General features: G+C 35.1%; 2 protein-coding genes across 4 annotated transcripts; one reads left to right on the top strand and one right to left on the bottom strand.

Moving 5' to 3' along the window:
* The first annotated feature begins 20,007 nt into the window (after positions 1–20,007).
* PBCP (Protein phosphatase 2C family protein) lies at positions 20,008–35,240 on the top strand. Of its 3 annotated transcripts, none has more exons than XM_011626169.3 (12): positions 20,008–20,303; positions 20,762–20,813; positions 20,944–21,023; positions 21,148–21,229; positions 29,549–29,613; positions 31,913–31,992; positions 32,101–32,198; positions 34,062–34,185; positions 34,367–34,449; positions 34,552–34,600; positions 34,720–34,760; positions 34,900–35,240. In XM_011626169.3, the coding sequence occupies exons 1-12, from the start codon at positions 20,137–20,139 to the stop codon at positions 34,912–34,914; spliced, it is 936 nt and encodes a 311-aa protein (XP_011624471.2). In that variant the 5' UTR covers positions 20,008–20,136; the 3' UTR covers positions 34,915–35,240. The 3 variants fall into 3 exon arrangements, 1 of the variants encoding a protein (XP_011624471.2); XR_002281467.2 differs by having other exon boundaries at positions 20,011–20,303; positions 34,372–34,449; XR_002281468.2 differs by lacking the exons at positions 34,720–34,760; positions 34,900–35,240 and having other exon boundaries at positions 20,011–20,303; positions 34,345–34,449; positions 34,552–34,601.
* Positions 35,241–47,072: 11,832 nt separating this feature from the next.
* On the bottom strand, positions 47,073–51,889 carry LOC18437164 (uncharacterized). Its single transcript, XM_011626170.3, has 3 exons — positions 51,335–51,889; positions 50,042–50,422; positions 47,073–47,421 (listed from the first exon to the last, which is right to left on the bottom strand). Exons 1-3 carry the CDS (start codon positions 51,713–51,715, stop codon positions 47,212–47,214), a joined length of 972 nt encoding a protein of 323 aa, XP_011624472.1. The 5' UTR covers positions 51,716–51,889; the 3' UTR covers positions 47,073–47,211.
* Between the last annotated feature and the right edge of the window lie 20,200 nt (positions 51,890–72,089).

The following is a 72,089-nucleotide window of genomic DNA, read 5'->3' as shown; positions in this document are numbered from 1 at the left end:
TTTTGGTCAATTATTTTTTTGTAATTTTTTTTTATATTTTTATTAGGTGCACCTCACTAAGATGTACACACCCTCCAAATTTCAGATTATTTTGATTTGTAAAAAAAAATCAAAAATAAAATACTACCGGACAATCGTGATCGTGAGATAAACTTTGGACAGTGATAAAAGCGAAATCACTATTAATTTTTTCCTATATACGTTGAAAAGACTTATATATATATATATATATATATATATATATATATATATATATATATATATATATATATATATATATATATATACATATATAGCCGAGGCTCTAAACAATCAAATTTGAGCCTACCTAAAATATTTCACTAGAAGAGGTTGTTTTGATGCTCAAATATCCTCAAATTGATCATCTCGACTTCAAAATGCATGAGCATAAAAAAAAAAAAGGATTTCAAGTTTTGGAAATAGTGTATTTTGTAACGCATTTTTTAACTGTATATTTTTAAGATTTTCAAGTTTCATAGATCCATCCATCTACACTATTTTTTAAGCTTTACACTTTATAAATAAATAAATGTGAATATATTTTAAGGCTATCACAAATATTTTGAGCATTGAAACCATATTTCTTGACACTATATGAAGGTAGGCTTTAATTTGATTGTTTAGAGCACCATATATATTGAAAATTATGTATATTTTAACACTATATTTAAAGGGAAACTTTTTATGTGACTCCAACAACATATAAGTTATATGTGACCCCATGTCTTAACCGTTCCATATGAATCGAATTACGATTGTTCATACCACAATGTCATACTAACACTGTTTTAATTTTTTCACAAAATATTTTTGGATATAAAATTTAGGGCATCCCATCATGACATTAGGGCAAACCTAGAGAACAAATATATATATTTCTCATAAAATTAAATGACCAAAATGCCCCTTACATTTTCAAGGGTATTCTGATAATTTTTTTTATCATAAGAAATATTTTATTGTTATTTTTATCATGTGCGCAATTCTCAAATCTATGCATGCCCCAAATTTTGGATCAAAATGATTTATAGAATAAAAATTTAAAAATAAAAAACTTTGGGCCATCCGATCAAGATCTGATGGTTAAAAGACAACTTGTGAAGTTGTGACTCAAGCCACCTCAGCCATCTACTCAGAACTGACGGCTGAGATCTGGGGTCACATATACTATGCATGTAGGTGTGGTTCCATAGAAACTTATGTCGAGGAATGTTCTCACAAAAATAATTGCTTATAGGTTATAGGCTAGATGAAGTAAAGTTTTCCGACCCTTGGATCATAATCAGTTTTACTTCGGCAGTTACATCTCGAATTTGCGCATGTAAATCATGGAAGGGGAGTGGGGACACAATAGTGGTGCTATTTTCCCATGTGACCGACCGTAGGCAGTTTTTCTTGAAAAAAATGGGCAAAAAAATGTTTCCACAATTCTATATTTGGTACGAAAGAATAAAAATCTCTCTTTTTTTTTTTGAATAAAAATCTCTTAAATAAGAGTGGAAATGGGTCTGGCTCAGGCCAGATCGCTCTTTGTCCCCATGGCACCGGCCCAAGCTTGACCCTGGCCCTTTAGGTCTAGGCCCAGCAAAAAACAAATGAAAAAAAGATAAAAAAAAAAAAGAAAAAAAAAAGAAAAAAATTGGGCTGGCACTGACGCTCGGGCCATAGTTTTTGCCCAGGCCCAACTTTTTAGAGTCAGGCTGACTGGGCCGGCCCATTGCGAACCCTCTCTTATGCCGTCAAATGCTGAATCCAATGAGCCAAGGTGAATATATAGTCCAAATGAATATTTTTTACTTTAAACATGGTGAACGAGGAATCTTGGTGGTCGAATTTCACATCTAATCTGACGGCTTCGGGTGTTGTTACGTATTATAAGCAAAGTAAACAGTCTCATTGGACCGTTTCTTACGTACGAATCACAAAGGGATAGGGTTTCTTTCAAGCTTTAAAAATCGCCTTATCGATCCTAAAGCGGACAATCCGGATCGATAATTGGACCGTTCCAGATCTGGTCATAAAATAGGATTCAACGATTTATTTGTGCAAAATCGGAGTACTGACTTCACGACACGGTTATTCTGCACAGTATACTGTTACAAGCCGACAAGTCTTATGAAAAAATTGGACACGTCACCGTTTCGCTAAAGTAATTCTTTTTAAATTTTTTTTAAGGGTGCTTTTGAATATTTTTTCAAAATTAAAGACAACTGTCATCTCAACTGATATCACACTTATCATGTGACTATACGTCTCACTCAATAAGTAGGAATTAAAGATGTATATTAAAGATGTATGCTTCAAGCATTTTATAAAAGCGTATCCTCCCCCAATATTGTCGATGTGAACAATGCCCATTGGTTTATGTGGACAATTCTCACTAATTGCACTACAAAGGGACCAAGCATCCCGCACAACTATATATATATATATATACAAGATTCTTACTCGCTTAAATATATATATATATGCAAGATTCTTACTCGCTTATATTTTGGGTGGCAAAATATATATGCAAGAGCATTGTTTGTTTTTTTATTTTTAAAGTGTACTAGCATCCCAAATACCGCTTAAGAAATATTACTAATTTAAAGTATTTTATAAATTAATTATGTTTATTATAAAAAATATACAAATAATTCAATATATACGTGTAAGAGCTATCTTGTTCTTTGGATCACATTTAGTATAATATTATAATTAATAATTATACTAATTACATTAATAACCAAATCTTATATATTATAAATTATATATTGTATTATTTTTTATTATAGTTCTAAATTAGGTTTTTAAATTAAATGATATTATAAGACAAAATTCAAATTTATTTTTATTTACGTAGTAAAATGATTATAAACTATAAATCAATAATTTCAATTTCAATGTATAATAATATATAGTTAAGTTGTGATAATTTTGGATGAGTAAAGGAAATTAACAAATTGTGATACTCATTTCACTTTATATAAAAAATTATTAGTTTTAATTTTATAATACAGAAGCATTTTCTAATATTTTTAAATTATTTTGATACAATATTATAATTAATTATTATACTGACATCCAGATAGGAAAACAATGTCTCAGTATTCACCTATTTTTACAAATTATTAAAAGTACATAATACACCACTCCTAATTTCTTTCAGAAACTAAAAAAGCACTTTTTTTTAGTGATTTATAGTGACTTTTTAAAAAACTTTTAGAACAAAATTTGTCAATTCGGCCAATTCTCCAATCCGACATTGATCCCCGAAGCCGACATGGATATGGTTGAAGACAATTTGGGCTACCAATTTGTTTTTTTGAACTTGGTTTTTATGGGTCAGCAGATTCACATGTATACCTGCGGGCCCCTTATAAAATTCAACTCAAAAATAAAATTTTGATCCAATTATTTAGATATTCATGATTGGGCCATCATAATTAAAAAAATAAATAAAAATTTTAAATTTAAAATGTATTTTTTTTGGGAACTTTCTTAAATCGTCCAGGTACCATGCAATTTGCAAAACGTCCATCTTAAAGTTGGACATTCCTAGATCAGTGAGCTCTTGCGCTCCCTGACTCACCGAATACTTTCCCATTATTAAATGGGAAAAGTTTATATAAGGAGTCAACCTTATTCAATTGATTATCTTGATTTTGATATAAAAATAAATTTCAAGTTTTAAAATTAGCCCATCTTATAATACAGTATCTAGACCGTTTTTTTTCAAGATTTTCAAGTATTCATAGATCTACTAGATTTGCACCATATTCATAGCTTTCAATTTGACTATAAGGGTAAAAAATAGACTTTTAGATCATGATAAAAGTTTTGACACCGAAAATATATCTTTTAATGAGATTTTGAGATGCACTTTATCGGGATTGTTTAAGCTTGTCACCTTATACAAACCTCACCTTTATTAAATATATTATTGTTCATAAAAATCTTTGTCCAACTGACCAAAACAAGACAATACTTGAGAACCGTTCTTGTACATATGTACCGAAAACTTCACTTTTTTAAGAACAAAAAAAAAAAAATTTGTGCTTTTTTTTTGTTTTTTGTTTTACACGTAGCCATGGTAAACTGCTCCTAAGTCTTTACCTGTGTTCTTTCTATCAAAAAAAAAAAAAAAAGTCTTTACCTGTGTTCTAAAACATAGATCCATTTGGTTGGTTGGCCCCCCATTAGACAGGCTTCGACCTGCCGAATCAGCCAACCTGGATTAGTGATCAAGAAAAAAAAAAAAAAATTTGTGAGAAAATAGGAGAAAATTTGTATGGGACCATTTTTTCTAGGTTGCTTTGGTGATTTGAGCTTCAAATTATCACAAGATATAAAGGAGGGTGTGGTTTGTATAGAGCCTAGGCTCTAAACAATCAAATTAGAGCTTACTTTCAAATAGTGTTGACAAATGTGGTTTCAATACTAGAAATATTTTTGATAGCCTTAACATATATTTTCATATTTATTTATAAAGTTTAAAGCTTAAACTACATTGTAGATAAAGAGATCTATGAAAACTTGAAAATCTTGAAAATTGAAGGTCCAAAAATGCATTACAAAATACACTATTTCCAAAACTTGAAATCTAATTTCTCATGTCCATGCATCTTGATGTTAGATGATCAATTTGAGGATATTTGTGCATCAAAACAACCTCTTCTAGTAAATTTTTTGAGATAGGCACTAATTTGATTGTTTAGAGCTTTGGCTCTATATAAACTTTTCCCTATAAAGGAAACATGGAGTATTAATCTACTTGATCACCCTCTAATCTCGATCCAGGGACGTCCAATCCCAATCCGGATCATTGGCTCTAGATATAATTTATAAAACCCCATCCTAACGCCTGCGGAATTCTTGTTCAATTTGTTAAGGAGAAAGTTTATATAAGTGTGAGGCTCTAAGCAATCAAATTAGAGCGCACCTCAAAAATTTCACTAGAAGAAGTTATTTGGACGCCTATATATCTTCAAATTGATCATTTCGACATCAAGATGCATGGACATGAAAAAAAAAGGATTTCAAGTTTTGAAAATAGTGCATCTTATAAGTTATTTTTTTACCGTCAATTTTCAAATTTTCATAGATAAATTTAAGCTACATTATTTTTAAGCTTTAAATTTTATAATTAAAAATAAAAATATATTTTAAGGCTTTCACAAAAATTTCCAATATTAAAACCATATTTCTCCACACTATTTGAAGGTGCGCTTTACGATTGCTTAGAGCCTCGGCTATATACAAACTGCACTGCACCCATTTTTAAAACCTCATCCTAATGCATATGGTATGAATTCTTCCTTAACATGTTAAAAAGGCCTTACGATTGCTTAGAGCCTCGGCTATATACAAACTGCACTGCACCCATTTTTAAAACCTCATCCTAATGCATATGGTATGAATTCTTCCTTAACATGTTAAAAAGGCCTTGAATTGAAAGGCCAAAATAACATTTGCACCAGCCGGGAATCCAACCCGGGTCTGTACCGTGGCAGGGTGCTATTCTACCACTAGACCACTGGTGCTTCTTGGAATTTATTGCATGCCAGTTTTTTGTAGATGATTAAAAGTTTTTTTACATCCCCATCATTGTTGCTGGAGATCAGATTCAGACCGGGAATGGGCGCGTTGAGTAATAATTAGACAGAACCAGGAATCGGTATGACTTTAATAGCCGTGTCGAGTTTCATGAGGGAACAACATAGGTCTATCAAGGAATCAGTTATCCAGATCGGCCGCATCACCTCGTTCCCTTCTATTATATTTTTATGATTTTTTATTTTAAAATTAATATATTATTTAAATTAACATTATTATTTGAACGTTTTTTTTAAACTTTGAATAATTCAAGTCCACTCTGAACAAGCAAGAATCATGTTGGTTCTATTGCCAAGCACCCACTCTAATAACATATCTCAAATTCTTATTTTGATCGTGTTAATATTGATATACATCATTATGATACATATCAATACTGTATGATTATATATTTATGGATAAGATTAAGTGTTTAGGTATCTCTTAATTGTGATAAGATTAGTTAGATAATTATCAAGTATCGAACCGTTACCATATATTTATACGGTATCTTGTATATTATTTCTCAATCAATATACAAATAGTTAGTACTATGATATTCTAACATGGTATCATGATGCTGTATGATCATATATTTATGGATAAGATTAGGTGTTTAGGTATCTCTTAATTGTGATAAGATTAGTTAGTAATTATCAAGTATCGAACCGTTACCATATATTTAAACGGTATCTTGTATATTATTTGTCAATCAATATACAAATAGTTAGTATTATGATATTCTAACATGGTATCAATTGTGAAAAGATTAATTAGTAATTATCAGTAATCAATTATGATATTCTAACATCTTATCAATTGTGATAAGATTAATTAGTAATTATCATGTATCGAACCGTTACCATATATTTATACGGGATCTTGTATATTCATTATCAATCAGTATACATAGAGAATTCATTGTGATAAGATTAGTTAGTAATTATCAAGTATGGAACCATTACCATATATTTAACGCGATCTTGTATATTCATTATCAATCAATATACAGAATTATGATATTCTAACATGGTATTAGAGCTAGGATTTTCAACCTCATAAAGTGGAGCTCAGATTTGAGGTTGCCAGTTTCTCAATCTCAGATCTGAGCTCAGATTTGAGGTTGCCAGTTTCTCCATCTTAGATATGAGGTGGAGCTCAGATATGAGTTTGTCGTAGCCTCTTGCTACGTGTCGACACTTCATATTTAGATTCGAGCTCCGTATCGAAGCTTCATATTTAGATTCATTCCAGAAATTTCATGTCGTTTTCTCTCTAATCCCAGATCCGAGCAAAATTTAATGTCGTTTTCTCCCCAACCCCAGATTCGAGCTCTAGTCCAGCTCATGACTAAGGTTGTCATAGCCTCTTTGCTCCGCATCGACGTCTTAGATTCAGTTTGGTTCCAGAAATTTCATGTCATTTTCTCCCCAACCAAAGATCCGAGCTCTACCGCCACATAATTGTTTCAACTATTTCAATTCATAGCCCTCGTCAAGGGCTTTGAATCTCTAAGCCTTTTGGTTCTCTGGTTCACTGCTCCCTTTTGGTTCTCTGGTTCACTGCTCCAGGATCGTGAAACCCCAACCTGTGCAAAAAAAAAAAGGAGTTTGATTTTGCTTCTGTTTGCTTCTGCATCAAGAATCTGTAAGCTTTTTTTTTCGTTCCTTTTGCTTTCGTTTGCTTTTGCAAATTTGCTTCCCAATACAAGGCCTCCTTTACTTGCATCCGCAATTGCATAAATTATTTGCGTCAAAGGGACTCCTTCCCATTCCCATTGCTATCACAACAAGCTGCCTTCCATTGCTCTTGCACCACTCATTGACGTTCACCAGCCTTCCATTGCCCGAGCAAGCTTTGTCTTCCATTGCTCTTGCACCACTCATTGACGTTCAACTGCCTTCCAGTACCCGAGCAAGCTCTCTTGCATCACTCATTGACGTTCACCTGCCTTCCATTGCCTGAGCAAGCTTTGTCTTCCATTGCTTTTGCACCACTCATTGACGTTCACCTGCCTTCCATTGCCTGAGCAAGCTCTCTTACACCACTCATTGACGTTCACCTGCCTTCCATTGCCCGAGCAAGCTCTGTCTTCCATTGCTCTTGCACCACTCATTGACGTTCACCTGCCTTCCATTTCTTGAGCAAGCTTTGTCTTCCATTGCTCTTGCACCACTCATTGACGTTCACCTGCCTTGCATTGCCTGAGCAAGCTCTCTTGCACCACTCCTTGACGTTCACCTGCCTGCCATTGCCCAAGCAAGCTCTGTCTTCCATTGCTCTTGCACCACTCATTGACGTTCACCTGCCTTCCATTGCCCGAGCAAGCTCTCTTGCACCACTCATTGACGTTCACCTGCCTTCCATTGCCCGAGCAAGCTCTATCTTCCATTGCTCTTGGACCACTCATTTACGTTGACCTGCCTTCCATTGCCCGAGCAAGCTCTGTCATTGCACTTGACATCCCCTTGCCTCTCTCCTTAAAATTGTGTTGTGCACATAATAAATTCCATATTTTTATTGTGACCATTTAAGCCTTCAAACGAAGCTTATGTTGTGCCTACTGCCACATAATCATCCGGTGTCCATGATATCATGCCCCAAATTTTGCAACCATTACCGTTTACCAAACTTTTCACCAAATTTTGCAATTTGTTCCCTTGTGCTTAGGGCCGAGTGAAAGGATGTCTCTCTTTTAATGTATTTGTTTTCTGATGCACTTTGCAACCGTCACAGAACCCTTTGTGATTGAGCTCTCTTCTGATGTTGTATTGTTGAGCTGGATATGAAAGCCGCCTCTAAATCCAACTCTGAAAATGGTCTTTGAAAACGGCCGATCTATTGTATCATGTTTCAACTCTTTGCAAAATAGATACCGAGTTGTGTTTCGACTATCAAACACAACTATGTGATATGTCTCTTTGCCAAGTCATGTTTTGACTTTCTGTAAAATGACCACTGAGTCGTGTTTTAATTTTCTGTAAAACAACCATTAGTTAACCTTTGATTTGAGCCCGTCTGTCTTTGTTCTGGCTTGCGAGCTACTGAATCGATCACAGATCTACATTGAGTTTTGTTGGCTCTTCCAAGTGCCATTCTGTTTTTTCAGTTATTTCGACCTTTTATGTGTCTGGTGAAGATCTGAATATTTTTTGTCTGATTGGTCGAGCCTACTCTAATGAGGTTGTCTGTTCTTGAGGCCGTTTGTTCCTGAGGGTTGCCGCTTTTTGTGCTTTGATTAAGCAATCTGAGCATGACAACCACTACTTCTCCTGATCACACTATGCACCTGAAACCACTGCTTCTCTTGGTCACGCTATGCACCTGAAACTACTAGTTGGTCACATCTTGAGTTTGACAGGGTGCTAGAGTATGGGGGTGTGCTAGTGTGTGGATACACTATCATGTTGATAGTGATATACATCATTACACATATATATCAATATGAATATGTATATAGATGGGTGTATATCCCTCATATATGTGTTGGATCACTACAATTTGTTGGATCAAAAGAGATTCCAAATTATTGGGGCTTTTTCAAAGTAAAATTAAAAATATCCAATTTCTCTCTCAATGTTTCACTAAATTCGTTTAAATTCGTCCCAAAATGCTCCTCTCACATCGATCTACAAAAGCCCCAATAAAAAACAAAAACATCTTAGATCCAATTTTGAATTTTTCTTCCTAAAGTATGTTTTTTTAGTTTTTTATTCCTACGTGATGAAGTCAAATATTTGATTTAGAAGCTTTGATGGTATTTTTATTTTTTTTTATTTTCTCTATTTTGTATTTTCTTTTATTTTTTATGTTTGTTAAAAGATTCGGTTGAGCCAATTGGTCCGCCTCAGTGACTTGACTATTGACCAATTCAACCCAGCGATCCAAGTTTATGAACATTAATTTCAACAAAAGTTTTAAAACAATCACTATTCTGGGTTACAATCGGCCGATCCAACTTAGACATTAGCTAGGCCGTGCCATTTCCTTTTTATATACAAGGAACCAACCTCTCCTAAAGAGAGCCAGACGATTCCAGTGTGTATCGAACAATTCTACTATAAACGTCCCACCTTTAAAAAAAAAAAAGAAAGTATATAGTGAGACCATTTACCTTTGGTATAAGATGACTACAATCAATCTTGACCATTGGATGTGAATTTGAGGGGCTGCATTTATTTCATTGACCAAGCTCAAAGTTCAAAATGAAAAATCTCGAACTTTGTGACATACGTAAACTATCAGATTTTATATTAGATGGTTGTAAGTAATTGTGACCTTCCTATACCAAAAATAAATGTTCTCATTGTATACAATCTCTTAAAAAAATTCTTAAATTTTTTGTTAAAGAGAGAAGGTGGTGGTAGGGCCTATTTCCCTTTCAATTTTTATGTTTTTTTATTTTTTTTCATACTTTATAATTCATATTTTATAATTTGAAAGCCTCCTTTTGAAAGGGATGGCCCACTTCCTTTTACGATTGAGGAGGTACCCATACACGTGTGCTTGAGTGGCACATGCTCACAACCCTCTATTTCTCTCGTGCTCTTTTATATTATTTATTTGTTAATTTTTTTTTGGACAACAAACATTTTCCTCACGCTCATAAAACCCATAACCTCCCTGGGAGGAGGCGGGTGCCAGCGACCCTTTGGAAGTCCTCAATGTGTAAATGGCTACATGTTTGGTTAGCGAGAAATTGTTTTTTTAAAAATATTTTCATATGAATTTTTTTTTTTAATATTTTCACAGCAATTAATTACCAATAGGTGCGAAAAGATGCACTAAGACCAATTCGTATAAAAATATTTCTCCACTCAACCACATGAGATAATTCTTTCCATACAAAAATATTTTTTAGAAAACAATTTCACACGATCCAAATATGCTAATGAAAAATAATTTCCAATGCAATAAGAGAAAGAGGGGGGAAAAAGATGAGTAATCCGAGAGAAATAGGTAACGCTAGAGTGAGAGGAGAGGAGAGAGATGGGTAACGCTAAAGAGAAAAAGGCACTAATTGATGTATATTATATACAAAACTGTGACTCTTCTTTCAAGCAAGAGGTAACTATCTATTTCTTTTTCGTTGTTTTTAAGAGCAATAGGCAACAAACTCTTCTATAGCTTTTCTTAAGGAAAAAAGAAATATTCCTCCATCCCTAAACTTACAATCCCAAATAACCTCTAATCCGAGAGAAATCTCATGAAACCTCAAAGTTAAACAAAAAAAACTTTTTAACTTTTTTTTTATTTTTTTCATTGTCTAAATTATATAATTTTTTTGTTTTCTTCTTAATTAACTTGTTATCTAAATCGCGAAAAGCTATCCTTCTCTTTCTCTCTCTTCCTCACCTATAGACGTCTTGCTCCTGCTCTCTCTCTTTAGCAAACTTCCCTAAATACTTATCTCTCTTTCTCTCTCTCTCACCCTCTCTCTCTCTCTTATCTCATAAACCTCACAAGTTAAAAGATGCATTACAAATTCCATTTATATGATGAGGCTATTAGAAAAAAAGAGGGTGATACAATAATTTACACAATGAAAAAGGTAAAGAGGGGGTTAAATGTCTTTTTTTTTTCATTTTTTTTTAAGAGGGGATTATAGCCCGGGGTTATTTTTTGGGATAATAATTTTAGAAAGGAGGGTATATGTCTTTCTCCAAATTTTTATTATTAGTATAGTGGAATGGAGAGGAAACATCTATATATTTATTTAAAAATTATTGAAAGTTTACTTGTTCTCATGGGATCACATCTTCCATTCAGATGTGGTAAAATGGTAATGTGTTTAGAATCCAATTTTGTTTGTAATCTCCTCGACCTCCACTAGTGAAAACCAAAACGAAGAAAAATAATAACGTCTCTCTGAAAACTAAGAAAAATATACAATGTATGGTCTACCTTTGATTTATGAAGGTCACAAGTCTCTTTATTACAAAAGAATTGGTTGCTAGATAAAAAGATAAGAGTATGTAGAGGGGTAAAATATATAGTTGTTGTTGATGTTCCATGGTTGAATTAATATTTTACCCTTGATGAGCATCCTAATAATCACAATTCAACACCATTATTTTTATTTATTTTTTTAGTAAGATATACTATTACCCATGCTCTCTCTCCCCCTCCCTTGCCCTCTCTTCTCTCTCTCTCTCAATCTCTCCCCCCTCTCTCTTTCTCCACATACGAAATAAGTTACACATTTTAACTTATCACATATCTTTCTCTTCAAGTCTGTTATGATTTAAATACATAAGGAAGAAATTGGTAGTTAAACTGTGATCTTATAGATTTCATTTTGGATACTTCTAAAAAATTGTGCACCTCAGCTTGGGCACAAAGACTCCAACATGTTCTAGAGTCCATATGTGTCTTTTCATTTCACTTTTAAATGTAAATTATTGTGATATTTTTTGAATTGATTCAGATGGCACCGCACGAGAAATAATTTTAGTGTTGAATTGGGCTTTTATGGGAACATATTTATTTATCCATTTACATAATCTAAGATTGAGAAAATGAATTGTTGACTATGAAGTGAAATTAATGGACAATGTACATTTCGACATGAGACAGGTTCTCAGTATTTGCATATTTTCAATAAAAGAATAAAAAATCATAATCAAGTACCATTAATTTTTTGAAAAACCTAAAAAAGTAGTATATTTTTTAAAAAAGTACTATTTTTTGAAGGCCCCATCAGGCCGATCCTGACCGTCGATTTAACCTGCTTTTTTGAATGATGATCCAGGATAAATTTATTGTTTAAAAACTTGGTTTCGACTTTGTAACATGAAGTTAAAGGGCCACCTTAGCATACAAATGTAATTTCAATAAAAAATAAACTATAAATAAAAATCATGAGGACAAATCGCCAACATAATCATTATGACCTTGAATTTTAGCCAAAATGAAATAAATATAAAATTTAAAAAGAAAAATACTAGCTAAAATGCAAATGTACAATGTTTGCAGGAACTTTTCTTTAGTAGCCTGCAAATGATCTAAGAAAGGGGCTGGGTCGTGGTGGTGGCAGCACCCCCATACTTAGTTATCATTTTGTGTTTTTCAATCATGATGACACTTCTCCAAGCACCCCCATACTTAGTTATCATTTTGTGTTTTTCAATCATGATGACACTTCTCCAATCCAGCCGACACTGACACCTTCAAAAAAGCTAATTCCTAGTCTATCTGAAAAAAAAAACAAGTAGGGGCTTGTCTTCCATACACGAAAACAAAAAACAGAAAAGCCCGCAAATGATCTATGTTAAAGTGAACGACAACAACAACAACAACACCAACACCAACACCAACAACAACACCAACAATAGCAACAACAACAACAACAACAACACCAATACCAACAACAACAACAACAACAACAACAATAACAACAACAATAACAACAACAACAATAACAACACCAACAACAACAACAACAATAACAACAACAACAACAACGACAACGACAGCAACAACAACAGCAACAACAACAACAACAGCAACAACAGCAACAACAGCAACAACAACAACAACAACAACAACAACAACAACAACAGTAGGAACAACAACAGCAGCAGCAACAACAACAGCAGCAACAGCAGCAACAACAACAACAACAATAATAATAATAATACCACCGACAATTTATTGATTGTTAAATAATAATAATACCACCGACAATTTATTGATTGTTAAATAATTCATCTTTTATAGGTATTTTGATAAAAAATTAATAACTGAATAAATAAATAAATATTAATAATCCATTAACAACAGTAATAAAAACTTGATTATTTCCAAGTTCAAAAGATAATGATGCAATTGTAAAATAGGTCATAATATTAAAAAAATCATTTTCTTTTCAAGTCTAAATTTGTAGAGTGGGATCCACGGAGGTAAGATTAGTTTTGGCAATGGAAGAGAAAGGGAATGGAGTTAACTAATTGATGGGTTTGGTATTTTATAAAACAAAATTGTAAAAACAACAAAGAAAAAACATAAGGGATTATATACAATGAGTTCATTTACTTTTAATACAAGGTGGTCATAATTACTTACAACCATCATATGTAAAATCTGATAGCTTGAGTGTGTCACAAAGTTCGAAAAAATTTCTTTTGAAGTTTTAGCTTGGTCATTGGAATAAATATAGCCACCCAATTTCACATCTAATGGTCAAGGTTAATTGTAACCACCTTGTATCAAAGGTAAATAGTCTCATTTTATATATTTTCAAAACATAATTGGGGGGCTAAGAATCCCAAAGTTTTAAACTTGAGGGGTTAGAAGGGATTTTGGTGAACCCAATGGGTTATCATGCATGGAAATTTTGAAAAAAGGGGTAGAGGTCATTTTCTTTTCTTCTTTTTTTTCTTTTTCTTTTTTACAACAATAACCACTTCCATCCTTGTTTTTTTATTTTGATAGAAATACACAACATGCAAATCTTGAGCTTCTATCCATTGTCTTGCAAAAGAATCTGCCTCCATATTTCTCAATATCCCGACCCGATGGCCCTCGACTATCCCTAGAGAATCAAGATTGATTTAAAGGGAATGACGAGCTAGCCCATTCACTTTTTATGGTACTCTCATCTCAAAGTTCAATTCTTACTACTGAGCTACTCAAAAAAAAAAAAAAAAATATTACGCTCATCTCCCCATCACACCATTTTACTATATTAAACACATCCTCTATCTCCCCATCACACCATTTTACTGTATTAGACACATCCTCTTCGATTACCATTGTATTCCCTAATTTCCTCGCCAATTTTAGCTCCTGCCTGTTCTAGTAGTTATACCTTCATTATTCCTCACCAAACTAGCCACTCTTGCTCTTTTTGGATTTCCAAAATATTGCTTTCTTCGTTATTGGAATAAATAAAATTTTTATCACATTAATTCACAATTAATTAAATTGTTTTTGGATTTCCAAAGTGTTGCTTCCTTCATTATTGAAATAAATAAAATTTTTATCACATTAATTCACAATTAATTAAAATTTGAAAGTTGCCCACCTCTAGAAAAGACAAGTAAAAAATTCAAAGGAAAATCGTATTCCCAGAAGAACCTTTGAAAGTTGTTTTGAAATAGTTTGAAAAAAAAATTACAGGCAAAATATTTACATATGCAAATAGTTTACCAAAAAAAATTACTCAAACATATTGTGTCTCATGTTTGGTAAACACACTATGAAACAGGCAGAGGGAGAGCACAACAAACTAGATATTATAGATAGTTTTTCTTTTTAAAATTTTTGAAATGGTTTATCTCTATAAAATTTGAAAATCGATATAGTTTCTCATTCTAAAAATTTTCTCTAAAAACTCTAAGGCAGTGTCTCTCTCTAAAAATTTGAAATTTGATAGTGCTTACCTATCTTAAAACTTTAAGATTTTCTCGATAAAAATTTTAATATAGTTTCTCTCAAATTTTTTGAGATAGTTTCTCTTTCTATAATTTGAAATTTGATATAATGCCTCCCTCTAAAAAAAATGGAGTTAGTTTCTCTCACTAAATTTTTTTAAATAGTTTCTATCTAAAAGATTGAAATTTAAGATAGTTTCTTTCTCTAAAAACTTTGCTATAGTTTCTCTCTCTAAATATTTTAATATAACTTCTCTCTCTAAAATTTTTGAGATAGTTTTTCTCTCTAAAACTTGAAATTTGATGTAGTTTTCTTTATCTAATATTTTTGAGATAGTTTCTCTCTAAAACTTAAAAATGAAGATAGTTTATCTCTCTAAAATTTGTGAGATAGTTTCTCTCTCTAATAATTTTGATATAGTTTCTCTTCCTAAAAATTTGAAATTTAAGATAGCTTCCCTCTCTAAAAACTTTGAGATAGTTTTTTTCTCTACAAATTTTAATGTAATATAAAAATTTTGAGATAGTTTTTTTCGCTATAACTTTTTATGTACTTTCTTTCTCTATAATTTTTGAGATGGTTTCTCTCTCTAAAACTTGAAATTGGAAATAGTTTATCTCTCTAAAAATTTTGAGATACTTTCTTTCTCTAAAACTTCAAAATTGAGATAATTTCTATCTGTTAAAATTTTGAGATAGCTTCTCATTCTAAAACATTAAATTTGATATAGCTTATCTTTCTAAATTTTAAGATACTTTCTCTTGCTAAAACTTAAAAAGTCAGATAGTTTCTCTCTCTAAAAATTATAACAAACTATAGTATGTTATATTATATAATATAGTATAAAAGAAAGAATATGATATATAATATAGTATAAAAGAAAGAATATGATATAAAATATAGTATAATCTATATTATATGGTATAATCTTGTATCATATTGCATTAAAGAATAAATAATAATAATTCATGAACTAATCTACTGCTAATAAAAAGAAATCGCAATGTGCTGAAGTGCCCTCAGGTAAAAATCAAACTATGGTATTTTTAGGATTCTTAATTTTAGGGATGTCATTCTAGAATTTGGATTTTATTTTACAAAATATCATGTTTCTCTGGAAAGGGTCTCTATTCCACAATATTCATTTTCGTAAATAGATCTTTATAATAGAAAATATAACTAGAATAATTTCAAAAAATTAAGCAATAGTACTAAATCAACAAGCAAAATTAAGTTTATATCATAATATCTTCTATATGAGTGTTATATCTGAGAGGGCAAGTATACAATGAGAATCCATAAGAGCACGAATCACTATTTTTTTGCTCTCAAAGTTCACTTTGTGTTTCAGTTTAAAAAGCTCAAATCATTACTTAAGCAATGTTTTTTTGAAATTTTGGGATCCACTTAATATTCACTAGATGAGTATTTTCTAGAAAAATTAGGGGCAGTCAAATCTAATTATTTAAAACTCATAATCCGTTTTATCTAAGAAATACTACTTTTGTTATTTTAAGTATTTGGTTGAAAAATCTCAAATCGTCGGTACTGGCAGTTACGCCAATTTTAAATCCATCTAAGACTACTCTTTGGATCCAATCTCTAATTATAATACTTTATATATTCAAAATAAAAAATTTGACTTCCTTATTTATACATATTAGATGATTTCACATGATCATGTTTATAAAGCTTGAGGTTTGTACAAGGTGTCAACCACTCAATCTCATGACACCTTATACAATCATAGTAAGGTGCACCCCAAAATCTCGTTACAAGATGAGATATATTTAAGGCACCAAAACTCTTATGATCACCTTAAAATATATTTTTCACCCCTATTAGGAAATTAAACGCTCCACAAATGGTTCAAATCTAGCAAATCTATGGATACTTAAATATCTTGATAATGGACGGTCTAGATAATGGGTTACAAGATGTACCATTATTAATACTTAAAATTCAATTTGTCTTTCATATTCATAGATATTGAAGTGGATATGACCAATTGGAGGGATCTCTAATGATGAAACAGCCTTTTCCTGTAACTTTTGAGGTGCACCTTACTTGTACAATATAAGGTTGACACCTTATGTAAACTTTTTCCTATTATAAAATGTAAGGATATCTTATATCAAATAGACTGATGTACAATTAATAAGTGAACAACAAATTGCTAAGATTTTTCCATCAAATAATTTCTTGAGCACGAATAGAAATAAGAGGATCTAAATTGATTACTCAAAATACTTGTGAAACACTATTAAATAAGGAAATTATCATAAATATACCTTTATTATCCCTCGAATTTCAACCAAACAACTTGAAACCTATTTCCAATTGTTGGCATTTGAGCACATTAACAAAGCAATCCTCTAAATAAATGGACGAGGAATCAAAATAAAAGAAAATTGAGTGTCTAAATTTTAGGAGTTTATGAACCCGAAATAAAAAATCTTTCATATCCCTCTCTTTATTTCACCAAATCCATTCAAATTTGTCCTAAAACGTTTTATCGCATTTATCCACAAAAGCCTGAACCAATTATTTTGAATAATCTAAAATCAATTTTTGTTTTTTGTTTTTTTGTTTTGGCCAATTCGTTCTTGCCATTTTCTTTCAAAAGTGTTTTTTGGTTGAAGTGTTTTAGTTTTGAATTTGAATTATACACCTGTAATATCAAATTTATGAATTCTTGATTTTATATTTTTCTTTATATTTTCGCCATTTATTCTCTTTATTTCTATTATTTGATTTCTTCAAAAATAACAAGGGTTGGCCATTCCGATCTCGAAGCGGGGATGTTAAACAGTGTTTAAAAATTGTTATTGTCAATCTAACCTTGGGGAACAATATTGCAAATCGACAATGTACAAACAGACCTGGATTTCTAGGTTGGTTTCATTTAAAAAACAGATCTAGATCATAGTCAACAAGGCAAGGAATAATGATATTAAACATCGCTGATAAATTGGTTTTGGCCCAAAAAGTTGGATGCAAAAAATTGGGTAAAAAATACAGATCGTCAAAAATTAGTTAATTTAGAAAATCATAAACATTTTGAATTTGGATAAAAAAAATAGTGTAAAATAAAAAATATATATATATATATTGCAGTTGAAGATTCTGAGATGCCGTTATTGTATGGATATATTAAAACCATTAAACTTTAAATTTTATTATCTCGTATCGTTAGAGTCATACTTGACAAATTTTTGTTTAACTTTCAATAAATGCAACAATCCTTGCTACGTTTTCCTGATACAAAATATGTGATAGATTTATTAGAAACATACAATTTTATAACAACGACAACAATACTAAATACAAGAACCACACTCGCAAATAACAAGAACGGAAACAAGGTATGGGATTATTGTTGGAAGAAAAATTCAAAGACATCATTAATATAGGATTGCAATTAACTAAAACCCAAAAATGTAAAAATTTAAAATAGTAATCCATCAAAATTGTTATGCTTGTATACACTAATAAAATAAAATAAAATTGAAAAGGTGAAATTAATAAAAATTATTTATGCAAAAAATAATAACAAAATGCTTAAGTAAATCCAAATATTTGAAGCTCACCCTAAATTCCTAGCAGCCTAAATATTTGGTTGTCCATCTCTCTTTTGTTCCCTATAATGACAATCTGTGTTTAGTGGAAAAAAAGAGTTTTCAATCTAATTCTAACTAGTGTTTTGAGATATGTGGTTATTTTGATGGATTATTTTGTAGAGAATATATTGTAGTTTTTTAAGAGAACATATTGGTGATAATTTTTAATGGAAATTTTTGTTAAATCAAGATTTTTAATTTGCTTCACCTTCAACTTTTAATGTGGTTATCTCTAAACCAAGATTCAAATATGCTTAATAAAGGAAGAGATAAAATTATAGGGAGGAATTTTTTTGAAAAGTTTTTTGAAGAAAGATAAAATACCGATTTGTATTGATTCTATTAAAAAAATGCATTTTTTTTGTAGATCTTTTGAAAAACCCAAAGTTCTCAATAGATTTTAAAAAATTGGAGATTATTTTGAAAAAATTGTGTTTTAATGGGAGACTTGCTAACTATAATCTTGATTTTTGAATAAGTAGTTCTCCAAAAACAAAAATGAAACATAATAAGTCAAGGAAGGAAATAGTAATATTGTGAGATTCGCTTCGCATCGTCAGGAGAGGCCAAAGTTTTTAGATTTTTTTTTGCCTAGATCGAAGGAAAGCGAAGCTCTCATGCATCTGCTTGGGCCTGCCGCGGACCACTTTAGTCCGCTTCAGTCTAATTCGTCCTCTTTGGCTAAAGCTTTGACCCACTTCAGTCTGATTTAGCCTCTTCCGCCATTTTAGATGAAACATAGATATTTTCAGTAATTTTTTTTGAATTTGTTAGTTTTAAATTTTTATTAATTAAATAAATTTTCATGGAAAATAGTTTGATAGGGTTGCGATGCTATCAAAATAAGTAAAGCCTCACCTTGGAACTCATCGAACATTGTACTTCATGCATTATAAAACTTTTACATCGATCATCTTGGCTTGAACATTATGATTGTGGACGCAAATTAGGATTTCAAACTCTAAAAATAATATATATTTTAACAAATTATCTAAACTGTCTATTTTTCCTTAAAAATAAATATTCATAGATCCGCAAGATTTTACTATATTTTGAGTTTTTAATTTCATCGTCGGTGTTGAAAATTGATTTCAAAGCTATCATGAAAATGAAAGTGAGGATTTATTTTATTTTCATATGGTCCACGCTTTATAAAAACCTCATCCAAACTTTATTTATATTAAAATCTTTTAAAAAAAAACAATTACTTCATGTGGACTCGACTGCATTTCAACAATATGCGGTTTGGAGGTATAAATCATCAATCTTAAAACTGGATGCAAATAGGTGGTCCATCTAAAACCAATTTTAACCAACGGTCCAACCGTTTTTTTTATGTAATTATTATATCTAATTTTTTTTAATTTTTTTTTTTAAAAAAGCAATTATGAAGCCTTCTTCCGAATCTAATTGTAACAACACCGGGAAGAATGGTCTTAGAAGTAATTTTTATTTGCAACGTGGCCTCCTCCGAGCTCAACAAGTTAAAATCCTCGGCTTTCCACGTAATGATTAACATGGTGTGAGAGAGATTTAAGGCCTCATGGCTGTAGCGCCTATGGCCAATCCAGCAATGCCATTTCACCCTTTCTCGCCTTCTTTCCCTTCAAATTCCTCACGTTTGCGGTGGCTTAATATGACTAAGCCTTCATTTCCTGTGTTTTCATGCTCTTCTGCTGCCTTTGATGAAGCCCCACCTGCTCTGCTTAGGTTGGTCTGAAACTCTCAATGTTTAACATATAATTGTGTATTCTTTTCACCTACTGAAGAACTTTAATGTGAACTGGAATCATGGGTTTCTCCCTTTTTCTGTTTTGTGAATTGGGTTCTTTCCTTGAATATGGTTGAAACACATTTTGTGTGTGCGTGTGTCTGTGTTAACTGTTCAAGAGCTTTAAGGAACAAAGGAATCGTGTGTCATTTGCTTTTCCTTTTCTCTGTCGACTGGGTCTCGTTGCTAGATTCGCAAATGTACCCTGAACTATCCAAATTTGTTCTGTCGTGCATCGATTTTGTGACTGTGGGAACGTATTTATGCGACAAAGGCTTGAACCCACCGATAGAATGTTCAATTTTTGAATAGATATGTGAATCCTACCTGCTTGATATTTGTGAAGGAGGTGTGAACATTGTAGCCATCATATTGATATATTTTTCACTGGCTGTAGGACTGAAGTGTCCCTTTCTGTTGGAACTCACCTTATCCCACATCCAGCAAAGGTGCACCTATGTCTCCTTTTTCACTTTTGGGTGATAAAGCTATTAATATCTTGTTGATTTGGAATGGGAATTTCTCTCAATTTGGTTTTGATTCATTTATGGCTTCTTTCATTCATTTTATCATGTCAAGGTCGATAAAGGTGGTGAAGATGCTTTCTTTGTGAGCAATCACAATGGTGGGGTTATTGCCGTTGCCGATGGTGTTTCTGGGTGAGAAGCTATTCATAGAAATATAACTTCTTTTTCCTATATAGAAAACATATAGATATTCTCTTTGTAAAAGATGTTACTGAATGCTAGAGTACTATAAGAAGTTAAAGGGTTTGGATGACAGGTGGGCAGAGCGAAACATAAATCCTGCTGTTTTTTCACAAGAACTGATGGCTAATGCTTCTTGTTTAGTAGGTGATGTTGAGGTATTCTTCTTTGAGCAGAACAACAAAGTCTTTTGTGATGAATTGCTATATTGTTTTTTATTGATAAAATCAAATTTTTACAAATTTGATGCTCTATACTATGGACAAAATACTACTATTACAAAAATAGGAGCAGCTCAGCTTATGTCATTGGATCGATGAAAAAAACCAGTTCTGAGTATACTTTCTTTGGATATGATATCTGGATACTCATCCGATTCTGGTCAAGAGTGCTGGAAGATCACATTTGAGCCTAGTGAGATAAATTGAGTTGCACTGAAGTTTTCTTGAAGTCTCCCTGGGCAACTTGAGGGATTATGGGCCCATCTTTGGTTTTTGCCTAGTCTCTTTCCACCATAATAATGCCCGTGCCCCACTCTGGCTTCTATATCCTGATACGAGCACGCTGTGCTTTACTTCAGATTCATTTTTGGTACATGTTCCTGTTGTTCCAGATCACATAAACCTTCCCCCATGGTGATTTAAGAAGATACCTCCAATTCCTTGTTGGACCTGCGTTACCCCTAGATCCACTATCAAAATTCAATAAGATGGCCATTGTTGCCCGAGTGATCCAATGATGGCTTCTTTTACAATATGAAGTCCATCCTATGGTTTGCCAGTGGGGTGTAGGTCTCCATATGTGAATCCCCAGAGGTCTTTCCATGTTAGTGCCCAATCAATAATGTGAGCACTAATTTTCCTTTCATTTTGGCCATACTAAAGGATCATTCCCGCCCTTGGAAGGGGTAGTGTTGCTAAAATGGTGCTTGACAGGGAGGACAGACCCAGCCAAGGCCAAAAATAGTTAGGTCCAAATAGCTTTAGCTACTTTGCAAATGAGAAATCGGTGATGCACCGTTTCCTCATCTTCTTCACATATGGTGTACCTATGACGGATAGGCTCACTATGGTTTCTAAGATGGTTAACAGTAAGTGCATTGTGTATTCTAGCCAATCAAAAAAACACCTGAACATTTGAGGATCCTGGATAGACCAAAACTTTAAAGCTACTGCTGGTAGGACTGGAGAATAAGAGCAGGACGCTCAGAAAAAATGGTTACTTTTTGGGCACAGACCATCTTGTCTACTCTGGAGGTTGGGATACATGCTTGCTGAATTAGCTTGTGCAACTTGATGTAGTTTGTAGCTCATTGTCCTTGAGGCGCGTCTAAATGTTGTGCTGCATATCAGGTGGTCATTGGTTCGTTCAAACATTTATGAGTCTGTGATATTGATCTTGGGGGCTACCTCTACCAGACTATGGAACCACTATGCAAATATTTGAGATCCCAACCATAAGACCATCCAAGATTGGATTTCCTTGAATTTAATTTGGGTCAGGCCTTGGTTTGTGGTTGATCTGATGTTTTCCAAGCTCCTGAAATGTGATCTATGGTTTGCATCGATCCACAGATGTCCTTGTGGCTCCCCAAACCTCCAGTTCCAGTTCTCCAACAAAGCCACATTAACCTTTTGATCAATGCCATGACCACCTTAATCTTTGGGGTGCCAAATTGTTTCACAGTTGAAGAAATGGTACATGTTAACTTCGTGGGGCCCCTTATAGAGGAAATGGCGCTAGAGTTTCTAGATTTTCTTCACCACTCATTTAGCAATACAGAATAAGGACACAACATATACTAGTAAAAGAGATTATTTTTGATATCTTGGGTCGATAATCTATAAGAATGGAGAGATTGAGGAATATGTCGTGCATGGAATTAGAGTTAGGTGGACGAAGTGGAGATGTGCTTCTCGAGTTTTATATGATATTTTCCTACTAATGAAACTGAAGCGTAAATTCTATAGGATGGCTGTAAGACCAATCGTGCTTTATGGAATGGAATGTTGGGCGGGCAAGAAACAACATATCCATAGAATGACCGTAGCTGAGATGATGATGTTGAGATGTATGAGTGGCAAGACAAGAAATGATAGAATTTGGAATGAATATATATGGGGAACAGGGGTGGCTTCAATAGGTGATAAGATGAGGGAAAGTAAATTTAGGTGGTCTGGCCATGTGCAGCGTCGACCTAGCATAGCACTGGTTAGGAGAGGCGATTTGGTTCAAAGCTTTAAAAAGAAATGGGGAGGACACAAAAAGACATAGATAGAAGTAGTGAGAAGAGATATGGTGACTTATAGTCTGATTGAGGGTATGAGCCTTGATAGAGCAGAATGACTGAACAAGTTTAGTGTAGCTGATCCCAAATAGTTGGGATAGGGCTCGGATGATGATAATTGGAATGAGTTGCTTTTATAAGGGTATTGTGAGCCCGTATTCAGATCTAGCAAATGTTTCCACGAGGCCAACCATCCCTCAAACCTCTCTATAACTTTTTCCCAAACTGCTTTATTTAGCTTGCCCACGCATAAGTAAAACCTTGGTATTTGCTAGGTAGGAGTTCAGTACCACAGCCTGTTGGATTTGTGAAACTTTGAAGCGCAATTTGGTTTAGATCCTTCCCCAACAATTTTGTCTTGTTAATATTTACCTGAAGTTGAGAAGCGTACTTGAAGCATCTCTAGAACAGCCAACTATTGTCCATCTGTCTATGATCTGGGTAACAAATATTTGTGCATCATAGGCATGCTGGAGATGTAACATCAAAGGTCCTGTGGAGTTGGCTTTGGACTCCTAGATAGGTCTAGCTGCATGCACTGGAGAAAGCATTCCACTTTTTGAAAATAGGAAAGGTGAGAGTAGTTGACCTTGGTAAAGACCCCTAAAGCATCTGAAGAATCCCGGGGGTTCTATTGTTAAAGATTGGAAATCTTGCAGAGGAGATATAGGTGGTGATCCGAGAGTGTCAGCCAAACACAATGAGAGACGTAGATTGATCTTGGACTGGCCTATTAACATGGTTATAAGGTTTTCTCTAGATCCATCTTGCACATGAGCGCTGAAATGCCCATATGACTTTGATAGACGCACTCGTGCTACCAAAGCTGAGTCCAAAATTTGCCAGCCTTTAATGAAGGCGCCTTTGGAAGGGGAGAGATGACCTCTTTAGTCTCTAAGCCAGCAACACTTATGCCAAAATCTTACAAGTTCTACTTGTAAGTCTGATTGGCTGGAAGTCTCTAATATGTTCAATGCCCTCTTTCATTGGAATTAATGTAATGAAAGTAGCATTCATTCCAACTCAGAGAAAAGGTGCATCAAATCATCAATGACAATCTCAAAGAAGGCTTAATAAAAGACTGTCAAGTCCGTCCAGCCTTGGAGCTCTGTCTTAGCCTAAACTGTAGCATTGGAGTATAATAACATTATTAGTAATATTAAAATTAACGCTTGTCTGTGGAATTTTAATTTGGGCTCCATATCCAATGTGTACGTTGAAGTTTCTTGAACAATAGCCCCAGGCATCTGATGTCAATCGCGGGCGGCTGGGTGTGTCGTTCTTCTGCCCAAACCTGTCTAAAGAGCATGATTTTAAAGTACTGTAAAAAGCTTCACTAGTTGCAATGAACACTACCCCTTTGTTTCAATATAGTGAAGTATCGCTTTGGTAGTTTATCTTCTTCAGTTCATTTTGTAGTCAGAAAAGACTCTTGCCTTGTTGGCCAGGGCTATGAAACCTCAACGTTATTTCAAGGGCTTCAATGCTTCGCTGCTTATCAACCCCCCCCCCCCCCACAAAAAAAAAAAAAAAGGGTTAATTTGTAGTTTCAAGGATTTTGTTATGTCATTTTGTTACTTCGAAGGATCCATGCTTGTTCTCCACTTACATAATCTCATCAGTTTCTGAATCTACAAGTATTAAATCAGTTCAAATAATTCATATAGGCTTTGCTCTTTTTTACTTGGCCAGCAGGACTGTATTCGATTGCATTAATCTCACATAGTGAAGAGGATAACCTTTTGCACAGAAGGAACGGATTGTTGGCCTTAGGAAGTGCTCTAGAGATGGAGAGTAGAGGAGCCAAGTGCTTATGACAATTTTTTATAGCCATTCATCCAAGGAGTCCAAAACATAGAGATGGAAACCATGAGTTCAACAAGAATTCAGAACCTATCTAAATGTAAAACGTGCTTCATCATTTCTCCCTTTTTTTCAATTGGTATCTGAATTTCACTTTTGATAAACTTGATGACTACCAAGTAATTCTATATTGTGTTTACAAATTTAACCTATATGCAAGATTCTAATGTGTTGCATTCTATTTTCTATACAAAAGACGGTGGGGTAAAAATGGTATCGCTAAGATAGAAGACAGCCGGGAGAAGGACCAAGAGAAAAATGTTGCCTAGGAGATTTGTCTTGAATGATTTAGTTGTTGTGTTGGGTGTGGCAGATAGAAGTACATGTATGCGATTCCTTCATTAGCTATGGCATCTCTGCCGGAGTATTAGTTTCTCTCCAAGTGTGTTGGAAACTATTGTTTTTGTCAAACACATGCCTGAAACTTCATGGGACCTGAGCCGATTTTCTAGCCCTCTATCACTAAATGACTTCCCTAATTTCTATCAGATATTTGGATTCTCCAATGGAGGGCCTGAGTTTTCGTGACTGAGTGAGTCTCCATCGCTTGTTGATCCTGAATTTGTTAGGAATTTCCAGTGAAGTTGAGCTCGACTTTGCTGAGGGTTGATGGTATCCAGTTTGGGGATTTTTTGGTTTTCTAAGGTTTGGATCCCACAATGTTTTTCTACTGGCTTTATAGAATGGTCGCCAAGAAGTCATGGACTTCCTTATGGATCATCACCCAAGACAAGGCTAGGGACATGATGCAATTGATCGATGATATTTCCTTGACAATTGCCCCTTGGAACGTTCACGGTTTCTTCCCAACCATATTTCCCAAATGCATGGATAGAGATAAACCAGAGTAATCTGCATGTGAGTGGGAATGGGGAAAATATCCATGACGACAAAATGTTGTCGATGGTCCTAGGTCGATACCAGGTGAAGTCGAACACTGTCAAGAAGGAGCAGATTTCAGTTGCCGGTTTGTGGTGTAGAAAGAGTGGTCTATGGTTTCCTCTTCCTCAAGGCGCATGACACACCAATTGGGGAGGGGATGCCCTTATTTGGAGATGATCCAATTCCTGGGCTTTCTTAGATATCACAAACTAGTTGAAGCCTTGCATTTTTGGGGGTGTTGGGATCAAGCAAGCAAGGCTGCTGTTTCCATGGACTGGTTTGATGTGTGTAGAGCCTTGTAAATTGAAGCAACTTTGAAGGTTCCTTTTGGGTTTGGGACACCATATTAATTTGTCTGAGCCCTTTGGGATTAAACTGGACTTCAGCATGTTTTGTGGCTTAATCCATGGTCTCATTGTCACTTAGTTTGTCTGAACATAGGAGTCCAGACTTGTTGAACTCTGAAGCAACTACTCTTGCTACTGACACTTCCCATTCTATAGCCAGTCGGTAAAATCATGGGAGGCGCATTCGAAAGTCTCCTGGCCAACCCATGGCCATGGGTCCCTCCATATCCTCATTTCAACCCCTCTTGTCCCTATGAATCTAACGTGTTTTTAAGAAATCCTTCTTTTTTGTACTGTTCCCCTTCCATGTACCCAAGAATAGCCTTAGCAATGTTGTCGAGGAGCTGGATTCTTTAGGTATCCAGCCCATGGGGTTGGTGCCATATGTGTACATGATAAGTTGGGGCCACTGATGGTCATGGTGACTTGTTATCACCATTTCTCCAATGGGGTAATGGTACCCTCTTCGAGTTTTAGTAATTCAGCTCTCTTTGAGTTTTCTATACTCTATAGGCATGTGTGATACTGACATTTGGGACATCAGGATGTTGGGGATTGTGGCTTTGACTAAGTTTCTTCTTCCTCCCCGTGAAAGAAATAGGCACTAAGATGCTAGTTTTCTTTTGTACTTCTCAACAATCTTGTCCCATTGAGATTTGTTGGGGTAGACACTCAATTTGAACTTGGCTAATTTCCTTATTTCCTGAATACCCTAATTTCCCAGAAACCTGTAACCGTGAACCATAGGAACCATACTAGCCTAGTACACCCAACCATTAGTCCATAATCCTAAGGTAAAAACCACCAAATCCAGTTAAGTCTACCCAAATCTAGGAAAACCAACCTAAAACTTTCTGAAAACATTCTGAATGATTTAGACTTATCCAGGACAGAACAGAAACCTTAGAAAACCTCAGATTGTGAGTCCCAGAAGAGGTCACCAGACCACCACCAGTGGGTTTGAAGAACGGTCTGGAAGCTCCTAGCCAAAGTTGAGCTAGATCTTGCTTAGGGATGCTGTATGCGTAGCTGGCCTGTCAGGCTCTGGCGACGCATACTGCGTCGCAGGTTCCAGACTTCAGAAAATTATAGAGACTAGGTGATATGGCCTGGGGCTCTTTGACTTTCTGGAATGGTCTAGTCTCTGTTTTGACTGTGGATTTGTCCTATGCAAAAGCTTTAGAAGCCTAATCTTTATAGTCTTAGAAATCTAGAGCTAAACATTGAAATCCTTATCCCAATTGAACTAGGAGCCAACCAAAGTCCTATATGAACTCCCTTGGGTTTTTTAGAACTCAGACCTTCAAGTAGATAGCCTAAATTCCTGGAAAAATCCTTAGAAATTAGAGAAAATCCCTTAGGCTTGAGCAAACCCTAGAAAAGCTTAGGGGACTCAACCCTAAGCCAGTTTTCTACTACTCTAGTTCCCTACAATTTTCAAACCCTAATCCATAAGCCTTACGTAGACATGCCTTCAGCAAATCAAAACTAGGATGGATACACCTTAGGTGCTGCTCATTGAAGCAAAGCTCTGGGGTTGAGGATGAAGATGCTTCAACTAATAGTCTAATCTGGGCCACGGACTTTGGGTGCCAGTCCAGAGGGACCAGATTCCAAATAAGTTTTCTTTTCTTTAATTTTAATCTATTTTCTTTTCTTCTATTTCTTTTCCCGGTTTCTTAACGGCATGTTTGTTACGTGTGAAAATATTTCTATGAAAGTATTTTCACGTGAAAAACTCCCCATGTAATTTGGTGTGGAGTTTTTTCATACTAATTGGCTGCCTATTGGTGTGAAAAAATGTGCTGGGGCCAATTGGTGTGAAAAAACTCCCACACCTAATCACATGAGGGAGTTTTTTCATGTGAAAATACTTCTATGGAAGTATTTTCACACGTACTAAACATGCCCTTATGGATGATTTCAAGCCATTTCTACTAGCAGTTCTCAAAGGGGGTTCATCTTTCGAGATCAGGATCTTTGAATCATAATTTGACCGATCCCTATAGTCTTTACTAATTATAAATTTTAACCCGTTAGAGCATGAATTCGGGGAGGTTTCATCCAAGATCTCTTGAGATTTGGCTGTAAACAGTTGACTTGCCTAAAATATAAGGATTGCCTAAAATTTGCTTTGCCATTCAAGTTACACTTGAGAAGATCCACAAATTCCTTACTACTTTACCTTATTTTGAGGTCCAATGAGCAGGATCTGGTGAGCCATTTAGCAAGTGCTTTAGCTAGTTAATTTCTCTCTGTATCCCCTGCCTTGTTAAACCAAATAGATGTAGCACTGAGTTGTGGATGACATACTTGGCAGCAAAAGGGCATCTTCCCCTTCGTGTCGATGTTTTGATCACCATCTTAGAAAATGAAATATTGCTTTTAGGGAAATTTGTCAAAATATGCCTTAGATAATAAACATTTAACATTTGCCCACATATCTTGATTCAATTTCAAAATACGCATCAAAATGCACTTGATTTTGAGTGGGGATAGTAGAAAAAGGGTAACATGTTAAATAATTGAAAAGTGAGGTGTATTTTTCTAATTTTCTGTTTATTTTGTTTCTTGCACCAACTTCTCGAAGAGCAATTTTACATCCAAGCTCAAGAATCCATATTTGCCTGGCATCTGGTGCTTTTAGTTATTTTCAACACGCATTGTAATTATTCTCTTTTCAATCTTCTGATGGATAAACTAGTGCTTGCCTTACTGGCTTTATTTATATTTCTCAGTAGTTGCTATGTCATTGAAGCTAATGCACTACATAGAGTTTTAATGCCAATATTACAATTTACAAGCATTACTTGTAGCATGAGAACACTAAGCATATCACAATTAATACATTCATATCTGCATTGGAGGGTATGGCAAGCACTTTCTCAAAACAATAACTCTTGAAAGGATTTGGGTTGGTGTACTGTCCTTTAAAATCTTTCATTTTATTTTTAGTTTGTGCAGCTTGCTCATTGTACACCATGTCCGAATAATTGATACCATGAATTAGAAGAAATATTTTGTTGTATAATTTCATTATCTGTAGATTTTATTTGTTTATGGATGTCTGGTAAATCTTTTGTTATTGATAAGTGAAGGGTGATCCTTGCCTCCTACTCGGAAAAGCACATGCAGCTACATCCTCTATAGGTTCCGCGACTGTGTAAGTTGTTTTTCTTTAGTTCTTTCTTTCAAGTAGCGCCAAATTTCTTGAATTTTGCAGCAGTTCAATTCCTTTTGTAGTCTCATTATTTTCTGCTTCATCAGTGTTGATTGCTCAATATTAGAAATTGATGCCATCTCCAATATCTCAATCTCTTCCATTGACCATTATGAAGTTCTAAGATGATATTGTTGACAAGGATATAATTGCAATTAATTATATATAGAGCAAATATAGTTGTAAAGTTATATTTCTTTAAATATTTTCTACTTTGGTGATACTAAATTAGCAGTAATATACATGTGGCTTCACTTTCTAACTTGATTGATTAGGTTCATGTGTTCTATGGTTTTCTCAAGATTTCGTAAGAACATGGGTTGAAAGGCCCAGCTTGGCCTATGAAATGTGGTAGACTGACCCTAAGGAATTGTGAGCTTGACAATGTAGTAAATATGAAATATCCCAAGGTAAGGCTTGAAAAGAAATTGGAGCAAGAGATTGACAAAGGTTTAATGTTTGATTTCAGATTTTACATTGATTTGTTTTATGTAAATGCTTGGGCTACAAAAATTTACCATGAGATTATGTGTTGGTTCACAAGATTCATACTTTACAACATATTCTCATCACAGTTGGTGTATTTTACATATGATGGATATGAAACCTTCAGAATTGGGTATCTGAGTTAATGCTCCTTGTGGAGTAAGTTATCCTGTTGCCATTCCAGTAGCTAATATTGTCTAATTTGCAAAGAAACCTCTTGTGTCTTTTCTTTTTTCCAATTAAATTGTTAATGGCTCTGAGTGCCAATCCAAGATTAAGTTCTGTTTGTAGTATTTTTTAGGTCTGGTAATGGGCCAGGCGCATGGCACCTTGTAAAACTAGGGCCTAGGCCACAGAATATGGCTCCAAGGGCTGGGCCTGGGCCACAACGGGGCTGGTCCGGCATTTCCTCATCTGATGCTTTGTTTCCTTATTTTATGTTCTGATTTATAGACGGTGGGAACCACACAAGTGATGTAAGGCTTTCTTGGGTTTCTCCTGAAATAGACTCTACAGACAATGATCACTCTATGATGGTTGGCTTTCACATGATTATTAGTTTGGGACTTAAATCTTTTGAGTAGTTTCTTTGCTATTTTAAAAAATGAAGACAATGTTAAGGCCCTGTTAGGATGCCCGAATGAGATTTGGCTATTTTTCTTTGACGAACTGGGCCAAAAGTTTCACCCATGTATATAGGATCTGACCAAGGTGGGCCCTTTTTCATTCCTAAAGGAACAAGGGTGAAAATATGGTATTGCTGAAATTTGGTTCCCTAATGTACAAAAATTGGACCACCTGACCACCTAGGCAGCCTGTTTCTCAAACTGCCTAGACGTGGCCTAGGCGGGGCATCCAGGCGGACTTGTTTAAGGTGGCTGCCTAGGCAGGTCTGGGAGCCCTCCTGGTGCCACCTCCTTAATGGAGAGAGAATTTTTATTGTTTGTACTTCTATTCATTTCTTTTAGAGAAAAAGTATCGTTTTTCAATAAATGTATCTTGTCTTTAATTTTTGTTCTTTAAAAAAGTAAAGTACCTGGCACAGTTCTTAAAAAAGTAAAGTATCCTTTTTTTTTTTAATCTAGTAAAATACCTTTCTTTATTTTGTAGAAGAAAGAGAGGATTGGTTCTAGAAAAAGTACACATGTGGACATTTACATTATAACATATGATATTGAGAGTACATTTTTATTCAACTGCACATTGCCAGGCATTTTTTATACAAATCAAAACAATAAAAGGGAGAGGTGCCCCCCCCGCCCCCAACACCCAACAAAACAAACAAAAAAAAACCAAAAACCAGGGCCTGCTGCCTAAGTGGTCAGGGTCCCTGGCCACCTAGGCGGCCGCCTCCACCTTGTTGAAAATTTGACCCAAATGGGACCAAAGTTTTTAAGGTTAGCCATCATCAATTCTTTCCAAAACCAGTTTAAATTTTGTCATAAGCATGATATAATGTAAAGTACTTGATGTATGAAGATTTCAAATTGATGGAGATTACATGGTTTTCTCTGCTGCTATTTTTTTTATGTTCCTAGACTGTCAATCTATAATTGCATATTGAGTGTTTTCTTCAACAAAGATTTCCAAAAGAATTGTTGCTATGTTGGAGAAAAATGGAATCGTTAAGATTGCAAATGTTCTCCAAATTAATAGAGATTACATGGGTTTTCTCTGCCTCTTCTTCTGTTTTATGTCGCCAGACTGAATCTATAATTGCATATTGAGTATTTTCTTTAACAAAGATTTCTAACAGAATTATTGCTATGTTGGAGAAAAATGGAATTCTTAAGATTGCAAATGTTGGGGATTGTGGTCTAAGAGTTTTACGTAAAGGTAACCGGGACACTGATTTACTGTAGATTGTGTATTATTTGAAGAATTCTATGGAACATATTTGCAGATAGAATTTGCTTTAATTTGATCATTCTATTGCTTGTGTAGGTGAAATTGTACTTTCCAGTTCTCCACAAGAACATTACTTCGATTGCCCATTCCAATTAAGCTCTGAGAGTGGTGGCCAAACCTATGAAGATGCTGCGGTACTATATTCTATATCTAAAAATACAACCTCCAGAAGCTCATTTTGGGTTGAATAGCCTATATATATATATTATTTAATACATAAGTATTCATACATATTTATGATTGCATTTTTAGAATGATAATGACACTTTGAAGATTGAGCAAGTTTTATGTATCATTCTCAAGCTTCCAGGGATATGTGAAACTTGTGATGACACTGGATTTATTTTACATCTCACATTGTTAAGAGCAGTGCTCAAAACCTCTTAACTCAGTGGTTTATTGTACATCTGAACATTGTTAAGAGCTGTGCTAAAAAATACGAACTCAGTGGTCGAGCCGGTCCTCGAGTGACCTGGTTCACTCGCTGCGTTAAACAAAGAATTTGGAAAAACCAGATGACTTCTCCATTATTACTATTATTTTTGGATAGTTTAAAAGAAAAATAGAAAGTGTCAAGTGGTAAAACAATGCTGCCACATCGAGAATGTAAAACCCATAATATCTGAATACCTGATTTTGTCATTTATAAAACTTGTTGACTGGGACAGTCAAGTTAACTTAATGTTTTTTCAAGTCTAAATGAGTTTTTATTAGCTTGTTAATAGTAAAGCTACTGGTATAGTGGTGAGTATAAGTATTACTTGTACAGTTTTGGGAATCAAGATTTGATATGGACAGGAAATATTGAAATTCTTAGGGAATCTAAAAAAACACTAATTGCACAAAACTATGGATTTGAAATATATATATATATATATATATATATATATATATATATATATGGAAAAAGTTTATATAAGGTTGCAACCTTAAAATGTAGAATTACATATGCGCCTCAAAAATCCATCGAAAAAGGTTGTTTTAATGTTGAGAAACCCTCTAATTGATCATCTCAACATCGCGATGTATGAATATGAAAGAAAAAAGATTTTGAGTCCCAGAAACAGTGCATCTTGTGACACATTATCTAGACCGTCCAATTTCAAGATTTTCATATGTTTATAGATCTACTTGATTTTAACCATTTTTGGAGTTTAAAATTTTGTAGTTAGATATGAAAATAGATTTTGAGATAATCCTAAGAATATTTTACACCAAAATTACATATTATGATAAAATTTGGAGATGCACATTATTTGGATTGTTTAAGTTTGCAACCTTATAACACCCTATATATATATATATATATATATATATATATATAGAAAAATCAGGGGTTAGCCCACTAGCTCATATGAACATATGAACCCAACGGTCCAGATTGAATCTGGGCCGATCTGACGATCACGGATGTCCGCTAGTGTTTAAATTTTATTTTATTTTCTACAAATCCAAATCACTTGAAATTTAACATGTGTGTTCTTCTCATCAATGCTCACTTAATAAAAATATAAAAAAATTGTCCGCGAAAATAAAAATGATCAAAATACCCCTCGAAACTTTTCGGGGGTATTTTGGTCAATTTATTTCATGTAAAATATTTTTTTAATATTTTTCGAAGATTCACCTGTTGTTTATGAACACACACCTCAAATTTCAAGTGATTTAGATTTGTAGAAAATAAAATAAAATTCAAATAGTATTGGACATCCGTGATCGTCAGATCGGCCTAGATTCAATCTGGGCCGTTGGGCTCATATGTTCATATGAGCTAGAGGGCTAACCCCAGCTTTTTCCTATATATATATATATGCTTGTTCTATGTCTTGGATCTGGGATTTGGAATTTGTAATACTTTTTCTCATGAGACCCCAAACTTCATGGTTCCTTTAGATCTATACTCAGATTCATCCAAAGTATGATTTTAACTTTGTTAACAAGTAAGGAATCTTATGGAAATTATTGCATTTTAATGATGACGTATAATTTCTTGCTAGGTGAACATTTTGGAAGTAATGGAGGGAGATACAATTATAATGGGTTCAGATGGATTATTTGACAATGTTTTTGACCAGGAAATCATCTCTACAGTCTCTGAATTTGATGGTGCATCTGAAATTGGTAAGTTCCTACTGAATTCTGTTCTACTGAAGTTTCTAAATTCTGAAATTATCTCTACAGACGTTTGGAAATTTCGTTACAGATCTTATTTAATGGAGAAACATTTGATCTTTTCATGAAAGTGTTTCTTTTGTTTATGAATCCATCACTTATTAAAAGAAATTCTGAGCCTTTAAATTAGCAAAGGCTCTAGCCAACTTAGCATGCAAGCATTCAGGAGACAAGGACTTTGAGTCCCCCTATTCCTTGGAGGCTAGAAGTCAGGTATGACAAAAACGTTTTGCCTTTCGTTTTCTTTCAACTAGCAACGTTAGCTCACAATATAAGATCTGCACATAGTATAGATCTCAATATGTTTACATACAGGGGTATGATGTCCCACTGTGGAAGAAAATTCTCGGCATGAAACTAACAGGTATTCTTCAATCACTTACCCTTCCTCACGGCCCTCTTCTTCCCCGCTTCTATCTTCGTTTCCTTCCTTTCTTCATAGTTGTACAGATGGAACTAAACACATTTCATTGAAACCTGCAGGGGGCAAGCCAGATGATATCACTGTGATTGTGGCCCGAGTGGTAACACTATGAATCATCTTACCTATTCGAATTTAGCAATAATATTATAGTAAACTACTACTACTCTATTTTCGTTTTCATCTGTCACTGTGGTTTCTTAGAATGAGCTATTTGTCAAGGTCCAGTTTTCTTTCTCTAGGTTAGAGAAGGCTGAGTCTTGTGCAGAGAAGGGGTTTCCTTTCATGAAAGTTTGTGGCCTTCTTGCTACTATAATGGGTATGGATACCTTGACCATCTATATGACTTCTATGCATGTTCTTTGAAGTTGAGAGAGAGAGAGAGAGAGATGCTGGCAGTGGCTGATGACTTCTGCAAATGTGATGAACAACATTCATCGTAACCGGCATCCATCAGGCCACTCTATGATGTAGCTTTGGAACCCATATTTCTGTTCTCCTATAACTTATCAAATTCATTGCATTATTTTCTTTCTATTGCAATATTTAACATGAAAATTTATGAATATGGCGATTACCAATTGATTAACTAGTAACAGAATTTACACAGCAGGTTATGTATTTCATGTCCATAATTCTTTGGTGTAATAAAACAATACAACTCAATGTGCCCCTCCAAACTTAATGTGATGGACGTTATATAAGGGGTTCGTTCTCTGCCATTAACTTATTTTCTCAATAACTAAATGCATAATCCATGGGTCCAAACAAAGGTAGGAGTCATTTGAGATTTGCTTCAATTATGAAACATAATTGAGTGTCCTTTTCTTATGAAGTAAATCTCAATAGAATTTATATACAACTGATAAACTACTTCAAAAAAAGAAAAAGGAAAATAAACAATAAATGGCTCTAGCTGCTAGCAAATCTCCAGGTATAAGTAACCGACTATAACAAAATACCTTACCAGTTTTAATAGTCTTGCTCCTTGTTTTGCTACTCATTGACTTCATGTTTGATGATTACAGATTGCGCTTTAAAACGCTTCATGCAAGTAGTTTTGTGAATTTCAAGCGTAAACATTATTATATTATTATAATTATTATGTTATTATATTATATTATTATTTTTTCAAAAATATTATTATAATATTATAAGGATTGCATGCAATGAGACTATTTTATCAAACAAAGAGGTCACAATTACATACAACTATCTTTACAACCGTTCGATGCGAAATTTGATAGCTTGGGTGTGCTGCAAAGTTCGAAAAATTTTTTGAAGTTTGAGCTTGGTCGATGGAGTGAATGTAGCCATATAATTTTACATCCAATGGTTAAGTTTAATTATGATCATCTTGTACCAAAGACAAATGATCACATTATGTAACAAAATTAACTTCAAAATGGGTATAAACAAAACAATGCACAATCAGAATTTTGTTTGTAATTTTTTACTCAGAAAGAACGAGGCTCATACTTACTAGGTAGAGAACTTAAGGCAGGCTTTCATTGTCATAGAAAAGAGAATTAAAAAGGGGTAATATCTTGATACACCTTAATTTGGTATATGATTTTGACAAATTTGAATTCTAGCAGCATCAATTTTCCCAAAGTCTTTATACTAACCCCCTAAACCGATTGAATTTTATTTTATTACATATTTACATCTCAAATAAATTTCAAAATGACAGCCTTTCTTTTTCAGTCTTGCTTTCCTCTTTTCACTCTTCGTCACTGTCTTTCTCCTCTCCTGTCACTCTTTTGCATACTCTCTCTCCCTTTCTCTCTCTGTCCCCTTGAACCTCTCTGGAAATCCTACAGCCGAAAGGCTCTGGGTCTCTCTCCCATTACCAACACAGCCAAAGGGAAAATTCATCTTACTCTCTTTCCACCCAAGGAAAATTACCAAACCAAATGGATCGTAACCTTTCAAGAATGATATCCAAAAAGGAACACAAAATCGGTTTTTTTGAAAAAGTATATAATGAGATGATTAACTTTCGTACAAGGTGATGACAATTAATCTTGACCATTGGATGTGAAATTGGGTAGCTGCATTTATTTTATTGACCAAGCTCAAAGTTCAAAAGGATTTTTTTCAAACTTTGTGACACACCCAAGCTATCAGATTTCATATCGGATAGTTGTAGGTACTTATGACCTCCCTGTGTTGAAGGTAAATAGTTTTATTGTACACAATCTTTTTTTTTTTTTTTTAAGGCAAGTAGCAATCTCTAGCAACAGGAAATGTCCTTGAAATAGCAAGAACATGAGAGTGGGGTTTGGCCGTGGTGCTGTGTCAATAATGGGAGTGCCCAGCCCAAGTTTTCCTTGGTTGAGACAAACCCAGTTAGGTATTAGGAAGAGGTCACAAATTCACAGGCTTTCCAGCTCTATAGGACCCCAACCCAAAATAACCCACCAGCTCTACGAGACTGTAAAAGACGTAGGTCTTTTTTCCTTGTTTGGTAGCAACAAAAATTTCATATCCCTCACTCAGCTCACACACACGACACCAAATACGACATTTGTTAGCAATGAAACATTGAAGGACTGTGCGGCATGCCATTTCCTCCATTGTAACAAATTTTATCATTTCTAATTGTATTGTTGAAATTTCTAATATTGTTCATTCCATTTTCCTTTCATTTAAGGGGGTGGCGTTTTAGTAGAGTGTTGTCAAATTCTCTTCGCTTAGGTCGAAAAAGCTAAAGCCTTCGGATTTTAAGCTTAGACTGATCCAAAGCGAAGTCTGGTGATGCTGCTTCAACCAGATTCAGGTCGCTTCGGTCAAATTTGGGTATGCTTCGGGCCAATTCGGCCGAAGCTTCAGCCTAAACAAATAAATATCTATATAAAAATATTTTTTTATTTTTTTATTTTTTTTTAAATTTTAAATTTTCATTATTTTCATATATAAATATATAATTTATTTATATTAAATTAAAAAAAGGTCAGAAGGTCTTCCCTCGAATCGACTAAAACACCAAATTGCTTCATTTTTCTTACGAAACCGAAGAAGACTTTGAAGCGAATCCGACAACTGCACTCTAAACTTCTTATTCCGATGAATTAAACAATTGAGTCCCAACTCCTCACTCCCTTGCAAAGTACCATTCTCTCTCCAACGAATTGGTGAATGATTTCCCAAGAGAGAGAGATCTAGAGCCCTTTGACTGCTGGATTTAGAGAGAGGGGATTTAGAGAGAGAGGGTTTGGAGGAGAGTGTGCATGATGTTAGGATATGGATATCTCGGGTTCATATTGATATATATCATTATGGATGTATGGGTATATATCTCTTGATAAGATTAAGTATTTAGAAGATAAGAAGAGACCAAGACATAGTTACTTGATCATCAAGTTAGTTTGGTGATAAGACCATTTACTTCTATTTTCAAGAATCATAGCATATTAAATAGAATCATACCATATTTATCTCATGTAATTGTGTGGTTATCATCTATATATATAGAGGTGCTTAATGATGTAGACATCCATAAAAAAATAGTAAAAATGTAACCCGTTGGGCTTTAGATCCGTGGACTTAAGGCTTCGGCCTGAACCACATAAATGTTGTATTCTCTCTTCTTCTCTCTCCATTTTCCATTCAATGTTTGTTCATGTATGTTTTTAGAAATTCTAGCATCTATTCTCACAAATTCTAAATTCTCTCTCCATTCTGCATTCAATGTCTGTGCACATGCTTCAACGAATTCTAATATGGTATTAGTATTGCTCCTCGGCTCAGATCTAAGCTCACCAACCTCAGATCTGAGGTCGAGAAATTTAAGTACCCTCTGGCTGGCTCTACTGTTGGCTCAGATTCGTGATCACCCAGTGTCCTGGTCCTAGCCCCTACCAAGGAGTTGGCTAAACAGGTATTTGCAAACTTTTGAGTTTTATGGTGAGTCTGTGGGTAACTTCATGCTGCGCGTATGGTGGAGTCGCATATCGCCCTCGAGGAAATTTCACTTAAAAGGGGTGTTGATATAGTTGTTGGAACACCAGGTCGCATTAAGGATCATACCGAGAAAAACAATATTGATTTGAAGTCTTTGATATTCCGTGTTCTTGATGAGGCTGCTGAATTGCTTAATATGGCATTTGTTGATGATGTTGAAAATACTCTTGAGAGAGTTGAAGATGCAAGGAAGGTCCAGACCCTTCTTTTCTGTGCCACAATGCCTGACTGGGTGAAGAAGAAGGTCCAGACCCTTCTTTTCCACAATGCCTGACTGGGTGAAGAAGATTGCTGCCAGGTTTTTTAAACCCAACAGGAAAGTGGCAGATCTTGTTGGTGATGATAAAATGAAGGCTAGTGCAGGTGTTAGACATATTGTCTTTCTCTCTCTCTCTCTCTCTCTAGAATGTCATGTTTTTGGTTATGGTTAAAAAAAAAAAAAAAATCTAAAAAACAAAAACAGGTTTGTGTTTTAATTTTTTTATTCTTGGACCCACTTTCATCTCTCAAGCATCGACCTTCTGTTTCCACTTTTGTCTCTCAATCTGATTGTGCCTCTTTGTTCATTTGGCATCGAAACCCAGGTAAACTATTGCGACCGTGCTCCCCTCTGATGTCGGACCTTTGTTAATCCGAATCTGAAACCCTTCTCTAAATTTGCCTCTGAAAATGGCCTCTAAAATCTGGGAGATCGAGTTGGGTTGAGTTGGGATCATCGAAAGATCAAACGGGTAGAATAGCAGGAACTATGGACTTCCTTGTTGCATAAGAGCAGTTCTCCCATCTCATGAGAGAGAATGGAATTAGGGACGGTAGAGCTGGAGCATTAGGGTTTCCCTTCCAGATATGTGAGAGCAAAGGTTTAATAGGCATAGAGAAGGCACTGCCTTGAGAGAGAGAGATGTTTTAGAGAGAGAAAGATATGTCTTTTAGAGAGAAAAAGTCGTAGAATCTTATGTTAGTTTGAGATATTCTTGCAAAGGTCGGTACTCAAGCTTGAAACGATATTGAGGCTCGAAATTCACGATGTTGCCCGTGATTGCCTCCTACTGAGATCACAGTAGCGAGAGAGAGAGAGAGAGAGTTGCAGCGCCCCAGAGATCGCCGTATAGAGAGAGTTCCAAGTGCATCCTGTTCGATGATCGAATCTTTCGATCTTGGTTGATGAACAAGTTTTTCGTTACTTGATCATGTTTGATGATTGAGTTTTTCGTTATTCAATCCTAATGTATGATGGAGTTTCTCGTTACTCCATCATGTGTGATGATCGAGGTTACTCGATCTTATGTGATGATCAGGTTTACACGATTATGTTTGCTCCGAATGCCTATGTTTAATGGTTGAGTTTTCTGTTACCCAATCATGTTGCTTGTGAGATGATCAAATTTTTTTCCGTTATTCGATCATGTTTATTGATCGAGTTTTTCGTTACTCAATCTCAGATGTTCCTGAGGCTTGTTAACAATCTGTGCTTGTTGTTCAAGCAAACTGAAGATCACTACTCGTTTTTGGCAACTTAGTATTGTCCAAACTCCAAGGCATCTGGAGTTTGAGGGGGAGTGTTAGGATATGGATATCGCGGGTTAATATTGATATACATCATTATGAATGTATGGGTATATATCTCTTGGTAAGATTATGTACTTAGAAGATAAGAAGAGATCAAATCAAAGTTACTTGGTCATCAGTTAGTTTTGTGATAAGGCCTCCTACTATTTACCTTTGTCTCCAAGAATTATATCATATTTATCTCATGTAATTGTGTGATTGTCCTCTATATATAGATGTACTTATTGATGTAAACATCCATCCAAAAATAGTGAAGATGTAGCCCATTGGGCTTTGGATCCGTGGATATAAGGCTTCGGCTTGAACTACGTAAATGTTGTGTTCTCTCTTCTTCTCTCTCCATTCTCCATTCAATGTCTGTTCATGTATGCTCCAACGAATTCTAATATCTCTCTCCATTCTCCATTCAATGCCTGTTCGTGTAGGCTCCCATAAATTCTAACATCTCTCTCTATTCTCCATTCAATGTTTGTTCATGTATGCTCTTACGAATTCTAACATCTCTCTCCATTCTCCATCCAATGTCCGTTCGTGTATGCTCTCATGAATTCTAACATCTCTCTCCGTTCTCCATTCAATGTTTGTGAATGAATGCTTCCACGAATTCTAACACATGAGAGAAACATAGAGGAGAACGAGCCTAGAGGAGAGAGAGAGAGAGGGAGGTTTGAGGAAGAGAGGTTGCATGCGAGAGAGAGAATGATGGAGAGGGAACATAGAAAGAGAGAGAGAGTGATGAAGAGGGAAAAGAGGAAAGATGGTGAAAAAGGGAGCCCGTATTATTTTGAAATTTGTTTGGGATGAAAACATGTAATAAAATATGGTTCAATGGGTTTAGGGGGTTTGTAAAAAAGCTTTTGAGAAAATTGATACCATCAAATGCATTTCAAATTTATGGGTCTATGAGGAAATCATATACCAAATTAAAGTGTATGGGGATATTTTACCAACCCAAGCTCCATTGATAACAAAAGGGTTAAAATAAAGGGTTCAAAGTACCAAAGAGGCAAGCATATGTAGGATATCTACTCTTGGCCAAAGCTGTCCAAATTTGTGTCCTTTTTCGATTGAGAAACTATCGCATCAGAATAACTTTTTAGTGGCTATCATTCGATGTCATCTTTGTTTTTCTTTTTCCTTCTTTTTTCCCTTTTTCCTATTTTTTTTCCCATTTCTTTATTGAGTCAGTAGTAGGGTGTGTGTCTTTCTTTCCCATCAATTAGTTAATGGCAGGATTCGATATATATATATATATATATGAAAAAGGCTTCTGTGAGCCCATGGGCTCACAAGTAAAAATGAGCCCAATGGCCCAGATTGAATTTGGGCCGATCTAATATATATATATATATATATATATATATATATATATATATAGGAAAACACTACGTAATTCTTATAGGTGAAAATGAACAGTGATTTTGCCTACCCCCATCACCGTCCAAAGTTCATCTCGCGGTCACGATTGTCCGGTAGTGTTTTCTTTTTCATTTTTTTTCTACAAATCAGAATGACTTGAAATTTGGAGCATGTATTCATAAAAAATATGAAAATCTTCAAAAAATATAAAAAAAATATTTTACATGAAAAATTGACCAAAATACCCTCAAAATGTTTTGGGAGTATTTTGGTCAATTTGTTTTCCACGGATAATTTTTTTTATATTTTTATTAGATGCGCCTCAGAAAGATGTACATACCCTCCAAATTTCAAGTCCTTCTGTTTTGTAAAAAAAAAAAAATGAAATATAAAACACTACCGGACAATCGCGACCATGCGATGAACTTTGGACGGTGATAAGGGTAAGAGAAATCACTGTTCATTTTCACCTATAGGTTTTGGGAAGACTTATATATATATATATATATATATATATATATATATATATAGAAAAGTCTTTCGAACGCGTATAGGCGAAAATGAATAAAATTCATCGCACGGTTACGATTGTTTGGTAGTGTTTTATTTTTCATTTTTTTTTATACAAATCGAAATGGTATGAAATTTTAAGCATGTGTACATCTTAGTGAGTTACACCTAATAAAAATATAAAAAAAATAATTCGTACAATAATTGACCAAAATACCCCTGAAACCTTTTGGGGGTACTTTGGTTAATTTATTTCATGTAAAATATTCTTTTGATATTTTTCTTAGATTCACCTATTTTTTATGAACAATTACTCTAAATTTTAGATCATTCTAATTTGTAAAAAAAATGAAAAATAAAATACTACCGGACAATATTGACCGTGCGATGAACTTTGGACGGTGACTAGGGTAGGCGAAATCACTGTTCATTTTCTCTTATAGGCATTGTGTGGTATCTTTATATATATATATATATATATATATATATATATATATATATATATATATATATATATATATATATATATATATATATATATATATGAAAAATATGAGATTAGCCCACTAGCTCATATGAACATATGAGCCCAACGGTCTAGATTGAATTCGGGCCGATCTGACAATCACGGATGTCCGATAGTGCTTGAATTTTATTTATTTTTCAATAAATCCAAATTAATTGAAATTTTAGGTGTGTATTTTTATCATCAAGGCGCACCTAATAAAAATATAAAAAATTATTTACAATAAACAAAAGACCAAAATACCCTCAAAACTTTTTGAAGGTATTTTGGTCAATTTATTTCATGTAAAATAGTTTTTGATATTTTTCAAAGATTCATCTATTTTTTATGAGCACATGTCTAAAATTTCAAGTGATTTGAATTTGTAGAAAAAAAGTAAAATTCAAACATTACCGGACATCTGTGATCATCAAATCGGCCCAGAATCAATCTGAGACATTGGGCTCATATGTTCATATGAGCTAGTGGGCTAATCCCATATTTTCCCATAATATGGGAAAATATATGAAAATATGATATGGCTTTGAGGACATGATAGCTTTTGCTCTAACAGTTGGTACTGGAAAAATCAACTATTTCGAAGATGCTCTAAGTGATGCACATAATGATAAATAGATGACAGCCATGATGGAGGAGATGGAGTCTCTGAAAAAGAACAAGACTTGGGAGCTTGTCAAGAGGCCTAAGGGAATGAAAGTGATTAGGTGCAAGTGGATCTTTCGGAAGAAAGAGGCAGCAACAGCAAAAGAATGTGAAGGATTCAAGGTTAGGCTCGTAGCAAATGGCTACACTCAGAAGGAGAGAGTGGCTACAATAAAATATTCTCTCCAGTTGTCAAGCTCACTTCAATAAGGTTATTACTTGCTTTAGTAGCCATGTTTGAATTAGAGTTAGAATAGCTTGATGTGAAGACAACGTTTCTTCATGGTGATCTGGAGGAACAAATCTTTATGGAGCAACCTGAAGGCTTCAAGGTGCATGGAAAGGAAGATCAAGTTTGCTTGCTCAAGAGATCTCTTTATGGTCTTAAGCAATCTCATAGGCAGTGGTACAAGATCTTCGACTCTTTCATAGCACGGATTGGCTATTAAACAAGTAAGCATGATTGTTGTGTTTATTTTAAAGTTCTTGATGATAATTTCCTTATTTTCTTGATGCTTTATATTTATGACATACTCATCGCTGCCAATAATGCATATGACAAGTCCATGTTAAGTTCTGAGTTTGATATGAAGGATCTAAGGGCTGTTAATACAAACATTGGTATGGAGATTTATAGAGATAGAAGTGCAGGTAAACTCTAGGTAACTCAGAAAAGGTATGCTGAAAAGGTGATGAAGCGTTTCAACATGAAAAATGGCAAGTCAATTAGTATTACATTAGCAAGTCATTTCAAGTTATCTGAACGGCAGTGTCCCACTACGGATAAGGAGATAGAGTAGATGTCTCTGGTGCCCTATGTTAGCGTAGTCGGAAGCTTCATGTATGCTATAGTTTGTAGCAGGCTGGATTTATCTCATGATGTCAGTGTTGTTAGTCAATATATGAGTAATCCTGGCAGAGAGCATTGGAATGCAATCAAGTGGATTTTCAGATATCTGAGCGGGACGTCAGATCTCAAAATTATATTCAGTAAGAATAGAAGCTCTATATAACTGGTGGGATATGTCGATTCCGACTATACTGGTGATTTAGACAAGCGAATGTCTACTACAGGGTATGTATTCACACTAGTGGGTGGACCTAGTTCATGGAATTTAACTCACGATTGCCTTGTCTACAATAGAGGCATAGTACATGGCATCAGTTGAGGATGCAAAAGAGGCGATCTGGTCGACTTGTTTGGCTCGTAAGTTGGGGGTGGAGTAAGAAGGTAATGTGCTGCATTGTGATAATCAGAATGCCATAAATATTGCAAAGAATCAAATGTTTCATACAGGGATAAGACACATTGATGTGAGATATCACAAGATCAGGGAGCTTGTATCAGAAAGAATCATTCACCTGAAGAAAATTCATACGACTGACAACCCTACAAATATACTTACAAAGCCGGTCACTACGGAGAAGTTCAAGTTTTGCTTGGACTTGCTTAATATCATTCATTGTTGAGAGTGAGGGAAGCACCCCATGGCAGGTGGGGGTCCAGTCACATACTTTTATGGAGGTACGGGGATGAAGACATTTTCATGTTATCTTCAGGGTGGCTCGATATAATTCAAGTCAAGGTGGAAATTGTTGAGGATTGATGTCTTTTATTATGAGGAAATAGATCTGCCAAGGTGGAGTCAAAAGGATGACTCCGGAGGGCCGTTAAAAGCCCGAAGGGCCAAAGGGGAGTATTCTGATAATTCTAGAATTCGATATATATCTGTACATGGGGTATTTCAGTAATTTGTACCATCTATCTGGGATTCGATATATATTGTTACGATGGGGGGTTCTTTTAGGGTCAAGGGAAAACAAAAATCTCTTTGTAATCAGAGAGAACAGAGAGCCGTGAGGAAGAGATCTATTGTAACCCTATTCTCCATTGCTAGTAAATAATCTCTCATCACGTAAGCACGTTGCCGAACCACAAATATCTTTACGTTGTAGTTGATTGTCTCTTTTTTTTGTGCTTATTTCTTCTTTCTTGTTTTTGTCGATTGTTTTTCGTTTCTACAAAAATTGGTTAGAATTTTACTAATGTTTAGAGAGATATATTTCTTGTTACTCAAAACTATAATACTCATTTAAGAGTGGATTCTTCTTGTTGAGACCATGGACATAGCCTTTATTGGTGAACTATGTAAATCGTGTCTTCCAATAATGTAATTTTGGGTTTTGCTTTATTTCTCGCACAGCTCTTACGATCGTATTTATCTATTTTATATTTAGCCAATTATATAGACGATCTTTGGTGTGATCCTGACATTTAGGATTTCTAGTTCTGCATGTGAGGAGTTCCTGAGGAACTTACAGCAAGAAGCTATATATCATTCAAGTCAAGTTACATGAAATGCACATTTCCTTGGGTTATTACCCCTGCGCACTCAATTATCCCAAATAACATCAGACATAAAGGACGCATCGATCTAAAGCACTACACAAAAAGCGCATAATTGATCTCAAATACTACACGGAAAACGCTTCATTGATCTCAAATACTACACGAAAAACGCATCATTGAACTCAAACACTAGATGTAAGTCATGAAGGTCTCCATTTTAAATATTGACCGCCAATAATTGGTCATTCATAAAGGGTTACTGTATTTGGGATTGTATATACTACAAAACCATTTATATTTAGTACAAGGAGGTTATAATCATTTTAGCTATTACATGTGAAATTTAACATATTGAAGTATGTCACAATATTTGAGAAAATTTATTTTGGATTGTGTACCCAATCAATATCATATCTTCCACCACCAAATTTCACATCTAACAGTTAATAACGGTTGTGATATCCTTGTCTCAAAAGTAAATAGTTTTATTATATACACTTCATATTCTAAATCATACTTGGTCGGGATTTAAAAACTTGGCCCAATCAACTTAGACTCGGCCGAGTTCCTCAGATTTGGCACCTTATTGAGTACGGTTCTTGGGAGCAAATTCAGTTATATAAAAAAATTATAACAATTATATTTTACTAAATTAATATATAAATATTTCATATATAGTTTTGACGTTTTCGATAATGATTTGTGGATTTTTTTTATTATATTATTGTTTTATTTTTTATCTATTTTGAATTTTTGAATTGTTTCGCACCATGAATCAGCTTTTTTACAAATTTCAACTTTTTTGTATTTTTTATCTTTTTTGGACTCTTAATGTGTTTATAGTCTAGGAAAAGTATATAATAAGACAATTTACCTTTGATACATGGTGGTCACAATTAATTATGACCATTAGATATAAAATTGGTTAGTTGCATTTATTTCATTGACCAAGCTCAAAGTTTCAGAGAGATTTTTTCGAATTTTATGGCATACCCAAGCTATCAGATTTTACATCGAATGGTCATAAGTAATTGTGACCTCTATATACCAAAGGTAAATTGGTCTTATTGTATACAATCTGGTTTAGTTACTGTTTTTTAATTGTAACAAACTTTTAATATTTTTGAAGTCCTTTTGTGGGCTCAGACACTAGCCAAGCAAGTCCACTCGGACTCACCCCAATTACTCCGCTCGGGCAGGGCCTGAGTCCATGGCTTGAGCCAAGTAAATGAACCTCAGCTTGACCAAAGAATTAAAAAAATGTTACTATCTGTTGCAATTATCTAATCCAATGTCAAGTAATTTGGAGAGTCCAACTCGAAGTTGCCTATATCACTCAGAACCAGTACCGTGCTAGTTCTAAATGAACCCAACTCCGATTAACCGAGTCTAACGGAGTAGTTTTGGTTCAAGTCTTGATTGGCCTGACCCAAGACTCAACGATCTCACTCGGAATCGCCCCCTACCTGGTTCTATGTTTTCAAACACCCATGTATTTAAAAGCTTTTTTATTTATTACACAGGGCTTTCACATTATACACTTAAATATGCAATATACATACAAAGTCAGGTACCACAAATCAACCAGTCCATTATGCTTGTGCATAAAGAAAGTTCAAGCGTAGAGATAATTTAGGAGAATATGGCCTTGGTGGTATTCAGTTGGTGAAAGAAGGCTTTGCAAGCCTCATAAGTGGACCAGCATATAGCAGCAGCTGGTGCATGAAACAACATTCTTGGCCTCCAGCCCCTAATGAGCCCAGCTGCTCCCTCTTTCCTCACAATCACTTGGATCACATTCCCTATTGAACTGCTACTGTATCTATCACACCCACAAACCCCCTATTCCACAAATAAAGCAGAAATCAAACCAAGCATAAAAAATGAATTTATGATATGGATAAGAGAAGATCAGACAAAAAATATTGTGAAAAAATTATAAGGAATTTTCTATAAAGAAATCATTTATCTTTTGTACATGGAGGTCGCAATCATTCTCATTCATTAGATCTCCAATTGGATGGCTTGGGGTGAGTCACGAAGTCCGAGAATTTTTTCTTAGAACTTTGTATCTATTCAAGGACACTCTTACAACCACACATTTTGAAAATTAAGGGACAATGATGATTGTAACCTCCACATATAAAGATCAATGGTCTCTTTCTCGACAATCCCAAATTATAGGCTCATTTAATATATAAATGTTGTCGCCGAAATATCAGATGGAAAACACGAAAAATAGAAGAGTTAGATTTTTTATTGGATACTTATTTACTTTCTTAAATTAGGGTTGGTAATAAGCCTAGCCTGACCTGGGCCCCTATAGGGATGGCGGGTTTTAGATCGAATAAGGCCGGGCCTCATAGATTCTTCCAAAAAGAATAAAAAACTAAGACTAGATTCTTCCAAAAAGAATAAAAAACTAAGAGGAAACATTAAGTTGGGCTGGACATTGCCTTGGCTCAGGTTTGGCTTAAACCAGGCTGAAAGGGGCTTTGGCTCGGTCTAGGACATGTACAACTGGGCCTAATAAAAGAGTCGTAATCAGGTACTGATCCTGCCTATGTAGGGTCCCATGAGGAGTGGGCTAGAAACGGTCTTAATGTTTGGCTTTTTATGCACAAAGTGGCTGCTCTTAGGACTCGAACCCGAGCTCTAGTGCTGGCTACCCGAGCCTTTTACCGTCACACCAAGTGACAACCGCTTACAACTGGGCCTAATAGATTATCTAAAAAAGAATGAGAACTTAAGAGGAAACTTCAGGCTGGGCCGGACCTGACTCACGCCCAAACCTGCATGCCATATTTTGTGGTTCAGGGTCTAGTTTTTCAGGGCCGGGCAAGATCACCTGGCTCATAGCTAGTCCTATTTATACATGAAGTATTGGGTATAAGGTGCCCACCTTATACTTTACAAGTAGGATGCACCTCTAAATTTTGTCAGTAATCAGAAACCTTACGTAGTTTGAAAATCTATATTGAGCCTTAATTATGAGATTTAAAATTTTAAAAGTAATGAAGATCGAGTAGATGTATTAGTATGTGAAAATCTTGAAAATAGACGGTCCGGTCCATATAACTTGTTACAAGCCGCACTAGTTTTAGAACTTGATATTCTTTTATATATATATATATATATCAACATTGAGATGATAAATTGAAAGGTTTGCTAACTTCAATCACTCTTTTTTATTAGGTTTTTGAGGTGCACTTGGCTTCAATATTATAATGTTGCAACCTTATATAATTTTTTTTTTTTTTTTCCTTTTTATAATCTTACACAACTTGCTTTTGAAATGATATATAACAATATTATAGAAAGCCAATTTTGAAATTAAAATTCATATATTTCTACATGAACATGGACGAGTGTATACAAGATAGGAACAAAATTCTACCTAAAAATTTAAAAAGGTCCCGACCCGGTTGGTTTGGCACTTAAAAACTAGGGCGTGTAGGCCACAAAATGTGGCCCGAGGATTGGGCCACCATGGCCTAAGGTCGGGGCCTAGCCGGGTCAAGACAGGGCCGGCCTGATTCGGCCTATCCTAACCTAGTCCTTGTTTTTTTTCTTCTTTAAATTTATTTTGGCCCATTCCAACCCTGTTAGGACCGGGGCCAAGGCTAGGCTAGGGCCAAAGTTAGCCCAGCTTCTTGCCGGTCCTACAAACAAGTGAAGAGAGAGATACACGTACATATCTTCAGCACCACATTGAGACACGTGTAAGTAAGATAAGTAGATAAAAAAAGTAAGTGAGGCCCACCACTCGTGCAAAGATGCCTTTTGAGAACTAACGTCTAAAACACACCCATAACACAACACAACACAGCTGTGATAACAACCATACTACTTCACATCAAAGAATCTTCCCTGGCATGTTTGATTGGTGGAACTTTTTGGGAGTAGAAATTCATGTTTTTCTAAATCAAGCCCTCATGTTCTCGAGAGGCGTGTGGAAGCCGCACCGGCCTTCCACGCCGGCCTTGTTTGGTTTGTGAAAGACGTAGCTTTTAAACAAAGCGACGTCTTTCACTTTTTGGGGATGGAAGAGTGAGCTGTGGCGGCCCCTCTTCTTTTTTTTCAAACAATCCCTCTGTGAATTAGCAGAGAGAACGACGAGTTGCAAAACAGAGATGGCCCACGGACCACACGCCAGCCCAAGATTGAGAGAGAAAAAGAGTGTGACTAAGTAGAGTGATGTAATTGCTTGTTTAATCTGTATTTTGGGCCGAAAGATCTGTTAAGAAGATGTGTATACAGTTGTTTAATTTATATTTTGCACCTTATTATAGAAAATTATCTTATGAAACATGAAAAATGAAAAATCTCAGACCAAAACCAGGTTGGTTGGCAACTTAAGAAATCTATTGACTGAACTTGCAAATTACCTAAAAAAATGTCAATCGACTGAAATAGAAAGGGTGAATAGATGTAAGAGACAGAGGCCTGATAAAACACGCACCTGACACTGCAGTCGTGTCTTGACCACGTCGAGCGGTGTCGTTATGGCCCCCGCCAATGCGCCTGCTGCTGCTCCTGCTGTCATATGCACCGTTAACCCTTCTTCTTCTTCTCCAACCACCGCTCCCTTCACTGCCTCATACGCTGCAAAATGCACCGCCGTGAAAGGCGCGTTCATCACTACAGTGGTCCGATAGGATGCATAAAAACCCCTGAATCCTTCATCTCTCAAAACTCTTTTGATACACTCCCTTAACCCGCCCCCGCTCAGCTGTAGGCGCTGCTTAACCACGTCCATTGGTGTGGACACCGCCTCGCTCGCCACCGTAGCTGCCGCCCCGGCTGCAGCGTGTGACAACGTGTGTTCTGCGCCTAATGCTGCCTGGACCAAGGTTCAACGATCCGTTATATTGGATCAGTAATCAGCAGGGCCCATTTTTGTTATGTAAAGTTAAGGGCAGTTGTAACACATTGAAAACTGAAGAATTAGAGAAGGTTTGATTATTTTTCATATTACTATAAAGTTGTAAAATAATCTATAGAATGACAGAACAGATAGAGTGGGCGTTATATGCTTAATAATTAAATACTGTATGCACTGAAAATGATGCCCTTGTAACCGATTGAATGTGCAAGTCTCGATGTGCAATTCTCAATGGAACATGCAGCATAACAAGAATAACACCCGTTTTCCTTCAACTCTTAGTCCCTTTGTAACAGCTGCCACGCCCTTACATAACAGCCACTGCACCATGCGGAGAGCACGTTATGTATTCAGAACAAGGGGTTTTACTCACAGGTGCCGTTTGTATAGAACCGAGGCTTTAAACAATCAAAGTAAAGCACACTATTAAATAGTGTTGAGAGATGTCGTTTTAATATTTGAAATCTTTGTGATAGCCTTAAAATATATTTTCATCTTTAATTATACAATTTAACGTTTAAAAAATAGTGTAGATCGAGCAGATCTATAAAAACTTAAAAATCTTAAAAATTGATGGTTCAAAAATATATTACAAGATGTATTATTTTTATCACTTGAAATCTATTTCTTTCTCATGTCCATGTATCTGGATTTCAAGATGATCAATTTGAGGACATTTGGGTATCAAAATAATCCCTTCTAGTAAATTTTTGAGGTGGGCTCTAATTTTGTTATTTAGGGCCTCGGCTCTATATAAAGTTTTTTCTTTACTCAATGTGCCACTATAACTCCGTTTCAAGTTTCAACAGTTATTTTCACAGTCCTGTGAGTTTTATTTTATTTTTTTGAAAATGGTTATGTTAGCCTTGCCTTGCACCGCTCGTAGACGGCAAAGTAGATAGCGTGTGCGGGTCCGGCGCCGAGGCCAACCGCACCCACCCCACGCCACAGCACAAGTGCACCCTCCTGACGGACCGCAGACTGAAGTGCACGCGCCATGGTCGCTGCTCCTGTTCCCGCACTCACCACCTGCATGCGAGTCTTGAGGGTGTCCACAGGGAACATGGCAATGTGCTCAGCGATGCCCGCGACCGATCCAGCTATCATGAATTGCCAAAATTCAAGGCCATCATGGATGGAATCGATCGGGTTTGCTGCGAATTGGCCAGAATTGATTGAGCTTCCGGCAAGTTGTCCAGAATTCGACGGGACTCCTGCCAGTTGACCGGGATCCGGAAATGGGTTTGCCATGGCCAACTGTGGAGTGATGGAAGGATGAGGGACTAAATTTTTTAAGAGAGGTATCTCTTTCTTTGATGAATTGGGAAGGAGGTGTCCTTATGTAATACTTTATGTTTTGGAGGGGGTTATGGGGAAATCCCACTCAAATCAAAGGGGAGAGGGTACATATTATAGGAGCCTGGAGCATGGGTATGGTGGGAGTCGCTATTTATGAATAAGCATATTCTCTTTCAAAAAGAAAAGAGCATCTTCTTTTTATGTGAGTTTTGCTTTCTTGAATGTGAGGGCATTCAATATAGTAAAGAGAGACGACTTTAAAATATTGAAATTTTAAGGGAAGTATATTATTATCCTCATGATCATGGGGAATTTGTGTTTGAAAGTACAATTACTAGGGCAAAGGGCTGCATCTTGGCTAACCTATACACCAGCCCGTGGTCAAATGGGCTTTTGATCATATTACAATAACAAAAGGGGAATTTACACCGACTCATGTGTACTAATTAGGGCTGGGCCGGGCCAAGCCGGCCTTGGTTCCTATAGGGCCGGCCCAAGGCCAGACCGGCCCTGACCATCCCAAAGAGGCCTTGGCCCATGCCTAGCTCTAGTCCTACAAGGCTGGGCCGGGTGGAGCCTGGCACGATAAAAGGACAAATAAATTAAAAAAAAGTAAAGAAAAAAGAGGGTCGGGCGAGGCCGAACTAGGGTGGCACTTTTTGTGGCCCAGGCTGATGCAGGGAGAAAATAAAACCATAAAAAGAAAAAAAAAAAAGAAGAAAGATTCAGAAAATATACCTCTCTCAAAGGTTTGAGAGGAAATCCACCCCAAAATAATCTCAAGATCAAATCTCGTCACGAGACCAAATTTTATTAACTCATTCACTAATTTACAATGAAGAGAAATCTCCCTTAAATAAACTAGAAAATGATAAACACTTTCATATTTTATATCTCCTCCCTATTTTCTCTCTTTTAACCGATTTTCTTGTCCCGATCTCTTAACCTCACATACCAATAACAAATTGGAATTGGGTAGATAGGTCACCTTTTATCCAAAGCCTTTGCTGGAAACTTGCCCTTATTGTTGAAGAGATAAACCTCTTTTATTTAACATTATCCTATTTATACTTCTAAACCAACCACCCAATTGATCAATATCAAGTCAAACACAAAATATGCCCACTTAATTATCTCTGAGCACTTCATATTCTTGAGTTAAAAGATAAACTAAAAAAACTAATAAAAAAAAATTTTCTGCATTATTCTCTCAGGGTTGGGAGCATCTCATCCTCGAGCTTCAAGCCAATTACCATCTGCAGTGATGTAATCCCACCATGCACCTTGACACATCCTCTTCAATTTCTTCAAGACTAATGTAAGACTCTTTGCCAAAGACTGTATCCCAAGAGTAACTGTTGAATGTGAGACTAATGTAAGACTCTTTACCAAAGACTGTATGCTAAGAGTAACTGTTGAATGCGAGCTTGGGCTGCTTATTATTCTGAACTAGAAATGGGTCCAGCTCCAAAGAAGCACCATATTCAATTGATAAACACCCATGACCATGAAATTTTGGGAGATTGATTTTAATACTAAAATCTTGTGGTTGCTCTATAAAATGTGGATCTGGCCTATAAATTTCTTCCTTACGAATCTACAACTTGGGTTCATCATGGGATAACAGGTGCAAGATCAATGTGGTTGCAAGTACTTCTTCACGATGAAGACAATTCTCCAACCGTTGCAACCTCTGATCCAACCGTCGCATCATATGTTCTTCATGAATATCATATGTACTTCATGAATAATATGGTTCTCCAACCACTACAACCTCTAATTTTTCTAGTGCTTTACTCAAATTTTCTATAGCTTGTCCCCGACGATCATTAGCTGGATTAACTTTTGGTGGCATTGTAAAACAAACCGGATCTCTCTAGATCTAACTTGCTCAGATCTAATTTGCTGCTTTTATACCAATTAATGCAAGGAGAAAATAAAACTAGAAAAAGAAATACTAATTAATGCAGGGAGAAAATAAAACCAAAAAATGAAAAAAAAAAACAAAGAAGAAAAAAAAGAGAAATAAGATTTAGAAAATATATCATCTTTCAAATGTCTGCAAGGGAATCCACCCCAAAATAGTCTCGTGAAAATAATCTCTTCACGAGACGAAATCTTTTCACGAGACCAAATTTTATTAACTCATTCACTAATTTACAAAAGGAAATCTCTCTTAAATAAACTAAAGAAATAAGCAATTTCTTATTTTATCTCTCTTCCCTATTTTCTCTCTCTTAAACTATTTCATCTCTCCTCTCTAACCTCACGTACCAAAAACAAATTGGGTAGATAGGCACGTTTTATTCAAAGCCTCTCCCAAAAGGGAAAACATTACCTACTTTATTTAGCATTATTATATTTATATTCCTAAACTAACCAACCAATTGATCAATATCAATTCAAGCTATAATCATCTAATTATCTCTATGCACTTTTTATTCTTGAGTTAAAAGATAAACTCCAAAAAACTAATAAAAAAAAAATTTTCTCTGCATCAATAGTTTTCCCGGGTCGGGCCACCCAAACCATTGCCCCGCTATGCTAATACTGAACTTTTTAATATGTTAAGGTCACTCTCTCATTCTTATTTATTGTTCAGGTCTTTGTTTTTTTATTTATTGTTTAGGTCTTTTGGTCTCTCTTTACAAACCCGGAAACTTCTTTCACAAATCGAAGTCTTAATATATCTTCTCAATCTAAACAAAGTAGGAATCTTTATTGAATTTTATTTATTTTTTATTTCTAAAAAAAAAAAAGAAAGAAATGTACATTCTTAATTTTTTATTTTTAATGAAGAATTTTTACTATTTAAATTTTTGGAAAATTTACAAAAACATCTTGTTTAAGTTTTAAAATGTAAAAATGATCCCTTACATCTCATATTTACACTTTCTAAAAGAATGAAATGTATTTTAGTTTTATCTCTTTTTCTATGAATTGGATGAAGCTCAAATATGGTATGCACATAATTCTTACCACCAACACTTATAAATATATTAAAAAAATAATTAAATAATAATAAATAACTAAAATTCCCATATGCTATTCATGAGTATTTTAATATTTTATTTTTTTTAAAAAAAATTTACATTTTTTAATAGGTCTGTAATGATGAGAAATATAGACACACCAAATTTAAGCTTAATCCATTTTATAGATAACGGTTTTGGTGAGTCAGCTGACTCACCTATTATCGTGCAGTCCCTTGTATCTAATGTACATCTCTAATATGAATGTCAGAAAATGTCACATGCGCTAAAAGTTAAAATGGATGATGAAGAAAGAAATTTTAAAAATAATATTTGTATTTTTTGAAAAAGAAAATTCTAAATTTAGATGATTGTCACAATTGAGATTATTGAACTCTAAAATTTGGAATAAAAAATACATCTTTGAGATATATTTTGTAGGGAGACTGCACAAAAATAGTTTAAGTCGTCCGACTCACTAAACACCTTTCCAAGATAAAATTACAATGCACTTTATACTTTCATTAGGACTTCGTTATAAATATTAAACACAGGGGACAATTTTTAAATATTTTAAAAATAAAACCGGAGCTTTCTATAAATATCTATTCAATTTTTATTAGTAAAAAAGAATAAACTTTAAAATAATGATTAATGAGAGCCTCCCACACCCATGTGTGTAGGACCCAAAGGATCACCTTTAAATTTGACACAAATCACTAGAAAAGTTATCACATAGATGTGTGACTTGACTTTTCTAAAGATCTGTGCTAAATTGAATGGTGATCTTTTGAATTTCTACACACATAGGTGTGGAAGGATCTCATAGGATCATTACTCTAAAATAGTAGGTTTGAATAAATAAGGTTTTTGCATTTAATATGATCAAGATAAATTGTCAAATTACATAGATATATTCTTCTAACTTCTTATTTTTCTGAATTTTTATTTTTTGAAAAGTAATATATATCATTTTAAAATATATTTTTTATAGCATAATTCAATTGGCCCCGATCAATTGCGTCTGTGCCTGGCACACGCAGTGGACTGGAATGGTCCCACGAATCTTCTAACTTCTTATTTTATTGAATTGTTTGGAGTGATGGAGAAAGGAAGGGTTGAAAAGAAACATTTGCCTCACATAACAAATCCTTACAAAATAAATGTTTATTTTTATCCCTTTCTCCATCTTTTTTCATTCCCTTTCTCTTTCTCTCGCTTTGGCAGGTTATGCTTAAGGCGATACCATATTATAATGCCGCATCTCAAATGCAATATGCAAATGATATATTAATTTTTTGTGACATTTCTGAGCAATATATTCATCATTTATGACTATTTCAAGAGTGCATTGAGGTGGTGTCATGTTTGAGGGTTGAAATGAGTATGAGAAGTGATGGGTTTATGTGCCTTCAAAGGCTTTATGAGTGTGTAATAAAAAATATTTATTATAGTAGAACATAAATTCATTGGAAGTATGGTCCCTCGAAGATCATACTAAGCAAATAATATTTACGGATATCGGACTGTGCTTGAGGATCTAGACCAATCAGTTGGAAAACCCAAGGTACCTGAGTATAAAAAAATAAACCGAGAGGGTTTTTGGGTTAGCCCTTGAGGAGGTCGGACCTTATGCTTAGATGAGTGAGCCGAGGGACTGTGTGATCCTTGTGTGTGATGGTAGACCTACAGAGACAGGGGTCAAAATCTCATCCATGTTCTATCACACGGCATGAATATAGATAGATCATTCGGGAAAGCTAGATATCCACCTTTGGATGAAACATATGCATATGCGAGCGATACCCTTATGCACCATAGAGCTGTGGTCGCATCAAGTCGTGGTGACCTTGACTTGTCTCTAGAGGAGGACCTGTAATCCACAGACTGAGATTGCGACTTCTTAGCCCATCGACCAGACTTTGGTGACCCGCTAATAAGCCTTTGCTTTGACTGTGGGTCATGGAAAATATTGGATCGGTTCGATAAAGCAAGTGTGGTTTTGTCCATAGTTGCAGGTGGAGTACCCCGTGATCATTGATTGAATTCCTGAACCATATGGATCCACTTTCTATCATATTAATTTAATTGTGTTCATTTTATTATTAAATTATTTTATATTTATTATTTGAATTTTTATAAGTCATTTGATATTTTATTTCTTATTTTTGGACTTATAAAATGAAGTTATTAATTTACAAAGTTATAATATTTTAAAATTCATTTTGTTTGATTTTAAAATATTTATTAAAAAAATTACATGGGGGACTATAGTGCACATGGGCTCACCATGTGGGTATTAGGTGGGGCCCACATACCATACATGGGTGGCACGCCCCACCCTTGGATACCTTCTCTTGTTGCTGTCTTCAAGTTTGTTAAATATGGTAACTATATCTTGTAGCATATGGTCAAATATTGATTAGGAAATATTGACCATATCTTATCTTGAAGAAATATCTTGACTTGATATTATTGAAATATTCTTATGGATAATATGAGATGGAATATGCAATTTATGATATGCACTATATCTTTAATGGATTTGATTTATTTAAATATATTGATGGGAAAATGATTTAAGGAAAATGAGATAATGGTTCATACACCTTCTATAATCTTGATGGCTCATTTATGGAATGGATGACTCAGATCTCTCACCCCACAAGTCACCTTAATCAACGGTTATATTCAATCTCAAGAAAGAGGCAAACTATGAGAAACCTTAAAGAAACCCTATACCTAAGTTTCACTATAAATAAGGGTGCTCTCCCCCCAGCTCTACACACCTCTATCTCTCTCTCCCATAAACTCTTTGTCTCTCTTCCCTAAGGGCCACGCCCCTCTCTCTCTACTCTCTGATTTTCTCTCTCTACTCTCTCTCTCATAATCTAATCTAAGGGTTGGGAAAATTAGGGTTTGAGCTTAATTATTTTGGAGTTAGCGTTTTGTAGAGATTTAAAGGTGGTTACCTAGTTTGGCTGAAAGTAGCTTTCTCGGATCGAGATTGAAGCTAGACTGCTGATCCCGTGCCATTGGATGTAGTGACTCGGTATGGGGTGTAAAAAGCCCGGTTGAGGTAATCTCTGGCATCTTTTATTTTAATTATTTTTTTTTTTTTTTATATTCTCAAACACAATATTAGGTTATATGAATGACATCAGGTAATTGAGATTTATTTTATTAATGTGTTTTTTATTTTTGGAATTTCTATTGTTTGTAATAAGATCATCTGTGAGTGATCTTGTTACCAAAATTATAAGGGGTGATTATTTAAAAAAAAAAGTTGTATTTTCCCTGCAAATGATTACATAGGTCTTTCTTTCATTGGTATCAGAGCTAGTTTTACTTGATTTCCATTAGCAGCCTTTTCTTATTTTTTGCTTGAGAATATAAATATAATGGTTGCTCGTACCTTCATCTCTGAAATCCTGAAAACCAAAAGGTTTGATGGGACCAACTTTACTTCAAGGAAAAGAAAAATCAAATTCGTGCTCTATGAAGAAAACTTGCATGAGGTACTCTTTGAGAACCGACCTCATCGTCTAACTGACGACTCATCTCAAATAATCAAAGATGAGTACGTCAACTGGAAGAAGAGGAACTTGAGATGCAAGCACATTCTTTTATGTGTAATGATTGACTCGTATGCTTCTGAGTACGAATCAATCTATATTGCAAGTGAGATCTTTGATAAACTTGAAAGAGAGTATGTTGAACCCTCTCTCATGAAGCAAACTATGGCTATGAGAAGGTATAATAATTTAAAAATAGTAGAAGGTACTAAGTTTGCAGATCATGTGCACATGTTTCGTGCGCTAGTCAGAGATTTGGAAGATACATGCATGAAGCCCAATGAATCTATGCAAGTGATTCATTTAATGAATTCTCCTCCTAATTCATGTGAGACTTTCATATCTCCCATCTCTGCTAGAAGAAAGGCACCAAAATTGGAGGAACTCATCACAACCATCAAATCTGAAGAAGAAAGGAGGAATTCAAGACAAACCCCAAGGGATGCTGTGCATATGGTAAAACCTCATCCATCTTTTAAATTTAAGAAAGGAAAGGGAAGAAATATATTTTAGAAGAAAAGATATTTCAAAAGAAAAGATTTTAAAAATAAGGGAGCAAAGAGAGAGACTCGAATTTGTTTTATTTACAAGAAGGTGGGCCACATAACCAATAGTTATCGGTTCAACAAATCTGATGGAACTAACAAGGAATTGGCATGTGTGGTTTTCGAGTCCATGCTGGCTGACCCCAAAGAAGCTTCTTGGTGTCTTGACTCGAGGGCTACGGCCCATGACACAAACACCAAGGAAGGTTACCGTTCTTTCACTCCCATGGGGCCAAGATAGCAGCATAGTTATATGGGAGGAAATCAGAAGACTAATGTATTTGGAATTGGAGATTTTGAGCTGAAACTAAAGAGTGAGAGCATCTTGATCCTAAAACAAACACTTTATGCTTCTGATATGAAGAAGTGCTTGGTTTCGATTCTTAAGATGTCTATGGTTGGATTCATAACCACTTTCATTGGGGAGAAAGTTGTGGTAAAAAAGGGCAAAGATGTGATCACGACTAGACGACTTGTAGACGGGCTATTTACGATTGAAATAAAAGAGAACGTTGCTTATGTCTCGTCCCCTAATGAATTAGATGCTACCCTATGACATATGAGGTTATGACACATTAATATCAAACGAATAGAAAGATTGAAAAAGGACAGGATTCTTCATAATTATAAGGCAGATTTATCGAAAGTGTGCAAGTCTTGTGTGCAAGGAAAACTAGTAAGGAAAAATACCACCAGGGCAAAAAGAGCTACTAGCATATTGGAAATCATTCATAGTGACATATGACAACCTATGAATATGACCACAAAAAGTGGAAAAAGATATTTTATTTCTTTTATAGATGACCACTCGCGATATGGCAATGTGTATCTTATTCATGCAAAATCAGAAGCCCTAGAAAAATTCAAAGAATATAAGGCCCAAGTAGAGAATCAAACTAACCTGAAAATTAAAGTCCTTAGAACCAATAGAAGGGGAAAATATTCATCTGACCTTTTCAAAGAATTGTGCATCGAAAATGGGATCATCCATCAGTACACCACGTCTTATACTCCTGAACCAAATGGTGTAGCTGAGAGAAGGAATAGAACCTTAGTGGAACAAGTGAGGAGTATGATAGGGCATGCAAATCTCTCATTGAAGTTTTGGGGAGAAGCCGTATTAACATCATGTTACATCCTTAACCGGACTCCTACAAAAGCTGCCCCACTTACTCCTCACAAAATTTTCACAGGTTGTACTCCCTCTCTTGAACACCTGAAAGTTTGGGGTTGCTCAGCCCATGTCTTTATCCCACATCAAAATATAACCAAATTGCAACCCAAAACTATCAAATCCATTTTCATTGATTACCAAGATCATGGTAAGGGGTATCGATTCTACAACCTTGAAACTAGTATGGTTATTGAAAGCCGTGATGCTCACTTCTTTGAGGAAGAGTTCTTTGAAGCAAAAGTGAGTAGAAAACAAGCCAAATTTTATGAAGAGGCCAAAAAACAAGGATGTAGTTCGAGACCTTGAACTTGAAACTTCTAAACCAACCCAACATGTTTCTGAACTCCCTAAAGAAAGTGAACATTTACCTGACCAAGACGAAGTAACCAAGTCAGTAGACCACCACTTTACTTAGAACATTTTGTCTACCTTGGAGAACATTTTGTTAGGGTTGGGGAAGATCCAGATTCAGAACCTAGAATTCACCGTGAAGCCTTGACCTGTCCTGAAAGAGAATACTGGGTAGAAGCCATGAAAGATGAGTATGTTTCTATTAAACAAAACCATGTATGGGAATTAGTATCCCTACCTGAAAAACGTAAAGTCATTTGTTGTAAGTGGATTTTCAAGAAAAAGTTGAACTCTGAAGGAAAAATAGCAAAATACAAAGCTAGGTTGGTTGCAAAGGGTTTCACCCAGAAAGAAGGGATAAATTATAAGGAAACATTTTCCCCTATTGCCAAATTTCAATCTATCTGAATCCTTATAATTATAGCAGCTCATTTTGACATTGAGGTTCATCAAATAGATGTCAAAATAGTACTTCTAAATGAGGATTTAGAAGAAGAAATTTACATGACCCAACCTGAGGGATTTGAGGAGAAATGGAAAGAGAACCTTGTATGTAAACTTAATAAATCCCTTTTATGGCCTGAAACAAGCATCGCGACAGTGGTACATAAAATTCCAAGAGACCCTTGCTCTTGCAAGATTCTCTACAAATAATGAGGATTATTGCATATATCAAAAGATCAGTGGGAGTAATGTAATCTTTATATCGTTATATGTGGATGATATGCTAATTGTTAGTAGCTCAATTACCCTAGTAGTAGAGACAAAAATTTTCCTTGCACAACACTTCGATATGAAGGATCTTAGAGAAGCTTTATATAAGTTGGGCATCAAGATAATAAGAAACAGGAGAGAGAAGACTATCCAACTTTCCCAGGCAACCTATTGTAAGAGGATACTGGACAAGCTTGATATGAGTATGTGTAAGCCCATGTCAACCCCAATTGACAGAAAGATCAATCTTAGTAATAAAATGTATCCTACTGAAGACATGGATATAAGAGCCATGGAGAGAGTGTCATACAGGAGCGCAGTTGGGTCCCTTATGTATGTCATGACGGGAACAACGCCTAACTTGTCCTTCGTCATGAGTCTGGTGAGCCGTTTCCAAAGCAATCCAAGAGATGAGAATTGGAAAGTAGTAAAAAGAATTCTCAAATATTTAAATGGGACCATGAACTATACGCTCACGTATAAAGGGGGAACTCAAATAGCAATAGAGGGATATTCAGATGCAAGCTCTTTGCAGATCCAGATGATGCGAAGTCTACATCTGGGTATGTATTTATGCTTGGAAGGGGTGCGATTTCTTGAAAGTCAAAGAAGCAAGATATTGTGGCTTTGTCCACCATGGAATCCGAGTATGTGGCATGCTGTCTAACAGCCAAGGAAGCTGTGTGGATTAAGAAGTTTCTTAATCAATTTAATTTCAATCATGTACGTTGTGAGTCAATGCGAATTTTTTGCGACAACACGGCAGCTATTTGTGTATCTAAGGAGCCTCGGTTTCACAAGAATTCCAAGCATATCATGCCATACTTCTATCACCTAAGAAATGATGTGAGATTGAAAGAGATCGAGATCAGCTACATATCTACAGATTTGATGATTGCAGACCCCCTGATTAAGGGAGTTGTCCCTCATGTTTTTGTAAGATATGTGAGAGAGATGGGGATGAGAGAAAGTGAGGAAGAGATAATGTAAGGCCTTCAAAGGCTAAGTGGGAAATGTTGGGTTTATGTGGCCTTATGAGTGTGTAATAAAAAATATTTATTATAGTGGAACATAAACTCAGTAGGAGTGTGGTCCCGTGAAGTCCATACTAAGCAAATGATATTTGCGGATACCGGACTGTGCGTGAGGATCTAGGCCAGTTGGTTAGAAAACCCAACGTACTTGGGAATAAAAAAATAAATCGAAAAGGGTTTTTAGGTTAGCCCTTGATGAGGTTGGAACTTATGCCTAAATAAGTGAGCCGAGGGACTGTGTGATCGTTGTGTGTGATGGTAGGCCTATAGAGACGGGGGCCAAAACCTCATCCATGGTCTATCACACGGCATGCATATAGATAGATCGTTTGGAAAAGCTAGATATCCACCTTTGGATGAAGCATATGCATGTGCGAAAGATACCCCTATGCGCCATAGAGCTGTGGTCGCATCAGGTCGTGGTGACCTTGACTTGTCTCTAGGGGATGACCTATAATCTACAGACTGGGATTGTGACTCCTTGGCTCATCGACCAGACTTTGGTGACCCGCTAATGAGCTCCTGCTTGGACTGTAGGTCATGGGAAACACTGGGTCGGTTCGATAAAGCAAGTGTGCTGTTGTCCACAGTTGAAGGTGGAGTACCCTGTGATCGTTGTTTGAATTCCTGAACTATATGGATTCACTTCCCAGCATATTCCTTTAATTGTGTTCATTTTATTATTAAATTATTTTATATTTATTATTTGAATTTTTATAAGTCATTTGATATTTTATTTCTTATTTTTGGACTTATAAAATGAAGTTATTAATTTACAAAGTTATAATGTTTTAAAATTTATTTTGTTTAATTTTAAAATATTTATTAGAAAAAATACATGGGGGCTCATAGTGCACATGGGCCCACCATGTGGGTATCAGGTGGGGCACCACATACTATACATGGGTGGCACGTCCCACTCTTGGATACGTTCTCTTGTTGCTTTGTCTTCAAGTTTGTTAAATATGATACTATATCTTGTAGCATATGGTCAAATATTGATTAAGAAATATTGACCATATCTTATCTTGAAGGAATATCTTGACTTGATATTATTGAAATATTCTTATGGAAAATATGAGGTGGAATATGCAATTTATGGTATGCACTATATCTTTAATGGATTTAATTTATTTAAATATATTGATGGGAAAATAGTTTAAAGAAAGGGGATAATGGTCCATATACCTTCTATATTGTTGATGGCCCATCTATGGAATAGATAGCTCAGATCTCTCACCCCACAAGTCATCTTGATCAACGGTTCATATTCAATCTCAAAAAGATGCAAACTATAAGAAACCCTATACTTAAATTTCACTATAAATAAGGGTACTCTCCCCATCTCTACACACCTCTCTCTCTCCCATAAACTCTCTTTCTCTTCCCTAAGGGCCATGCCCTTCTCTCTCTACTCTCTGATTTTCTCTCTCTGCTCTCTCTCTCTCATGATCTAATCTAAGGGTTGGGAAAATTAGGGTTTGAGCCTAATTATTTTGGAGTTAGGGTTTTGTAGAGATTTAAAGGTGGTTACCTAGTTTGGCCAAAATTAGCTTTCCCGGTTCGAAATTGAAGCTAGACCGCTGATCCCGCGCCATTGGATGTAGTGACTCGGTGTGGCGTATAAAAAACCCGATTGAGATGTTCTCGGACATCTTTTCTTTTAACTTTTTTTTATTTTATTTTATATTCTCAAGCACAATATTAGGTTGTATGAATGGTATCAAGTAGTTGAGATTTATTTTATTGATGTGTTATTTATTTTTGGAATTTCTATTGTTTGTAATAAGATCATCTGTGAGTGATCTTGTTGCCAAAATTATAAGGGGTGATTTTTTTAAAAATAAAAAATAAAATAAAAAAATGTATTTCCCCAGCAAAAGGTTACATAGGTCTTTCTTTCAAAAAGTTGACTAGGGTGGTGAGCAATAAGAAGATATTAAAGATATTTAGCTTGTTTGTGGGGTGGGGCACGAACATATTTTCATATAACTACCTAATTCCTTTTTTATTGAGAAGGTGCCAAAAATCATAGTGATTAAGATAAAAACAGACCAACTGATCCAACTAGTACCTTAATTGAAGCTCAAACCTCACAATGAAAGCTGCATACTAATCCACTGTCCAAAAGATGGATAATGGAGATATTGGACTGGATTTTGAATGTGAAACAGGGGGAACCTAAAGAACACGTTCCGCTTTCTAGGTCCTTTCATTTTCATTTCCCTCCAAATGCTCTCTCTGTCCGCCTCTTTTTCTCTTGCCAACGAACACAACCCTCCTCAAAAGCTTCTCCTTCCTCATAACCCCTCCATTTCCACTCTCTCCATCAACATTTCCTGCGGTTCATTTCTCCCTCGCCCTAGTCTGTGTGCCAATCTCTTAAGGCCCATGATTTAAGGCTGGATTTCGAAGTCGGCTGCCTACGCCTTCTTACCCATCGCGTTCAGGGAGGGCGAATGAGACGGCTACTCCACTTTTTCTAATCTTGGCCTGGATTTTGAAGTACAACCATTCTCTCTCAAGAGGGTGTTGAGTTTCATTTTTCTCTCTCTAAGATTTTAGGTTTTTTCTCTCTCTAAACTTTTCATTCATCGCTTTAAGCCTTGATTTAGGGTCTGGATTTCAAACTACAACCATTCTTTTGGGTTTGAATGGATGAATTAGAGTGGATCTTTCTCTCTAGTGGATTTTGAATGGCTGAATTGGAGTTTTTATTTTTCATCGTCAACAGCATCCTTTCTCTCAAGAGGGTGGTAATTTTCATCTTTTTCTCGAGCCTTTCTAGGTCTTTCTCTCTCTGAAATTTTTATTCGTGGCTTTAGGCCTTGATTTAAGGTCTGGATTTCGAAGTACAACCATTCTTTTGGGCTTAAATGGATGAATTAGAGTGGATCTTTTTCTTTCTAGTGGAGTTTGAATGCATGATTTAGAGTTTTTATTTTTCATTATCAACAGTGAGGGTTGGATTTGGACGAACAACTATTCTTTCTCTCAAGAGGCTAGTAAGTTTCATCTTTCTCTCTAGGCTTTTGGTTTTTTTCTCTCTCTAAACTTTTCATTCATGGCTTTAGGCCTTGATTTATGGTTTAAAACAATGGTGGAAAGGATTATTCATAGATACTATTATCAAAAAATGGTATGCTCTAAGGTTTTCTTATGATTTTTGGTTGAGTACCTTGGTCGACCAACAATTTACCTTATTATAAAATTGCATTTTATGGATATAATTTTAGACTGTGAATGGATTAACTTGCATTTTTAATACAATAAGATAATTTGAATGTTAAATAATTGGCAAGTTTCTTAGATCCAGCTCTTATGGTTGCTGAATTTTGGCATTTCAATATTCAATTAGTGCTTCTTCTTTTTCTTAGCTTCATGAATGAAAATTATCTTTGAAGTTTAAACTTAAGAGTGTGGCTTCTTACTTTTTTTTCTTCTGATTGATTTTAATCCTTGTTTTCCTTTTTTTTTATGGAGTTATAATAGGATAAAACGTGCTTCCTTGATGCATATTTTGCTAAGATTTATAATGAACTAGTTATGCCAGAGTTTTAAAAAGCATACTTATTTTTTTATTATAACTAGTTTTTGAAAAATTATATAGCTATTAGAGTCGGAGGTCCTAGAATTATTACGTGACATACTTATAATATACTATATTTTCAGTCTTTATAGTTTTGATGAAATTGTTTCCTATGAAGATAACCATCTTAATAATATTAGTACTGTTGAATAGAAGTGATGTTGCTAAAGAGTAAAAATAGTAATAGTCATAAAAAGGAAAAGCATTTAATGCCAACTCTGGAGTATCTTGGATTATTATACGATTAAATGTTAGTTGATGAGTGTTCTAACTAAATTATTTTTTCATGTCTATAGGTTTGTAAAAATAGGATGAATACAAACTTCGAGATGATTACAATTGACATTGAGATGAAGAGTAATTCCGTTGGTAATGGGATGAAGATAAATAAGAAGGCAAGAAGTCCTCTTCTTGAGGAATACGGAAGGGAAGATATTATCCTCGTGGATGGTGATGATTTGTACAATCACCATGAATTAGAGGATGCAATTGACGTAGATGTCTAATTCTATTTACGTAGGTGGTGATGATAACAGTGACTCTGATGCAAGCCATGCAAGTGAAATGCGCATGGTGGAGCCCTCTAACTACGGAAATTAGTACAGAGGACCCACAAGAGGGTGTGCGATTTGGGTGTGCGATTTAAGTCCCTTGAAGCTATATTAGATACATATAATAAATATGCAAAAAAAACTGGTTTTAGTATTCGATGTTATGCAACTCGTTGATTAAAATGATCCCTATCCGACAATTAACTCAATTTGAATTAGCTATAACAAATCGTTACAAATATACAAAAAAAAAAAAAAATCCAGAAAAAAAAATAAAATCCCTAATTCATCCATCCCTAATAAATAATCACAAGAACAACAACACCTCATTAACCCCCTAATGAATAACTAAAAGTCATAAACCCCAATAAAAAAACAACAAACTCAATAATATAACAACATCAAACTCTCATTTCATCCAACTTAATCACAAAAAACAAAAGTGACCAACCATAAATCCCATTACAAGTATCTAGGATATACAAAAACACCAAAACTCACATTAATTCAAATACATATGAAAAGAATACCAAAGACGAGAGAATAATAGAAAGAAGGGAAAAGAAGATAGAGTAACTTTAGGGATGGGTTCAAGAGTGCATCAACAAAGTAAATCAAGCCAGTTAGGACGCGCTTTCATTACTCATCTTCCATTTAGGCACCTCTCTAAAAACATTCTATCTTAAGAAGAATATAGGCAGAGGTAAAAACCCAAAAGTTTAGAGAAAGAAAGCTGAGAAAATTGAGGGAGGAGCCCTAGGCCTAGAGTGAGAAATTAACTCAAAAGTACAGAGAGAGAAGGTTGAGAGAGGGTAGAGAGAAGATTGAGGGAAGAGAGAGAAATGTACAAAGAGGGAAGAGAGAGAAGATTAAGGGTCGTTACTGTTAAATTTCTGAATCCTCCAGGAAAATCATTATGTATTGATTCATTAAGAATATACAGAGTCCCCTATATATATAGGGCTAATCAGTTATTGATAATAATGACTAATCTATGTTTATCAAGAAAGATATCTACATCAAATACAAGATAAACTTAAAATTAAAGAATATCATCAACTATCTATATCTCCTCGACTATCTCTATTATCTCTATCTCTGCTCCCCCTCTCAAACTGAGGTTGGGTGAATATCATTAGTTTGTCAACGAGATAGTCATGACGAGCACTAGTCATTGCCGTGATAAAGATACCTGCAAGTTGTTGTTGGGAGGTAATATATGGGAGTGTAACTTCTCCGACCATAAACTTGTCATGAATGAAATGTCAATCAACTTCTATATGCATTGTGCGATCATGAAACACTGGATTTGATGCAATATTTATGGCGCTCATATTATCAGCATACAATGGTGTAGGAGTTCGATGAAGAATATTGAGGTCTTGTAAAAAGCCTCTCAACCAAGTAATTTCACTGCAAGTTGAGGATATTGCTCGGTATTCAGCTTCTGTAGAAGATTTAGACACAGTTTGTTGTTTCTTACATTTTCATGAGATGAGAGAATATCCAAGAAAAATACACCACCCAGTGGTTGATCGTCTAGTATCGGGGCATCCTGCCCAATCCGCATTGACATAGGCTCGTAACTGGAGAGAAGAGTTAGAAGAGAATAATAGACCTCTATGATATGTATCCCGTAGATAATGAATAATACGATGGACAACAGAGAGGTGGATGCGACGAGGAACAGCAACAAATTGGCTAACGACCTGAACTGTATGAGAAATAGCTGGACGAGTCATAGTGAGATAAAGTAAACTCCCAACCAATTGTCTATAAAGAGTAGGATCCGGAAGTTTGTCGCCATCATCATTTCTATATTTTACATTCACCTCCATTGGTGTATCCACTCATTTCTCATCAGATAAGTTGGCCAATTTGATCAAGTCTTTGGTGTACTTCTTCTGGTTACCTATGTATCCATTAGGAGAATAATGAATCTCCAGCCCAAGAAAATAAGTTAACGGACCCAAATCTTTCATTTTGAATGATTGACTGATAAGCTCTTTCAAGTTTCTGATATTATACAGGTTTGTCTCATGTGATGAGAATATGATCAATATATAAGAGAAGAATTGTTATTCCTAAATAACAATGATGAGTAAATAGCGAATAGTCATGAGCACTTTGTTTCAACCCAGCATGCAAAACAATCTGTCGAAATCGTTCAAACCAAGCTCTTGGAGCTTATTTTAAAGCATATAAGGACTTCTTCAAATGACATATCATAGATTTATCATTGCAACAACCAGGAAGAAGTCGCATATATACTGTCTCTTTCAAATGTCTATGGAGAAATGCATTTTTCATCCATTTGAGATATAATCCACTGACGAATAGCAGAAAGGGCAATTACGGTTCGTACAGTAGTCATTTTAGCAACAAGAGAAATTGTTTCATCATAATCTATGTCATACGCCTATTTGTAACCTTGAGCAATTAATCGTACTTTATATCTCTTGATCCTTCCATCAGATTTAAGCTTCACAAAAAAGACCCATTTACTGCCAATAATAGATGTGTGAGGAGGACACGAAACAAGATCCCAATTATTGTTTTCCAACAAGGCACTGATTTCTGCATCCATTTCCTCTTTCCAACAAGGCATAGTCAATGCTTGCTGGAAGAAGGGAGGAATATCCATCGAATCTAAAAGGGCAAATAATGATCTAGGGAGTAAACAGATATCTAGGTCTTTAAAAGGAACCTCAATCGTATCAAGGGAAGCAAACAAAGCTTTAAGTTGTAGTGGAAAATCAACATCATCAAGGGAGAAACCATCGAACAAGTGTGTGAGGTACACGTGAAGAACATCGTAACTCAGTAGAGCTATCAATAGGAGTAAGAAAATAATCACTTATAGGTATGGTGGAGGTTTGACATTGCTCTGGTTGGTGAGATGGAGTATACATGGATTGGTGTTGTTGGCCTTGCTGTTGAGGCACTAAAAAATATGGTATTTTATCAATGGAGAAATTTGGAAAGAAAGGAGTAAAGGACCTTGATGATTTTACAATTGAAGAGTAATAAAAGATGTTTTTCAAAAAGACAACATTGCGAAAAATACATATACAACGAGCTGTTGGATCATAACATAGAAACTCCATTTGGTCAGGGCAATAACCCACAAAAATACAAGTGACTGCTTGAATCAAAAATTTTGTTTGTTCATGCGATGGAAGATGAACGAAACATACACACCAAAAAACATGCAAGAGTGAATAATCAGGATGAACATGAAATACGAATAATATGGAGATTGTTTATGCAAAACCAAGCATGAGAGGTGATTTATGAGATAAACAGCTGTTGATGCAGTTTCAACCCAAAAACTATGAGGAGTACGATAGTCATGCATAAAGGTCCTCACAACTTCTAAGATATGACGGGTTTTTTTTTCAGCTATGTTATTCTGTTGTGGAGTATATGGACAAGTTTTCTGTAATTAAATACCCTATATTTTCAAAAAGTCTTGAAAATCATTTGATAAATATTCCCCGTGGGTCTGACCATAAGATTTTTACTTTGGTATTAAACTGAGTTGCAATCATGGATAAAAACGTTTTAAAATGGGAGAACACTTTTGATTTATAGTGCATAAAGTATATCTAAGTATAACGTGTACAATCATCATTGAACAAAACAAAATACTTACATCTCATTCTAGATAAAGTTGGAGCAGGACCCTACACATCACTATGAATAAGATGAAAATGTGCAGTTGTTTTATCTACTTGAGTCGAAAAAGGCAAACTGGTGCTTTTATTCAAAGAACAACTAATACAATATTTATTGATACAATTCAAATCAAGTGCTTTATTTGGCAATGAACCAGAACGAAACAAAGTATCTAATTTATTTGCATTCGGATGACCAAGTCTCTGATGCCACATATGCCATTGTTTATTGGAAACAGAAAAATCAGAATTCGATAGATAAAAGAAAGAAGTATCATGGTTTGGTTTCTCAAACTCTACGGCAAACAAACGACCAATTCTATGCCCCTTCCCTGTCACTCTCCCAGTGCGTTGGTCCTGTATTAAACAACAGTAACAAGAAAATTGAACATTGTAACCATCATCAACTAGTTGGCCCACAGATATTAGATTAGCAGTTAATTTAGGAACGAAGAGGACATTACGTAATGAAAACGTGTACCACGGGAGATAAAAAGTGAAAGATTATCAGTACCAATAATATTCAGTTTCTCCCCGTTAGCGGTGAGAACCTGACTATTACCTTGGTATAGTTTAGTAGATGCTGGATTTGTGTGCACTCCAGTCATATGATTAGAGGCACCGGAGTCAATAAACCAAAGGAGATTTACACTAGGGGAGAGGCATACCAGACAAGCCCATAATGAACTAATCTAGGTTTATCAAGACAAACTTAAAATTAAAAACTATCATCAACTATCTATATCTCATCTACTATCTCTATCTCTACAACCACCATTCGAATTAACGAACGGTGAAAGTGGACGTAGCTCAACTTCAACATTTAGTGCTATAGCTCTATGAAAACCGAAGCCTTCTGTAAATAGATTATTAATAAAAAAGAATAAATTTTAAAAGAGTGTGGTTTCTATAAGGTTGCAACCTTAAACAATCTAATTAAGGCGCCCCTCCAAATTTTATCATAACATGTAATTTTGGTGTAAAACATTCTTAGGATTAACTAAAAATGTATTTTCATATCTAATTATAAAATTTTAAACTCCAAAAATGGTTAAAATCATGTAGATCTATAAACATGTGAAAATCTTGAAAATTGACAGTCTAGATAATGTGTTGTAAGATGTACTATTTTTAGGACTCAAAATCTTTCTTTTTTTATACATTCATATATCTTGATGTCGAGATGATCAATTAGAGGGTCTTTCAATATTAAAACAACCTCTTTCGATGGATTTTTGAGGTATATCTGTAATTCTATATTTTAAGGTTGCAACCTTACATAAACTTTTTCCATTTTAAAATAATTTACCCCAAATATAGCGATCAAATAAATAAAGTTTTTGCATTTAAAAAGATCAAGATAAATTCTCAAGTTACATAGATATATTCTTCTAACTTCTTATTTTTCTGAATTTTTATTTTTTAAAAAGTAGTATATATCAATTTAAAATATATATCTTTTTAGTATAATTCGACTGGCGCCAATCAATTGCGTCTATGCTTGGCACACGCAGTGGACTGGAATGGTCCCAGGAATCTTCCGTCTGCGAATTGTTTGGAGTGCGATGGCTTATAACATGAAGAAAAATATTTATATAAAGCCGAGGCTCTAAACAATCAAATTAAAGCCACCACAAAATTTTCATTAGAAGTAGTTGTTTTGATGCCCAAATATCCTCAAATTGATCATCTTGATATCAAGATACATGGACATGAGCAAAAAATAGATTTTAAGTTTCAGAAATAGTGCATCTTGTAATGCATTTTTGGATCATCGATTTTCAAGATTTTCAAATTTTCATAGATCTGTTCGATCTACACTATTTTTTAAGCTTTAAATTTTATAATTAAAAATGAAAATATATTTTAAGGCTATCACAGAGATTTTCAGTATTGAAAGCACATTTCTAAACACCATTTGAAGGTATGTTTTACTTTGATTGTTTAGAGCCTCGGCTCTATACAAACCGCACCCCAACATAAATGTTTCTTTTTATCCCTTTCTCTATCTTTTTTTTTGTCATTCCCTTTCTCTTTCACTGGCTTTGGCAGGTTCTGCTTCAGGCGATACCATATTTATGGTGCCGCATCTCATATGCAATGTGCAAATAACATACTAATTTTTTTGCGACATCTCTGAGCAA

This window comes from Amborella trichopoda, chromosome 8 (assembly GCF_054954075.1).
Source record: "Amborella trichopoda isolate Santa Cruz 75 chromosome 8, AtrichopodaSantaCruz75HAP2 v2.0, whole genome shotgun sequence".
Taxonomy (NCBI): Eukaryota; Viridiplantae; Streptophyta; class Magnoliopsida; order Amborellales; family Amborellaceae; genus Amborella; species Amborella trichopoda.
The sequence above is the reverse complement of the archived record's forward strand: the minus strand, read 5'-3'. Positions and strand labels throughout refer to the sequence as shown.

Excerpts from the sequence above, each read along its gene's own strand:
- LOC18437164 (XM_011626170.3), bottom strand. The coding sequence starts at position 51,715 with ATGGCAAACCCATTTCCGGATCCCGGTCAACTGGCAGGAGTCCCGTCG. Across the intron at positions 50,423-51,334 it reads CCGTCTACGAGCGGTGCAAG|GCAGCATTAGGCGCAGAACA; the intron begins GCAAGGCTAACA and ends ACCTTGGTCCAG. Across the intron at positions 47,422-50,041 it reads AGACACGACTGCAGTGTCAG|GGGGTTTGTGGGTGTGATAG; the intron begins GTGCGTGTTTTA and ends TTTGTGGAATAG.
- PBCP (XM_011626169.3), top strand. The coding sequence starts at position 20,137 with ATGGCTGTAGCGCCTATGGCCAATCCAGCAATGCCATTTCACCCTTTC. Across the intron at positions 32,199-34,061 it reads AAACCTATGAAGATGCTGCG|GTGAACATTTTGGAAGTAAT; the intron begins GTACTATATTCT and ends ATTTCTTGCTAG. Across the intron at positions 34,450-34,551 it reads CCTTGGAGGCTAGAAGTCAG|GGGTATGATGTCCCACTGTG; the intron begins GTATGACAAAAA and ends GTTTACATACAG.